The sequence below is a fragment of the Miscanthus floridulus genome, chromosome 2 (assembly GCF_019320115.1).
Source record: "Miscanthus floridulus cultivar M001 chromosome 2, ASM1932011v1, whole genome shotgun sequence".
In the NCBI taxonomy this organism is placed as follows: Eukaryota; Viridiplantae; Streptophyta; class Magnoliopsida; order Poales; family Poaceae; genus Miscanthus; species Miscanthus floridulus.
The window spans coordinates 2370459-2440020 of NC_089581.1; the positions used below are offsets into that span (position 1 = coordinate 2370459).

The following is a 69562-nucleotide window of genomic DNA, read 5'->3' on the forward strand; positions in this document are numbered from 1 at the left end:
ACACCTGGGTGTTACATCTAGCACCATAGTAAGAACTGAAATATGAAATATGGTAAAATGGTTCTGATTGCTTACCACCTGCTTAAAAGTAGTATAGGTGCTTACATAGAATGGTTAGTTAATGAATTAATGATGACTGCTAATAAAATTGAATATAATGACGCATGTTTAGTAATGTTTTTGCAGATGCAATGATCCACAAGCCAAACAAGCCTTGCATATCCTTGAAGTCTTTCATTTTTCTCCTGTCGAGTAAGTCTTGCTGAGTACAATCGAGTACTCAGGGTTTTTTTATTCCTCCTGTTGCAGGTGAGCGAGGAATGGTAGACGGATTTTATGTGTGGAAATCTCCTGGTGGGCTTAGCGATTATTTTCTTACGTTACTAACGTAGAGTTTATTCAAAATTTTCACAAAATATTTTTGCAAAGGAAAAGACTTACAATCGATTCTCATTCCATGTATATAAATGTTTCTCATGTTAGCGCTTAAACTTGTCGTTAAATACATTTCCGCTGAAAACTTTGATAACATTGTTATATTTCGCTTTTAGAATCAATTGAGGTAATATTCTGCTACTGTAATAAAGTGATGTAAGAAATGGCTTAAGAATATTGTAAGCTTTATTCTCTCATTTATGACCCTGATGAAAAAATGTGGATTTTTGAGTTTTTCCTTGGGGTGTGCTCGTCGGAACTGCGTAGTTTAGTGTCCTCTCTTGAGTATTTAGTGTCTAATAGAAGAGAAGTACTCCTGAGAGGCATTAGATTATGCGGTTCTGCCAACATGAATTTTCCCCCATTCCTGCGTTTTCCCTGTGAAAAATGAACTAAATCCTATGAAATTCCTGCGTTCCAAAAGGCTTTGTCGTTAATTAGTTACATACTCTTTGAATTACTCATTGAATGGAATTTCGCACCGAAAACTTTTCTAGGAGAAGTTTGAATCCAAAGGAGGAGTTTTCATGAAGAAGACGACTCTTTCTTTGAGATTCCGTAAGTAACCTGGTGCATGTGCCTTTGAAGAAAATGTGCTCCTAGAATATGGGGCCCTCCCTTGGACAATCTACAGCCTGTTCGTTTGCTCGTAAACGATCCTAAATTTTCAATTGGAAACAGTGTTTTTCTCTCACATCAAACCAGCCAACAGTTTACGGCCTTCCGAACAGGCTACTATTTGATTGCAGGGACATGCATCTTTGCCATAGTAGGTTGGGTTCTACAAGCTCAAGGTACTTATTGTACCTTAAGACAATTTTCCCTTTTCAAAAAAGGTCTGATGTTCGTCATGAATCATGAATTCATGATGCCAACCTGCCAAGTGGTTCTTAGAGCATCTCCAGGAGTTTTCTAAATTCCTTTTTAATCCTTGGTTTTTAACAAGATTAGAAAAAAAAACCCTATTCAACAACTCCTAATCCATCTTCCTAATCTTTTATAACTAAAAAGTCACCTTGTTCCACGTAAAGTTACGCGTTTTCGAGTCGCGCGTATCTTCTCTCTCTCGCGTGTTTGTCGGCCAATCTAAAAGTGAAAGAGCGTGAAAAGAATAAATAGTAAAAAATAGTTCCTGATATAAATGTACTAGAGAGAAAGAATATATAAAAATAATTAGGATAATTTATAAATAGTATAGGATTTCTGATATAAAATTATCTTCTATATTTTAGAAGTTGATTATTAGAAACTCTTAGAGATGACCTTCTTTATTCATTCCAATACCTTTTTAGTAGTTGTAAAACTTTATATTTTTATAAAGAAAATATGAGGTACTCTCGAAGATCTCAGGAAAATACAGGGTGTAACGAGTTTTGACAAGGGGTGATTCTCCGGAACTCCTGGCTCAGGTTTACCATCATTAGGCGAAAAATACAAGGGGTGGCATTAGTCAGTTATTAAGCTTGAAGTGGTTGAAAGGGCTAAACATGTGATGACCATGTTATTAGGAATCTGTATCTCCGAAAACACATTGCAGAGTGAAAACAAAGAACAACCGAGAATACCCGTGACGGAAAAAGATAAAATGCTCCGAGTCGGGATTCATATACAAAACAAATAGTCAGATAACAATAAAAAACAACAGGTACACCTTCATCAGTGACTGATTCAAAATTTTGTTTGTGCTGAAATACAATCGGAGGTTTCTTGATCTATAGTAGAACATCCAATGAAAAAGAAGCCATGCATATTTCTAGGTAAGCAAACAGGTGTTGTACAAGTACAACCCATGGCCTTGGGAGCATCTATTTTTAAGCCTTGCAATGTTGGTGCCATAAAAAAAAGCATTATGCCACATCAATTTAATTTAACTATCTATCAACCAGGCCACTGTGAATGTGCGAAGCTAGTTGATATTAGCTGAGTTTCATGTTCTTCAACATGCTGCTGATAAGGGGCACCTTTGATGGAGCCTGTTGTTTGTAATTCTTCAACAGAACTTCTGCAGCCAAGCTCTGCAGCTCCGATCCCTCTTCCTCCCTGTTCCTTCCTTTGGTTAACTGATTGATTGCCGAAGTACACTGGGTGTTTAAGATATGCGAGAGAATCAATAATGGATCACACAGAAAGAATCAACTAAGAGTTCAAGTTTTTCCTATACTAGTATGGCCTTACCAGACATACACCAAAGAGGGCTCTTGTATTCTTGCCTCCAGTCAACTGGATTGTTGATGCATAGTACTTCTTAGCTGTCTGAAGATTTTCCAAGCCACCCATAGTGTACAGAACCTTCACAACAAAAGTATATATATACACTCAATAATCAGTATGATAAAGTTTTTAAAAACCGGCAGAACCACATACAGGTGCAGCACAAAATCAATTATGCTTCCCATTGAACCAAGAAACGCCTATGGTTTGTTAAGAGGAATGTTGAGTGTGACTGAGTAAAGTGGGACAGTGGGATTGACTCTAAATTCCAAGTCAGAGAGACAACAAAAACAAGCTGTGAAATACAACTAAATGTGTCAAAAAATTACTAACTAAGATTAAGTGATTAACTGTATGCCTCGCAGGTAAAACATCAGCAAACAGGTAGCTGGTGGAACCAAAGTTAGTTCACTAGTTAAGAGTAATTGTATGCCTCACAGTTGTTACAAAGATGCAATGCATTGTATATATTGAAAATTACAGCCCATATCTAAAGGAAGTCGTCACTGTGAAACATAATCACATCAAACAAATAGATATATTATATCAAATCCTTCTTTTATAAAAGATCACTATTTACTAAATTATAACTCTCTTGAATAAAACAATCCTCCGTCCAGACCCGTCTGGACATCATCAATAACTTGGCATGCTTTATTAGATTTTGGATGTTTCCCATCATGTTATGATGTCAAGACCTTTGCTTGAAAGCATAATCGCGGAATCTTTTTTTTTTCATTCTTTCTTTTTGGAGAGGGGCTGCTTTGAGCCTTTGAGTAGTTCAGATCACCTCAGCATAGGCTATATGATAGAGTGGAATAGTTGGTTGGGCTAATATTAGCTCCTCATAACAAAAGGCAGCTTGCTTGTACCTGATAAGAAATGGGAACAATTTAGTATTGTGGCATCCATATCTAGCAGATTATGTAGAGTGAACTGATATCGAACACCTTACATTTGTAAGGAAACGTATGTTTCAGCAAGTTCTCTCCAGGCATCATGATCTGCCATAAATCTAATACAAGAAAAGAATTGATGTGTTATACCAAAAGGAAATTACAGATAACTACACCTTGCTCCTAAAACAAAGTGGATGCAGATACTTACAATTCCAGATACTTATTGAGATAATCAACCACTATCGACATATCACCTTGTGCTTTTGCAATAGCAATTTTCCTCTTGTGGACAATCTGTCAAACACAGAAAGCATTCACTGTAATGTTAAATGGCATCAGACAAGGTTCAAAAAACTTTGAACCTTGGAATTTGACTAGCTCAACGGGCAGAGAAGATTGGCAGATTGCACTACTACTGCAAACCAAGTCTCTAACATGAAAAACGAGAATCATCATCAAAACCACGATATGGCATACCTGGTCAAATGGATTGTTTTCCAGGATTAGCGCATAGGCTCTTTCAGCTTCACTCCATTCACATTTCGCTTCAAACAGAAGAGCTTCTAGCCGGGCTACATTTTAGGGCACGATCAATTCACCATATACAGAGAAGTGACCATCGTACCAGCATCATAGAACTCACAGATGTCAAGTCTTCCATACATAAAAATAAAAAATCAGGAATTTGAGTCTTAGATGTATACATTTATTTTTAACTTTTTTAGTATGCACTACGATTAAGAACTCAATCACTAGATCACATCACCAACAATATCGAACTATCCAATTGCTTTTTCTTACCATGTTCTTAATTAAAACATCAACACTTTGCCTTTATAATTAATATAGAATGCAAGTATAATTATTTAATACTTTAACTTCAAAAATTCACACTTCCACCTTCACTGAGTTTAGTTTAGCATATAAAGAAAGGTGAGAACTGACCAAAGTACCCAGCATGGCAGCATAACTCGGCAGATATCATGTCTTTTGAACTTGAAACGGAAAATCAGAAATTGTGCTGTTAGATGAGCCACATCACCTTCAACGTTATCCAATTGCCCTCTTTTCTACCGGAATCTTAGTTACAATTTTGTGTTGATACATTAATGTAGAATAGATGCATACTTGTTTAACTTCAAATAAACCAACATCCGGACCTATAAGGTTCATTAGATCCCCTTCAGTTGTACTTGCCAGGCTGTATTTCCGGGGATGAAACAACCATCATGATGATATGAATACAGTGCAGGTGTAAATCTAACCCAGATAGCTGTATTTTACAACTATGGTCGAGGCTAGATGATATGTTCAAAAGATTAATGTCGAATCAGCTAAATTCTTGATCAATCTATATTTATTTATACTAAAACAGTTTCGTCCTTGATCTGAAGGGTATGTTTAGGAACCATAATAGTCTCTCTAAAAGTTGAGTTCAGTAACCGCACTTACCAACCCGGGTGCTGCCAGGAAATTGCTTTGAAAGGACTCCGATACAGTCCTGCAAATCCATCAAAAGACCACTAGATTGAAGTTATGCCGCCACGCATCAGACAACAAGAACTTGAACCAGAGAGCACTGTCTGTCACACGGTTACAGAAGAAACCTCACCTTTGCCACATCGAGACGCTGGCAATCCATTGCCGCCGTGGCCACCTGCTCGTAGAGCGTCCACTCTGCACCGAAAGAAAGCAGGCACACGTTTACGACCAGGGGTCGGAAGCTGCAAAGCTCGCGGCCATATTTTCGCAATTTCGACTAGCAAAATCACAGAGGATGCGAAAGATCCAGCAGAGACATAACGCGATCTAAGCATCTATGGGGCGGAATCGAGAAGGGCTGAGCAGGGCAATCCAAATCCACCACGCGTGAGAGACGGATAGATCGTGCCGGCGGCCGGGATGCGAGACCAGGGGCGAGATCTATGCATCTACCAATCGGGACGGGGGCGGATCAGCGAGGGTCAGGGGAAGAGAAGGCAGAGCGCGTTACGTTCTGAGGCGAGGCCGGAGCGCGCGGAGGCGTTGTTGAGGAGGGCGAGGCCGACGCGGAGGACGTGGGCGGGGCGGCGGGCGCGGAGCCGGCGGGCGAGGCAGAGGTACTCCCAGGCGCCGCCGCCGCCGTGCTCCGCCTGCTCCTCCAGGCGCAGCAGACGGGCCTCGTCTTCCGCCGTCGTCGCAGCCGCGACCGCCGCGACTGCCGCCGCCATGGGGGGATCGGCTGACTCGATCGGGCTGTGTGGTGGACGTCGGGAGCGTGGAGGCGGAAGGGAGGGGCACAGCGCAGGAGCACGGGTGAAGTCGTTGTGTCGCGGCACGGCATGCTGCCAGAAGCCCAGGGCCGAGGGATCGAGGCGAAAAGCGGGCGCGGCTGCGCTGTTCGCGTGGCTGATAAGATACCATTAAAAGTAACGTTGCCTGATTTATTAACGAAAAAAATATGGTTTATAAGGCTGGGTTAAGTTAGAGGAAAAGTTGGAATCTGGGTACCGTAGCACTTTCGTTTTTATTTAGTAAATAATGTTCAATCATGAACTAATTAGGCTCAAAACGTTCGTCTCGCGATTTTCAACCAAACTGTGCAATTAGTTTTTTTTTTCGTCTACATTTCATGCTCTATGCACGTATCGTAAGATTCGATGTGACGGATAATGTAGCACTTTTTTTTAAACTATTCTTGGAACTGAACACGGGCTAAGCCTAGTGAACGGGTCGATCTTCTTGTTACTGTTAGCCATCAAACCTTCTGGTTGCTGTTAGCCATCAAAGCCCAGACCCTAAGGTACTGTTTAGTTCCACTTTATTTTGTAAAAAAATTTCAAGATTCCCCGTCACATCGAATCTGTGGACACATGCATGAAGCATTAAATATAAATAAAAAATAAAACTAATTACATAGTTTAGACAAAATTCACGAGACGAATCTTTTAAGGCTAATTAGACTATGATTGGACACTAATTGTCAAATAACAACGAAAGTGCTACAGTACCATTTCCAAAAAAAAACGCCAGCTAAACAAGCCCTAAGCCCCGCCCATAGCGTGCAGCTACGAATTATTCTCTCATCACAATCACAATCACGTCACATCACAACTAAAAAAAAACTAAAGAGTGACGTTTTGGTGCCACAATCGAACTTGGGGTCGTCGCTCTACCCGTGCGATCCGTAGCCTCTCTCGCGCGCGTGAACGCTCTGTCCGGAAAAAAAAAGGAAGTCGCATTCCCAATCAACTCCCTATGCGATGTCCTTCCGAAGTCCCACGCGCTCCCGAATGCTCTTTCCCAAATCCCACCTCCAATCACGCTCTTTCCCATCGCGCAGCCGCGCCCGCACGCCTCAACCTGCGCCCTCCCCCCTCGCGCTCACCCACGCCGCCGCCGCGCCCTCCACACATCGCGTCGCCGCCGCCGCCGCGACCGCCCCCTCATGCCTCCTCGTGCTCCTTTGCTCCTTTGCCCCCTTCTCCCTGGCCAGCAGTGGCGCGAGGAGCCCCTCCCATGAACGGCAGCGATTGGACACCTCCTTCCCGGTTGGCGACGGCGCGCTGGCCCCCCTCCGGCCACCTATTTGAGGACGGCAGCGTACTGCAGGGCAATGGCGCGGGATCCAGAGCAGTAGATGAGGAGATAGCGAGGGTCGTACCACAGTTGTTCGTCCAACTCCCCATTGCCATCACACCTATGTCGAGTTATCCGACTTCCACCTCTGATTTCACCCAACGGTGAGCTTTTTTTTTTTTTTTTTTTTTACACATTGTGATCATCAGTCATCACTATCGATTATCTGTTGTTTGTGATCACCGACAGAACTAAATTGTGGTAGCTCTAGATTGCGTGCACCGGAGAGCACAACATAAATACATAATGAAAGGATTGGTGAAGAAAGGAAGAAGTTTGGCAATCATTATTATGTTTGCAAAACGAATTATCGCCGCTATTCCTTAATTTTCAGGTTTTATGATGGCAGTTTTACAGCCCGGTGGAATCGCTGAGATCCAAGGAAGAGAAGAAGCGGAGGGAGGCCATTGTGGCATAGTTCCCTGTCCCCAGTCCTTCAGCATCTAGCCTCAGACAATGCCAGCCCCAATCCTTGTTGACAGGTAAACCCTGATCCCTGCAATGGCTGTGGGCCAGGATGCAAATAGGCAATACGGCTTCCACCATCTGTTTGGCTGGTACACCAGGAGGAAAATGGATGGCCATGGCCTTGCTGCAAAACAGGCTAATGGTCTCTCACTGGTATGCAGCACCACCTACCATGCGTACCCATTCAGTTTATTGATGTTAGATGACTAAAGCTATTCTGCAATTTTCAGCCAACAACATGGCTTCAAAGTTAAATCAAATGTAGGATCCACCATCAGAAAGTTGATGTACCGACCAACTAAACCTGTGTGTTTGTGTTTCTAGGATCAACCATCCGCAAGAATGTCCACTGGTCGAGCCTCGACACGTGTCAGCAATCATCGGAATTGAAAACAAGCATGATTGGCCAACAACGGCTTAGAGAGGTATGGCTCCTATTACTGAACCTAACCAAATGCAACTGTTAACTGAATTCCTTGTGTTTCGAAGTGTTTGATTCATGCCTCAGTTTTCACCCCATTGTCGGCCAATGAATATAGTCATGTGCAGGTATACCACCTCGGCTAAAGCCTAAAGGTATGTCATTTTGGTTGAGTTCAGTACTCCATCCGTACTAAAAAATGAAGTCGTTTTGGACAACGCTTGGGTCAAACATTAGGAATATAAATTATGAATAACTTTTAAGTTGTTGAGTTTGGAAATGTAAAAACCATATGTATAGATTTGTCTTGAAAAATACTTTCACAAAAATTTACATATATCATTTTTTGATGAATATCTTTATAAAAATAAGTAGTCAAAGTTATGCTTTGGAGACCGTATCGCTGTCCAAAACGACTTCATTTTTTAGTATGGAGGGAGTACTCAGCATGGTGAGATCCTAGACCATATTTCCACTCAATTCTCTTATGTTAGTTTTGTTCCTAAAATTACCTTGAGTAGAAGTTAAAATGAATAAATATATATAGAGCTTGACCTATGGACTGGAATATGATATACTTTACTGTAGAGGAACACAACAACCGATGGTTCTATAAGCTCCGTATTTTTTGCAATGGTGTATCTGCAATTTTAAGAAGTGTACACATCATCTCACAGCTAAAAAAGACTAAAAGAGACATTTTCTCGTGCGACAAAACATTGGGGTCGTCGTACTACCGTACGGCCTGCGATCCCGCGAGTCCGTGTGCCGGCGGGTGGGACCTCTCCACGCACGCGCAATCAACCCCAGTCACCAGCAAGCAATCACTCTCCACCGCATGCGCGCCTCTCCTTTCTCTGGGCTCGCCCTGGTGCGCGCCACTTCAGCACTCCCCGCGCTCGCCCACTTGGGTCACGGGCCGCGCGCAGGTGGCCTCGAACCTCACGCCGCTCGACCCCGCAGCCACGTTAGCCTCTGCGGCCTGCGCCCGGCCGCCTCCGCCGACGCCGGCTCACTCTGGGTCTCTTGGGTCACGGGCCACGCGCAGGTAGGCTCGAACCTCGCGCCGCTCGAACCTGCCGCCGTCCGCAGCCACGTCCGGTCGTCCGCCTCCGCGGCCTACGCCCGGCCGCCTCCGCCGAAGCCGTCTCGCTCTAGGTCTCTTGGTTCACGGGCTGCGCGCAGGTGGGCTCCAACCTCGCGCTGCTCGACCCCGCCGCCGTCCATAGCCACGTCCGCCTCCGCGGCCTGCGCCCGGCCAATCGCTACTACGCCACGTCTTTGTTGGCCATCTCATCTCCCTTCTTACTGTGTACAGATTTTTTATTTCCAATCTTAATTTCCTGGATCCATAGCACCAAGGTGAGTTTCTGTCGTTTTCCCCTCTATCCCTCAGATCTGAATAGGAAGGGTCCCTATTAGTTAGTTCCTTGAAAAGCTAAACTGACACTTTTTATTAAATTAAATAGCTAATTACGGATAGTTTTTAGAGATATGCTGTAATTTAGTACTTGAGATAACCTGTAAATTTAGAATGGCCGTGCATACTACTGGCATTTTAGACTAAGGACATTCAGTTTCAATTATTGTGCATTTGGTTTCCATTGACCATGCAGTGCACCAGCTAATAACTATACTGACTATTTTGAAGGTATTAGAAAGTGCGAAATTTGGTTAGCATGAGATGCATCTGCCATACTATACTGTAGTAAAAAAAGCTTTTGTCGTGCTTTAAATTTCAGATCATAATTCCCTCAAGTTGTGCTGAGCGCTTACCAAAAGAAAACCATCTTTTATGTGTAATTTTCAGAACTAAGTTAAACTGTACTAAAAATGTAGTACGAAGGATCTAATTTTGATTACTAAAGGAAAAGTTACATCTAGAAGCCTAGAACAAAAACAGAAAACTCTCGATAACCTCACCTCCCTAAATCATTGCCTTATTAATTGAGCTTGACCAAGACTACTTTGCTTCGATTCCCCGAAGTAGTACTTTGCAATAATCCATAAATCCATGTTCAGGGCCAATGATTTAGAAGGCATTTGAGTTTATAATTATGTAAATGCAGAGCGCAAGGAAAGAGTCAATGGTTTTGAGGAACTTTAATTTTTGGGACCGACTGTAGTTCAGTTGAAATTTTAACGAGTCAGTGATTCACAGTAAAATCTATTCCAATCACAGTACTAAAGAACTGACAGTCAGCATATATTGCAACAGCATGAAGGCCATGGCACCATTCTTATCTTTCTATTTGGTTGCTATGCTTGCTCTCCGGTAGGTAGGTGCTAGAAAGTTTACACAGTGGTAGTGCACCAGCAGATTCAGACAAACATGTATGGTCCTTGTAGGCAAACATTGTATGGTCACTCTAGATGATTAGGTCAATTTCAGTTTTAGGGTGGCCCAATTTCGTTGTGGGTTGAATGATTTCTTTCATTCTCTGAGTTCTGATTTCGTTGTCTTGTATTGAAGTGAGCAGTGGCATTCTGATTTCAATGTCTGTTCTGTGCAGGTTTTTCTCTTCTTTGTCTCATGCTGCATTTCTTGTACGGCATTGGCATTAGGTGACTAGCACTTACGGTGATTTTTGAAGCACTCAGTCTGATTCCGGTGATCAGGTGATGTCACTGTGCACTGTTTCATAGATACCCCATAGTTTTCATAAGTCTGTCTATGGTACTAGGCACATGTTTAAGGTACTGTGCATGACCTGAGTTTGTCCTCTTCAAACTAGGCTGCTGCTATTTATACCCAAAAAAAATTTCTACTAATTACTTATATGTAATTAGACTGGTCTAAAATGATAGTTTGATCGATATTCTGATTTTTTTTGTTCGTTCAACACTCCATATTTGATAGATTTGGACAAGTGTCATCCCAGATTAAGTAAAATTTCACAAGAGACTTGAACTAGGTTATTCAGGACTACATGCTTTCTTCAACGATTTACAAATTCTTCTACTGTGCTGAATGTCATGTGATGGCACAAAGAATGTTCCCTTGCATAACTGAAAAAATGAGCCGAGTTAAAACTGCATAATTCATCAATCCATATGAAAGATGAGTACATACTGCATACTTTGATAATTAGGATCAGCATGGCACACAAAGATGATTTAAGTTTGCTGAACCTTCAACAATCAGGCTTGCTTAATGGAACATCACTAATTCACAAGTGTGTATAAGAACAGATTTTACACAGAAGCACAGATCACAAGTGTGTATATATTCTCTGCTGACACTTAAGAACAGATCATTGCATCTTAATCAAAAGCTGTTGGCTTAAGTGATGTACAATTGTTTATGCATATCATTTCATCTTAATCAAAAGCTGTTAGCTTAAGTGGATAGATGAAGTGTCATGTGTGATACATTTTTTTTGTAAACAATATATTATCAAAGGAGTGTTAATACTAATTTACTGACCAAATTAGGAACTAAACTATTGAGAATACACATTTGGTGCTATGGATCTGCTCCCCGTCATCACAGTCCACTAACGTCGATCTCTAAAGTACACTGTTTGTGGTTGTAGGAATCTCTTAAGCAATAACTTAAAAAAAAATGACATGGAAAAGTAGAAAACAGTAAGGCATGGTTGTCACTTAGGATGGAAAAGAAACATAATTATGTGGTCCAGTTACTTTCTTATCTGAGACAAACCTGCAGCAACAACTAAAAAAATTTCATGAGTAAGGATAACACATACAAATTCAGCAGTGTGACATGTAGATCTTCCTGTATATGAATCACATTTGTTTTCCGTATTTGATTTGCCACTTATTGAGTAATGGATGCCTATCATTTTCATGGAACAGTCGTACTACAAAGTAACAAGAATGAGTAAGGAGATTTTCTCTCACGACACAAAATAACTCATGCTTCATGCATAGTCCTCATGCAAATTTGATGCAGCGTGTCCAACTATATTTCATGCTCATGGTTTCCCAAATGCTAGACACATATATATAAGTTACATAAGTGACAGGTAGTGTTGATGGACACGCCAAGGCCAACCGGTGATCGGGTACCTTTGGGGGACCTTACAAATACAACACATGGAGGTATATAAACTTTTACAACCTCTCTACATATTCTATATTCATATGTTTGCAACTCCTCACCAAGCTTTATTAAAGGGAATCATACCCGACCAGGGTTGGTGCCACTAGATGGAGATCCTAATGAGCAGAAGAGGCAGAGGGAGAGAGAACGGTATGCAACAATGTCTGATGAAAAGAGGAGTGAAAGAAACAAGAAACGCCGTCAAAAGGTATAAAATGAATAACCAAGAGAATGTTGATCTTGATAACAATATGGCTGCCCATTCAATAGGTATGGTGATGTTGCTAAGTATCACTTTAATTGTCATACGTGTTATAATTAATAACAATTTATACTATGTTTAAACTTGCAGATGGGAATACAACTAATGAAACAGACGAAAATAGGGACGGGCTCCATAGGCAATCAACCTACAATAATGACTTCCAACAATTATCAGGTTACTTATTCTGCTAATAAAAGCTGAAATTATCGTGGTGACATAGTTTGCTTATTGTATTGTTCAATTTTTATTATATGGTTATATTTATACACGGCCGGGTACTTTTAAGCAGCATAGGTGGCACTGGTGATGTGTATGACATTGACAGTGAGGAAGATATCAGCATTGTTCATGATGAAACGGAGACACTTTTGTATCCATTTCCTGATATTCTGGTGAATCGTGCATGTGTTTGTTTATTACAATTGTGCTTAGACACCATCCTAGCGTGCATTGATTAAGATGTCATTCCATGATATATAGGTTCTGGATATGCACCCAGTCCCATCAACCGGCTTGTCACGTGTCCAATAGAGAGCGTGATCGATCACGAAAAGCTGCAATGTCTCCTGAACAAAGGGCGCTACTGAATAAACTGAAACATCCTCAATGTAATTTAAATAGATTGTATACATTAAACTGCATGATGATGCTATTTAAATAGATTTTTTTTTGAATAATATGACCCCGCAGTTTAAGTTATTTATTCAGAAACATTACCACATGTCGTTGTCGCACTTGCCACCGAGCGTGCGGCTTAGAGACCACGAGTTAGGGCTAGGAGCATGGGGGTTGTAGGTGTTGAGCTCACCTGCAGCTGCAAGAAAAGAGGTTTGTGACATGGAGGGTGGAGAACTTTGTTTTTCCTAGAACAGTCCCTTTTGATTTTGATATGTCTCTTTTAGATATGAACTATTAGAAACAACCAATAATGTATTCGGTGTATACAATCGAAATACCTTATATTTTCAAAATTGAACATGCTCTTCTGTTGCTTACAGCCGCCATTGATTGATTTCTAATTAACAAGTGTCACAATATAAGAAAATTAATAGTTACAAAACTATATTTATGATGGATCAGTTGGAGTGTCATTTGTGGCATGGAAGTGGCACTTTGATACAAAAGTCACTTAGGTTCGTGATAAGAGTGTCGGGACTGAGAAAATCATAATCTTGGATTTGGGCCAGATCTTAACGAGGGACTATGAGGTTTAAGTGCACGATATGAATTTGTATATTTGAGTTATTTTATTGTGCGATCCGTATGTTTTTAGTAAAAAAGTTTAGTTGACCCATAGTAACGCACGGGCACAAATTTAGTATTCTAATTAATTATAGAAAAACATATATCTAAAGCTATAACAAAAACTTTATGTTAAAGCATACCATATTGTATGTTCACTATGTAGATCTACTCATATGGAGTTCAACAAAATTGAATTTTTCATTCTATGATTTTTCTGTGATTTAATATGATTTTTCAAAGATTCAACGGAAATAAATAAAAAAAGAAAAAGACAAAACACTGTTACTGTAGCAACCACCGTCCAAAACCGCTTGGGGTCATTTGACCGGTTTTGGAAAGTTCAGGGGGTAGAAAATCTGGTTTTATAGTTTGAGGTGAAGTAGTCCACCCTGAATAGTTGGGGGTTTATGTAGACTTTTTCCTAAAAAGTTTTATCTCTATTTTTTAGCACATGATTTAGCATAGTTTCAGCTCCAGACTCAAGGTTGGATACGTAGAGCCTCTCTGTGAGGAATTGGGTTTCCCAAAACGAAAGAAGCCATAAAAGTTATATTTTAGTGGCTTCGGTTTCTAGCTCCAAAATGGTTTGGGCTTCATCCTTTTTATCTTATAGTTTTGGTTTTAGAAGTTGTTTTTGTGTGTGCTTGTTTGGTAGGCTTTTAAGTCAGCGAAGAAGCCATGACAAAAGCCCTGCCAATGAGGGCAGTAGTTTATAGGTCAAGTAAAGGTGATAAAATAAATTATTCAGATGTCATGACATATCTCTGGCTCTAAATCTAGAATTTCTTGCAGGTATAAATATTAAGTTTATAAAAATATCTCTTGTGACTTTTTATGACACTCTGTTAGGCCTCTTAGAGCATCTTCCATAGTATCTAAAAAACTAAGTCCTAAAATCTTCATTGGAATATTTCTAAAAATATTAAGTACAAAGGAGTGGAATACACCCCCTCAACAATTTTTCTTTTACTCATTCGTACAAACATACTTGACGTCTCTCGTGTATACTTTACCACCGACCATGGACCACATAGCTCGTCGTCCCGGTTGTCCATTCCGACATCCTAGCTTACACCTAGAATCTTCAGTGCCTGCTCTAACTCCTAGTCTCGGATCCGAGAATAATGCCCGGAGATCCAATTCCAACGAACCTCCACGATGACGGCGATGGCCGGCCATCCCAGACAAACACAGTGTGGAAGTAGAGCCAGCCAGAAAATCGGACCCCACTACCAAAACTAGGAGCGTTCTTCAGTTGTTGCAGCGTGTAAAGCTGTTGGCATCACTGGTAGGACCCATATGGCAGAAAAAAAAAGTACACAGAACCACTAGCTAAAGCGAACTAGTACTCTGAATCGGTCAGGGAAGTACCAACAAAATCATATTCTATTGTTTTGGCACCGGCGCAAGTAGTTGCGTTGCTCCTTGTTTTTCTGGCACCGGTGTAAGTTGGAATCACTCGCTGCAGTGGGAAGGAGCGGCTCCCAAAGTTCTCTTTCCTCTACAAGCACCGCTCAAACCTTACGCTGTGGAGGGCCTAACTCACACTCATAGGCTCCAAAACAGGATATCCACTGTCTACTCTATCTCTTAGTAATCTCATTTCTAAAAACAGTGATCAGAGATCCAATTCCAACGAACCTCTAGGCAGAGGTAGACAGTCAGGAAACAAATAGTGTTTAGGAAAAAAATGGATAGGGAGTTTCAATAGCCACATATCTTTCCGTGTGAATGCCTCTGTTTTCCCATGCGCAGATAGTTTGGGAGCTAGGATAAGGAGCTATTGGAGTGGGGGTTTTCCCATCACGACAAAAAAACAAGATTGACAGTTAGGTTAAACGTGGATAAATAGATAACAGTCTCTTCACCTTATATTTTAAAGTGCTACCAATGACTCATTTGGAGTTGCTTTTTCACCCCACAAATCCTCAGCCTCTACTAGAAAGGTAAAATCTCTACTAAAACATGGAGGTGATTACATGCAACACAATGTAAACAATCAAACACAACTTTACCAAAACACGGCTTCACCATGCATGACAACCAAGCATTGGAGGATCGACTAAGTTTTATGTTGTCTTGGGCTATGTTACATAATGTCTAATATATACTAAAGCTAATGCGAGCAACCAATTACACCCAAAAGGCAAATAAGGGAGATTGTCAAATTAGGGCATCGTTGGAGCCATTGAATACGAAGAAAGTAGGGGTGGAAGGGGGGACTCTTGGCACCTCAAACAACTTATGGCATCAGCAAAGTCTCTTTTCTCTCTCTCTCTATTTCATCCCCTTATTCTTTTTATATAAGACTTCATAAATTCTTCCTTTTGTTGTCGGCCTTCGTCTTGAGCAAGATTTATCAATAATTTGTGTATAAAACCATGGAGAAACACTGTGGTCAAGGTATGGATGACACAAAAAAATATTTGTGCTTAGTGTGGATATCCAAAGAAGTTTGTAAGCGTGGAGCAGGGCTAGATGCCGATTTGTTTGATCCACATCACACATCTAAGCCTAGGCATCTGATCTGGGGCGCTAGCGTCGGATAGAGCCCGCGCAGCGAGCGAGCGCCCCAGTAGCAGGCACGTGCCGTCTCGGACGTCGCTCGCACCGTCAGACTGCCCGCGGGGCCCCCTCCCACTTTCCACGCGCATCCCATGTGCAACACCCCGATCTACATTTGAAAACATTGAGACGCAACAATTGCAACATATAAAAGAAGACAGATAAAACACTTGAACATATGCATCTGAAACACTTGCAAAACACCTAAAAACGCTTGAAAAAACTATTGCAAACCTATGCAACATTCAGATAAAACACTTGCAACATATTTGTTAAACATATGCAGCATATAGATAAACACACTTGCAACATACATCTAAAATATAGATGAAACATTAGGATCAGATGCTTGCAACATACGTGTACAACTATTGCAACATATGCAACATCGCGATCTACTTTTGCAACATCCAGATGAAACAACATAGGCCTGTAACATGTCTGAAAACATCTGAAACACTTGAAACACAGCATCGCCGGTGGCCATGGCCTACCTGGTGGGGAACTACGGTGGCGCAGGCCTCCCCTTCTTGCCGACGGTGCGAGGTGGATGGGGGCGCACACGTAGGCCTTCGATCCCCTGCCTCCCCTTCTACGACGGGCGAGGTGGATGGAGGCGCGGTGCTGGATGGTGGCGCAGTGTGGGAGCGTGGAGCAATGCACAAGAAGGGGCCGGGTGTGGCACCGCTGTGCTAGAGAAGGCCGCGGTGGCCAGCCCCTGCGATGGAGAAGGCGAGCGGCGCTATTTTTTTTTTTGAGAAGCCGTGAAGCACTGCGAGCGGAGCGAAGTGGGGTAAGCAGCGCCCGGGCGGGACACCCGCTTCTTGGCATTACCGTTTCTCTAATGATGTGTTTATGTGGTGTTGACATCAATTAACATATAATAATGTTATAGCACTTTTTTCTTAGAATTTTTTTATGTACTATCGAACAGGAACAAAGGAAAATGTTGTATTTGGGTCACGCCGTTATAACTTCACTGGCTTTACAAGGAAACAATACTTCACTTGTGAAACTACCTGTCGGGTTCATAAACCCGCCTGTGGTCCCTCATGGACCAGCTTCCCAAAGGCTCGGCCCAGTAGATAATGTTGCAAACGATGCGCAACTCCTGGGCTAGCCCAAAAACCTAAACGACAGGCCGAAAGGGTGATCCAAATCTCCAACCAGAAGGCATGGCCAAGGATTAACGACGCTCGCTTCCGACTCTAGCCCGCCTCTCCGACCGAAAGAAGAACAACTCTCACTTCCGACTCCAGCCCGCCTTCGGACGGTCTCTCCAACCGGAAGGTCTGGCCAGAACACCACTTTCAACTCCAACCTGCTTCTCCGACCGAGAATAAGTCGAACCCCTGCTTACAGCTTCTCTTCGACTGGCGCAATCAGAGCCGACTGGGACCAACAGACCGGGCACGCCCGCTCATTCAGGACTAGGAAACGGATGGAGAAAGTAAGGTAGGGTACTCAAGTCAACCGCAATACCAAGGACCGTGCCCTGTACACCTGCGCTCAGGAATAAACTTCGAGCACCTAGGCTCAGGAATAAACTGGACGTATGACATGTTGCCTGAACTAGTATAAACCCTGTGTCATTGAGTGCTAGGCCACCTCCGATCACAACGTACAACAAAACTACAAATATTTACATGTTGGTCACTTTCTGCACCGACACTACCTGTCGGGTTCATAAACCCGAGATCCCTCATTGACCGGCTTTCTAGCAAAGGCTTGACCCAGCAGACGACGTTGCGAATGACGTGCAAACTCCTGGGCCGGCCCAAATACCTAAACGACAGGCCAGAAGAGTGATCTAATCTTCGACTGGAAGGTCTCGCTAAAGGAGGAACAACGCTCGCTTTTGACTCCGGCCCGTCTCTCCGACCAGAAGGTCTGTTCAAAGAGGAACAACGCTCGCTTTCGACTCCGGCCCGCCTCTTCGACCAGAAGGCATGGCCAAACACCGCCTCCAAACTCTGACCTGCGTCTCCGATCGGGGATGCACCGAACCCTTGCTTAAAGCTCTTCTCCGACTGGTGCAGTCAGAGCCGACTAGAACCATCCGACCGGGGATGCCCACTCGGTGAGGACCAGGAAATGGACGAAGCAAGTAAGGCGACTCAAGTCAACTGTAATACCGGGGACCATACCCTGTACACCTGCATGATAGTACCATACAACCTTCTTGGCATGTCAGAACTCAAGCAGTGTTGTGGACACCGATATTTTCCCTATAGTGTTGTGGGCGTCATCAACTCTCATACCAGACAAACACAGTAAGGTTCCCCCATATATCTCTAGGCATCAACAGTGTTGTGGACGTCGGCATTTACCATACCAGACGAACATGGTAAAACCCCCTACATGCCTCTGGGCATCAACAGTATGACAGGCACCGATATCTGCCCATACCAGAAGAAGACGACGCAATCTCCTACATACATCTGACATTAACAGTGTTATGGACGCCTACAATCATCTTGTATCCGACGGCGTGGGCAACAAGACTTAGCATACGTACACTCTCTCTCTCTCACTTGTAAGGCAATCCCCTTCATCTATAAAAGGGGATACGCTCTCTCCCAAAGAGATAGATCCCCCAGTTCACTTACATCGATTCACCCTCTGTAGCTTTAGACACTCTAAAGCTACACAAAGCGCACGCTCGAACACTTAACACATAGCGGAGCTCCCGTCGCTCTCGGCCCTTCAGACCAGAGTCCGACCGTAACCCCATCTTTCTTCCTTCCGTTTGTAACCCCACAGCAAACTTCGAGCACCTGAGCTTAGGAATAAAGTTACCGACCAACTCAAACTGGACGTAGGGCACATTGGCTGAACCAGTATAAACCCTGTGTCATTAAACGCTAGGCCACATCCGATCACAACGTACGGTAAAACTACAAATATTTACGTGTTGGTCACTTTCTGCACCGACACTACCCTTTCTCTTTTTTTTCTTTATTGATGATGCTCAATGGTGAGAGCAATATGTGAGAGAACCTATTGCTCGGGATCGATCCAACTGCCGAACTGCGATACATGAGCACAAAGAACTTTGTGGAAAAAAAACGAACATGAACAGTGATTTGCGGTAAGCCAACTAAATCCGGAAAATAGAATGAAACGGGAGGCAACAACGTGAAGGTAAGGACACTCAGTTCTCGATCAGGGATTTTCCATGAAATGTCAAGCCCCTTCACTTCAGTAGAATGCTTGGAAACTTGCATGATCCATGGCCTGTGGAAAAGAAAAGAAAAACATTCAAACCACGTGAAATTTTAAAATTTTGGCTGAGACAAACAAAGAGCATTTGTATATGTATATCCCCCACTGAACGAAGACCAATGAACAATATATGGCAGAGGAAAATGGAAGTAAGTACTGACTGGGATCGACGGTGGTCTCCACGGCGAAGCCGGCGAAGTAGCATCCGCCGTAGTCCTCGCTGAACCTGTTCCAGTGCGCGCTGAACACGTAGCTGGCGTGCGCGCTCACCGTGTCCGGCAGGAAGCACGCGCCTCCCGGCCGCACGGGGTCACACAGCCCCGGCACGTCGGCGCACGCCGCCGCCACCTGCGCCCTCACCGCGGTCTCGTTCACGGGCCCCTTGTCCGTCGCCACCACGCACCACAGGGGACCTGGGTACGGCCGGTCGTTGGACGCCGGCGGCAGTGGCGGGTACGACGCCAGCGACCGGCGCCCCGTGAGGTCCACCTCGTACACCGCGCTGCCGTTGGGGTAGAACAGTCCCCAGTGCCGCTCCGTGCCGGGCCCCCACTTGTGGTCCTCGTTGAACAGCGCGAACACCATCGCCGGCGCCACGCGCGCCCGCGGCCGCCGCGGCGTGCCGGCACCGGACGCCAGGTGCCGCGCCAGGTTCCGGTTGTACGTGGCCGCGTTCCGCACGTTGGCGCCGAACTGGTCCAGGTCTCCCACCGTCGGCCACCCGGTCTCGGCCAGCGCCAGCCCGACGCCGCAGTGGCCCGCGCGGCACATGGCGGCCACCACCGCGTCGAGCATCTGGTCCAGGAGGTTGGTGTACGACAGCCCCGTCCCGGGGTCGCGGTACACGTACCCGGCAGCCGGCTCGAGCAGCGCGTACGGCAGCGGCACCACGGTGTGGTTCGCCGACCAGGTGAAGTAGGTGTACGCGTCGACGAAGAGGCGCGAGCCGGTGCGGTCCAGGAAGGCGAGCAGCGGGCGGACGACGGAGTCCGCGATGTCGGGCCTGAACGCGCCGGCGGACGGCGGGAACACGTTCTGGCCCTCCAGCTCGTGCATGCTGAACGTGGTGCTGACCTTGACGCGGCCCATGCCGTGGCGGCGGAGCGCACGGTGGACGTTGGCCATGGCCGGGACGAGACGGGCCCACCGGGACCTGGCGGTGGGGTCGGAGAGGACCTCGTTGCCGACGAACAGGTACCGCAAGCGCGGGTTGCCGCGGAACGGGAGCAGCGTGGCGGCCACCCAGGCGTCGGCGGCGCGCTGGGAGGCCGCGAGCGACGGGATGAGCTCGTTGGGGACGCTCGGCACGAACTCCAGCCCCGAGGCGGCGGCCGCGGCGAGCATGGTGGCGTTCGCGTCGTAGAAGCGGATGGCGGACGCCCCCGCCGAGCGGGCGAGCTCCAGCCCGCGCTGCGGCGGCGGGAGGTTGTCGCCCAGCGTGCCGTAGTTGACGCCCAGGATGTGCTCGGCTGTGGAAGTGGATGATGATGCTGCTACGCCCGGCGGTGGCGTCGCGGTGACGATGGCGGCGAGCACGAGGAGGTGGAGCGGCGTTGCCATGGTTGAGCTCAGGCGTAGCTGTGTAGCGCTGAGTGGAGTGACTAGCAAGCAGTACCATCAGCTGCTGGATTATACAGTACCGTAGATCTGAACAAGCATTTCACTTTCACCCATGCATTTCCCCCCCTTAAAATAATGGACCCGTGCAACATGCATTTCGAAAGGAAGAGAGTAAGAAACACTTTGGGACCTCGAATTTGATTCTGTGTTGTCCATATTCGAACTTTCAAAATGCTTATCCAGGTTTCTAAACTTACTCATCGTTTCACATGGGGTCGAAATCATCAAAATTTAAGTTAATTCGTCTGCGTGGCACAGTAATTGTGCAATGATATGGCACCAAAATGAAGCTCACATATCAATAGCGGGGAGAGAGAGATTCACATTCCTGAACCAAGTTTAAGGATCGGCTTTCCATTTTTCAAAATGAAGGCAGTAAAATACTAAGACAGATCCACCTGCTACTCTGCTAGGCCACTTGCAGATATATCTATCTATTCAGCATTGTACTTCGTTTCAAAACGGGGGCAGTAGAATACCTAGACAGATCCACCGGCTACACCACTTGCACAGATTATCTATTCAGCGTTATATTATCAGAAATGTTATATAATATATATGTGTTTTAAAAAAAACACATGGATTTTTTTCTCCCTCCCTCCATTCTGCTGACGCCGCGCAGCGCACGCACGCATCTCCGTTCTGCTACTCTGCCGCGCATGTTACTGGGTACGGTGGCGCTCCACCTGGCAACCGGCTCTGCTCGATCGGCGTGGTTTCTCACTACTGTGCTCTGCGTGCGTGGTGCAGCTCGGTCTGTCGTGTGGCCGACCGGACTGCCAACTGCGCCGCGAGCCGGAGTGGGCGGCGGCGGCGGCTCCGAGGTAGGCCTCTCCTCCTATTCCTCTGTGATATGTGATTTATCTTTTCATAAAAAAAAAATCTTATGATCGGTAGATCTATGATCTCCTGATTATCTGAAGAAAAGAAAGCTAAAGACGACTACAGGTAGAAGGAGGACGAAGGTTGTTGAATCTTAATTCTACGATGTAAAAAAAAATCATATGTTAAAACTGCATAAAACATATATGGCCGTTCGTTTAGAGAAATTTAGAGAAATTTGTGAGAGAAAAATACTGTTCCGGATGAAAAAAAAAAAACAGATCAATCTGGGTTTAAGGGCACGCGAACGGAGGCCAGACTATATTATATACTTTATGGTAGGAGCGACGAAAACGAAACGGGGAACACAAATCATGCACGTCAATGCCACGGTCCTAAACTATTCAAAATAACGCACAAAAGATCACAGCACAAAACCTGGCAACACAAAAGTTAATGTCTCTCTGATAGACTGATGCCCGACTAACGTACTACATTCACACCGATCTCATTTAGGGCCTGTTTGATTCTAGAACTGGAAATCGCGCCTGGGCCATGCAGCTCACCCAGGCTGTCGATTTCCAACTCCTAGGGCTGGATCGACATGTCTGGTCGAGCGCCCGAGGCCAGGTCGGGTTCCAAACGACCCCTATGCACATCAGTCTTTTTGACAAGAAACGGGAACTCATTACCATGAATCCATAATGAAAGAAAACAGTACTCGTGACAGCATAGAACAAGCTTCACCCACGGAGTCAAGGTCAGGAACCATGGATGGAAGTTAAATAAATATGAGCAAGGCCAAACACCCATAGCCCTCAATGCGATTAAGTGAACGATCAGCGCTAGGATGTTTTTGGAAGTTGTCACATTCAGTAGTAGTTTTACACCTTGCGCATCAGTAGAAAGAGCCTCTGATCCAGCTCAAAGCTAGCAGCAGTGGAAGGGTCACCCCTGAGCAGCATCAGGAGACCACCGAATGATGCATAAATCTCCCTGGAAGGGGGAAAAAAAGGGTACCGCATGAGAAAGACAACACCTACTTTAAAAAGAACAACTGCGTATACAAAAGAAGATTCAGTTCTACAATAATATGAAAGGTTTAAACTTTAAAGAAATCAAATGAGGCCATTTCAGGTTTAAACTTCAAACAAATCAACTGAAACCATTTTATTCCTTTCTTCTTTTTTGCGACGAAAGAATAATTATATTAGATAATAGCTGAGTATATCAACACGTTACAAGCACTCTGGATTATACAAATATCCAAAAACTGATTTTCATCTAAATTATAACCACGCTGTGAATAGCTCCAGATCTCAAAACCAAACTTGTACGATGCTTTGCAGTATGGATGACCGTATAGACAAACACTCGGCAAAAGGCCTGAGAATAGATGCCCAACGAACGACGGCCAACATTCATATAGACGGAGTTGAGAAACTTCTTCTTTCTGGTGTCTTCCTTCTTTCTACCACCGAAGAATGGGGAAGACTAATCTGAAACTTATTCTCCCTAGTCCTTTATTGTGGCTAGATATAACCACAATAAAACGGAGAAGAGACAGGAGAAAATTATTCCGTGGCAGCGACACCATCTCCGCCTTGATGTCGTCGTCCGAAAATAAAAGTCTCCATGTCGTCAAACCAATGAGGATGCTGACGTCGTAGTTATCGCCATCATCTTCAACAGAGCCGCCATGGAGAAAACGATTCCAACCTGCCCTCTCGCCGTCGCCGGAGAGGAGGAAATAAATCCCCAAAACAAAGAAACTTGGTATGGAGAAACCCTAACCCTAAAGACTCGATCTACTGGGAAACTTATTAAAACGATGGATCCCCACTCCCTCCGGCCTCCGGCGATATACCAGAGATGGGAGGGAGGGGGACCAACGGTGGTGGAGACGGGTGGCAACAGCGGCAGCGCTTGAGTCGCAATACCCTGGAAGCCTTACCAAGACACTGAAGTGACCTTGAAGGACTTTTCTATATCTATATGCAAGTAATGCTATTATCAGATGAAAATAATATGCAAATAAAATCATTATTAATGGGATATCCGAATCAAGCTCTTTTGATGTTCAAAAGTACTTTGCAGAATCAAATTCTCTCACAAGCGAGATTGTCATATGGGCTTCATCAGAATATATGGCTACAATTTCTTCAGTACCATGAATAACATTATAAGCTTTATAGTGGTTGTGTTCGCTTTGATAAGGTAAAACAATGTGGAAATCCTTCAGTCCTTAGTTCAGAAATCAATAGTGGATCCATGAGCTATCATATACTGGAAGAGCTCACCAATAGGATAAAAATATTAATACACTATACGTAGTACGTGCCTGAACCGTGACTTGGGGCTCTTGGTGGGTTTCAACTCTAGCCTACCCCAACTTGCTTGAGACTGAAAGGCTATGTTGTTGTTGTTGTTGTACACTATACGTAGTAGCATGTAACAAGTGAATCAAATACTCACATGCTAATAAAATAAATTCTAGTGCATCAAAAGGTGCAAATTGCTACATTGTTCGCTAGTTTTCAGTTTAAGGATAAGCAGAAAACCATACACTTTAGCATTTTGGCTGGAGGAGGTGTCTTCTGAGATTTTGTAAAGCTTCCCATGCATGACGTACTCATAATTGTCTGCCAGAGTTTTTCTACCAGCCTGAAAATTATATAGTTTATGTTAATTAGATCTTATCTACACACCTCAACAGCTAAAATGAAATCCTGCAACAAGGAACATTGGTGGTATCATATAGACCCAAAGCACATTGAGGATATCATATGAACCCAAGACACAGTATTAACTGGATGCTGCATTGCATCAGTCAATATCATTAAAATTCAAGTTGCATGATGCAAATTTCACAAAACGGCTAAATTAATCACCTGTGTATAGTATCCAGTATCTGGAGTGCCATCCAAATTCAGAGTAGGTGCTAAAACCATGTTAAATTTCTCACCAGCATGCATATGATAAACATCAGTAGCAACATCTAGCTGCATATACATATCTAACTGCTCACTGCGTGCTTCGACACGAGAAACTGTACACATGCAAGAGAAGAACAGAACATGAGCACAAGGTCATACTAGAACAAGGCTGGTAATTGAGCATAGTTAGTTAACTCATAATATCGACGGAAGCTATATAAAGTGAAAAAGAAGCAGTGGATAGATGAATGATACGCTATACAGTGAAATATTTCAAGATAAGAACCTTTAGAAGTTTAGATAAATTTCAACGGTTGCATGCATATTATTTCGATACAGAGTGCACCTTTAGATTTTAATAGTATGTCCTACAGGAATGTACTTCGGATAGCAGAAGAAAGAGATTTTCAGGACAAAAACAGTATGAAAGCGTTGTTTCAGTCAGGTTTACAAAAGACATTTATAATCATTATTACCCAGCAAAAAGTCATTATCATTAGAAGATTCTCAAAATATGACAGCATGGATTGCAGTGTGAATATTGGGAAGGTATTTCATGATAGTTTCAACCTCCAATTACACAACAAGCACATGGTGCAACGAAATATCAGGAAAACAGCTTACAGGTATCGGAGTAAATGATCCGCGTTCTCATTATTAATGCAATTCCATTGCCTGTTATGCTTAGACTAGAAGGGGCCAAAAGTGTGTCTGAAGCCTTTTCCCCCCTCCTCTAACAGAACCATGAGCATCCAGATGGTGAAATCTTACTAAACCATGAGCGATACTGAATTACTGATATGAGCAAGGTAAACTAAACTAAGAAATCATCAGTTGTAATTGTCATTACACTATTACCACAGCAACATACTCCATGCTATAACACAGTACACAGTACTAAAAAAAGGAGGAACCCTTGCTGCTCATTCAGAAGTTACCTTTGTTATTGGTTCAGATTTCAGAAAGAAAGAATTTACCTCTATCAAACTTTTTGCCATCAGGGTCGAGCCTAGTGACGACGAAGGTGTCCTCGAAGAGATGCTCAGACATTTCTCCTGGATAAAAAGGAGAGTGACTGCATAAACCTTCAGCTGACTTGGCAGTCACTAAACTAGTCCGTGAACCAAAATCAGGCAAATAAGACGCGAAATCAGACTATGAGCTACTAATCACGCATCAAACTTCAATCGAGACAGTGGAAGCGAGCGGTCCACGCCGACAAAAGCGGACGGCCTTGTGCCTCCTCCCAGGGGCGGATCCAGTAAAGGGACATGGGTGTACACATGTACACCCAATAATTTTTGCAAAAACTTCGAAGTTAGGAGGCTTGTCAAATAGCTAAATAGCTTTAGGTTAGGGTTTCGGTGCTCAGCTTCGCACAGCATAAGGGAAGGGAAGAGAAGGTGTGGGAGTACCTGGTGGGTGCTCGTCGCCGGCGAAGAGACCAACGAAAGCCTCAGCACCTGGCCTAGGGCGGCGGCGGCCCAACAGTCGTCTGAGAGCGAGAGGGTAACCTAGTAGCGAGAGAGAGACAGAACCGAGGAGGGAAGGAGATCTCGGAGGGAAGAGGGGATGCAGGCATGCAGCGGACGGAAGGGGGGGAATGCAGGTTATGGCTTCTTGTGGGCCGTGCGGACGGAAGGGGGGGAATGCAGGTTATGGCTTCTTGTGGGCCGTTTTTTCAGTTTCTTTGAAAAATTTCTTTTTTTTATTTTTCTTTCCCTCCCTTTTAAATTTTTATTATTGTTGATTTCATATCTATTCTCTTTATTGGACACTATACATGGCTAGTACAACATTTTTGTTTTAAATAACATAATAGAAATTTTATATCTATTCTCTTCGGTGGACACTATCACGGGCTAGTAAATATATAGTACATTGTAAATAAGTTGAAGAATTTTTTTATATATTTTATTAAGGTTGAATATTTTTCTATTGAAGCTAGAAGCCATTTTCACAAGACATATACCAATTTCACGAACCAAGAAGCCATAACAACATTTTTCTAAAATAAAAAATAATTTTCTCTACAAATAGGTGTTGGTCGGCTCTAGCTCACTCTCTTGGACATTTTGATCATTGATACATCCTTGTGAGCTGCGGGATTTCTTGTTACTCTTGGTGGTTGTTGCCACTTAGACGACACAACGGGGGACTAACTTGTTGGCAAACAAGTGAACTTTGGGATAAAAATCACAGTGATATCTTCTTTCCGTTGGTTTGCGATCTTCATAAATAAGCTTGTATGTACTTTCATATATATTGTGCTTGTATAGTTATTCTTGTAATTAGTTAGCTTATTACTTTCTTTGCTTGTGCAGCATAGAAGTAGCTCCTTTGCGTAACTAATTGGCTTGAGTAGCCTTGTTAGTTACATCGCTTAGTTTGTGTAGCTAAATAATTTGAACTCTCAAGTTTGTCTTGTGTAGCTTTGCCATTGAGCATTGCTAGTGAGCTTAGACTTTGTGCGCTTTTACATCACTAGTTGTGTAGGAGTTTTTTCGGTTGTTTGAAGTACTATTTGCATAGGTTTGTGTGACTTTGTAAGCTAAAATTGTTAGGTGAGCTCTAACTAGCTCGACACCTTTGTTGCCTAATTAGGATCTTTGTAAGATGTTTGAACTTAGATGGATTGGTGTAGTCTTGACTAAACCATTTAGTTTAAATTCCACATTTATTTCGATTAGCCATAGCGCTTAAGTTTTAAAAAGGACTACTCACCCCCTTTAGTCCGCCATCTCGATCCTACAACCATCTGCAAACACCCTCGCCAAACATGGCTTTGAAGACCGCAAAATCCACTCGTCGTTAACGACGAGATCTAGTATGCACTGAAAGAATATAAGATAGAGGAATCCTCCAAGGAACACATGCTTACAATCTTCACCATCAAAACAGAGTGTTGAAGATTCCGAGCCATACGGTAGAGCAGACCAAAAGAGGAGGCTGAGATCGCCAAATCAAAAGCCAACCAACTCATCAGCTGCCAAGATTTGAAGAAGATCAACACATCCGACACAACAAACTCTCGGTGGTCCTTTGCCGACGCCAGATCGAACGTCGTCGAGATAGAGATAGACCAGAGAGACATTATTACAAAGTACCATCGTCACCACCACCTCATCGATGACACCAAAACCAAACATTAGATCAACCAGGATCCACAGACCTAATCTAAAACTATGAAGAGAAAAGGGATCAGGTCTTTGCTCCTCTGTCCACCGGTGAGATCATCAGTTAACAGAGAGGAGGGCGACTGAGCCAATGTCCTATGGAGAGGGCAGCGGTGGCGACGGTGGATGGGAGAGGACGACGTCGACTCTGGCGTCTATCTCAGGCCTTCTGATAAGTGGAAAAATAGTAAAAATAAAAAGTCTACTTCCTTGATTGATTGTGTTCTCAGACTTTAAAACTAGGCATTGTAATTCTTGTACTCTAAAAAATAACCGTTTAAATTATCTCTCTGCAGGTTAGAGGTAGGTATCAAGACTTTTATATTATCTAGTTATAAATTTAGTAAATACCTAATAAAGTTTTTAAACTACAAAAAAAGTCTATATGCTTCTAAAATTTCCAAAGATAATTAGAGATACATTGACCAAGAAAAATAACAAAATATTTATAGTTAATTAAAATTCTATGTAATCTTTGAAAAATAGAATTAGCTATAGAAAAATATATCAAAAATGGAAATTTTGCAACCATTGTATTGACTCTAATGTTATTTTGAGAACTTGCGACAACGAGAGTATGAGATGCAACAAACATGCATTCGTAGAATACAAACAGAAAAAAATACTTGTGAGAGTTCAGGGGGCGTCTATTTCTAAGAAAAAATTAGAGCATCTCTAAGAGACTATGTATATTTTTTCTAATTTATAGAAATATAGATTTTGGTAAAAAAATGCCCTCCAACAGCCTTTTTAATCGGATATCCAAGTATAGATATCATCTATTCCGGATTTCTTACTAGTGAGAGCGAGATGACTTTCTAAACTGTGCACAAGATATAGAAAAATTGTTGGATGGTACAAAGATATAGAAAGCGATTTTTACTCAAATGACTCTCTAAATGATGATTTAGAGAATAAATTTTAGAAATGCTCTTGGAGATGCTCTTAGAAGCTTAAATACATTTTTCGTGCTTTAAATTTTCGGTCGACTTGACCTACTTTTTTAATAGAAAAGTATTTAAAACGTCTTGAGAACCACTTCTATCTGAGACAGTAATGTATTTTTTTTTTGTTGCAAAAACCCGTTAGGTATTGACCTACTTTTTAAATAGAAAAGTATTAAAAACGTCTTGAGAACCATTTCTATCCAAGACAGTAATGTATTTTTTTTGTAGCGAGACCCTAACCACTTCTATCCGAGACAATAATGTATTTTTTTGTTGTGAGACCCTACCCTTATAAGCATCTTCGAAGAAGGCGCTGTCGATGAGCACGTCACCTGTGTCAAGTCAAGGAAAATACGAGCACCCGTGTCAAGTCAAGGACTTAAACCCAGATGGACAGATTCCACCACAAGAAACCCAACCAAACGCTGAATTCATAGAGAGTAATGTAGTTTAAATGGATTCGATAGTCGATATGATAAGCTATACTATCTTAGAGCTTGAGGAGAAAATCAAACGATGACAAAACTCCGCCTATGGTGGAGCACCTTTGGTGTCATAGCATAGCAGGTTCCAAGCCTAGTAAAAGAGGAGGATTGTGTTAGGCGCGGCGAGCCAATATAAAAACTTAGCCACTTTAAAGGAGATAAAACCCAAAAGAATCCCGTTGGGGCGTAACCCTCTTAGCGACGCACCATGTCCGAACATGGGTATGGTGATAAATGAGCAAGGGTCGGGTCGTCACCCCCGTGATGCGTTGTGCCGTGATCTAGACATGGTGTTAAGTGAGCAAGGATCGGGTCGTCGTATCCTTAGTGGCGCGCTACATCGGTGTTCAGGTGTGGTGCAAAATGAGTAAGGGTCTTCACACCTACCTTGGTAGGTGCGAAGGGTAAGGAAGCTAGTCGAGCCAACTAGGATCCGTTTAGGTAGCTGCAATATAAGGTCCCTTACAGGTAGGTTAAAAGAGTTAGTGGACACAACAGTTAGGAGACGTGTAAATATCTTATGCGTCCAAGAGACTAAATGGAAGGCGTAGAAGGCGAAGGAGGTGGACAATCCTGGCTTCAAGCTCTTGTACACAGGGACAACTTCAAATAAAAATGAAGTATGAGTTTTTATTGATAAGAGCCTAAAGGATGATGTGGTGGATGTGAGAAGACAAGAGGATATGATCATCTTAGTTAAACTTGTCATTAGTGATATGGTCTTAAACGTAATTAGTACGTATGCCCCCAAGTAGGCCATGATGAGAGTGCTAAGCGGCTTTTCTGAGAAGACTTACATCGCTTGGTTAGAGCTGTCCCTAATAGCGAGAAGCTCTTTATAGGAGGTGATCTTAATGACCATGTAGGTACATCAAGTGCAGGTTTTGAGGCGGTTCATGGGGGTTTCGGATAGGGTAGTAGGAACCAGGAGGGAGAGGTAGTCTTAGACTTCATCATAGCTTTTGATCTGATGATAGCTAACACTTTCTTTCATAAGAGACAGTCCCATTTAGTGACCTTTAGTAGTGGCCAGTACTCTAGTCAAATCGACTTTGTCCTTACAAGAAGGAGGAATAAACGAACATGCGTGGACTGTAAGGTGATACATGGAGAATGTGTGGTCGCTCAACACAAGCTGGTGGTGGCTGACTTCCGCTTTCTAGTGCAAGCTCATGGGAACAAACAAGCTAGGGTTGCTAGAATGAAGTGGTGGAAATTAAAAGGGAAGGCATCAAAGGTCTTTAAGGAAAAAGTCATTGAAGAGGGCCCTTGGAATGATGAAGGCGATGTAAACAGCATGTGGAGAGAAGATAGCAACATGCATTCGAAAGGTTACTTCAGATATGCTTGGAGTGACCAAAGGGAGCGGATACCACTTGAAAGACAATTGATGGTGGAATAAAGATGTGCAAAAGGCTATTAAGGAAAAGAAGGAGTGCTATAAGCGCTTGTATCATGATAGGTGTGCAAACAACATAGAGAAGTACAAGGTGACAAAGAAGACTGCAAAATGAGCGGTGAGTGAGGCAAAGGGGTGGGCCTACGAGGACCTTTACCGACGTTTGAGTACAAAGGAAGGAGAGAAGGATATTTATAGCATGGCTAAGGCTCACGATAGGAAGACAAGGGACTTCAACCAAGTCAAGTGCATAAAGGATGAGAGGAAGCAGCTCTTAGTGATGGAGGATGAGATCAAACATAGATGGCAAGAGTATTTTGATAAATTGTTCAATGGTGAGAACGAGAACACCACCGTTCAGCTGGACAACTCGTTTGATGACACTAACAGGCGCTTTGTATGGAGGATTTAAGAATCGGATGTCAGAGAAGCCTTGAAAAGGATGAAAGGGGGCAAAGCGATGGGCCCTGATGGTATCTCAATCAATGTGTGGAGATGTCTCAGGGATATAGCTATAGTATGTCTAACCAAGATGTCCAACAATATCTTTCGATCGAACAAGATGCCCGAGGAGTGAAGAAGAAGCATATTGGTATCAATCTACAAGAACGAGGGAGATATTCAAAGTTGTACTAATTATTAGAGAATTAAGTTGATTAGCCACACTATGAAGATATGGGAGAGAGTCATCGAGCAGCGCCTATGAGGAATGATGCAGATATCAACAAACCAATTTGGTTTCATGCCCAAAAGGTCAACCACAAAAGCAATCTTCTTAATAAGACAGGTTATAGAGTGGTTGAGCGAGCAGAAGAAGGACCTCCACTTGGTTTTCATTGACTTGGAGAAGGCTTATGATAAGATACCAAGAAATGTTATGTGGTGGTCTTTGGATAAACATAAAGTCCCATCAAAATACGTGACCCTCATCAAGGACATGTACAACAATGTTGTGACTAGTGTTCAAATAAATTATGGTAACATAGATTACTTCCCGATTAAAATTGGACTTCATCAAGGGTCAGCCTTAAACCCGTATCTCTTTGCCTTGGTAATGGATGAGGTTACTAGAAACATATAAGGGGATATCCCTTGGTATATGTTGTTCGCTGATGATATAGTGTTAGTGGACGAAAGCCATGCAGGAGTAAATAGGAAACTAGAGTTATGGCGTCAGACCCTTGAGTCTAAAGGTTTTAGATTGAACAGAACTAAAACCGAATATAAGAGATGCGACTTTGACAGAGCTACACAGGAGGAGGAAAGATGTGAGTTTGGAAGGTCAAGTAGTGCCTAGGAAGGATACATTTCGGTATCTGGGATCGATGCTACAAAGGGATGGAGATATTGATATGGACGTTAGCCATAGAATCAAAGTAGGATGGATCAATGTCGATAGAATATCGTCGGCAGTCCACCGAGGGGTATCCCACAATGGTAGATTGATCGGCAGAGAAGTGTGTAATCAAGAACAAGAAGGCAACAGAGACACATGAGTTATATAGGTTTGAGCCGTCAGTATAACGTAATACCTTACTCCTGTGGTCTGTTGGTTTGTATTAGCTATCGTATGATTTTCTGTGATTTTGTAGGGGGTCCCTGCCCGCCTTATATAGTCTGGGGGCAAGGTTACAAGTCGGTTAGATCTGAGAGATAACCGGAAAATAATAACAGATTACAAGAAACATGGGATCGTACGTATCCCAACAGATCTCGTAACATCTTCAGGATATCCTCCCCGTGCCTTGCGGGAGTCACCGAGCAGAATCGTGCCCCGCAAGGCTCCTTCTCGTGGGCTGGGCCGCCCCTAGAGGCGTAGCCCATGTGGCCTGCCATGGGTATCTGGGGTCGTACCCCCCACAGCTAGTTCCCGAGCACCTTGTACCCGTTTTGCAACGCTGTTTTGAGCTTTTCCGAGCAGGTGTGAACCAAAACCGAGCTATCCAAATCATGGTCCGACCACCATAATGAATCACCGAGTAGTTGTGAGCAGCTGCCGAGCAGCGTGCAACATCACCGAGTAGTGTGTTCTGAGCACGACTTGACATAAGGGTGTAAGGAGCTCAAGTCCAAAATTGAAAATTCCTGCACGGTAAAATGAAGTGTGCCCACTTAGAGTCCAACCACGAGGGTAAAGATACCTTGTTTTAGCTTTTAGAGGCTCGGAGTCTTTTAGAAGAAACAAACACATTCACCGCAAGGTGCAGTGTGCCCACTTAGTCCCCGAGCCTAACAGTAGGTGACGTAGTCATGTGATGCCAGGCTCAAAAAATAGTGAACCAGCCGAGCATGTAGCCAGTCCCCGAGCGTAGCCTCGAGATGAAAAACAAACACATTCACCGCAAGGTGAAGTGTTCCCACTTAGTCCCCGAGCCTAATAGTAGGTGACGTAGTCACGTGGTGCCAGGCTCAGAAAAATAGTAAGCCGGTCGAGCAAGCAGCCAGTCCCCATGTTTTGGGCGAAGATATCGGATAAATCAAACCGTGGAGAAAAAATCGGAGTAATGGCTGTGCAGTATTGGTTACTGAGCCTCATTAAATTGCAGAGAAGTTGGTGAATATTTGGTGGCGATAAATGAGCGACGTGGGCTACTATTACATGATAGCCCAAGTTGCGGCCCATTAAACCATGTTGGAGGAGTCGAAATAGTGCTGATCGCGGGAACGGTTTCCCAAAAACCCTCAGATGCAAGGAAAAGGTGGGGAAAGTGCTTTATAACCGCGCCGCCACATACTTCGCCTCCTACCTCTATCAATCTACCCTGCTTCCTTCCTTTGCAATCCCTGCGCTCCACATTCCACACTAATGCGAGCACTCGCCTCCAATCTAGGACCAATCCGGAGAAAATGGCGCCGAAAAAAGGAGCCGCAAAGCCAAGGAAGGCGGCCACCGGAGCCAGCCACGATGAGGAGTGGGTGCTGTCGAAGACGGGGGTGGTGGATCTCAACAAGATGGTGGCGGTTGGTGTGCTCCCAGACCACCTCACTACCGGTTGGCGGCCGGATAGTGGTGAGCCCTTCCCAACACCTCATATTGATGAGGCTATAGTATTTGAAGATTATTTCTAGCGAGGATTAGGGTTTCCTGTCCACCCCTTTCTGAGGGATCTTATGGAGTTTTGGGCGATTAGCCTCTGTAATCTGCACCCCAACACCATACTGCACGTGTCGATCTTTATCCATTTCTGCGAGGCGTTTCTCGCTGTTCTTCCACACTTCAACCTCTTCAGGCACCTATTCTGTCTGAAGAAGAAGGGGGGCAGCGATTCCAAGGTGGTCGGTGGTGTGTACCTATAGCTCAGGGATGGGGTGGCCAGCGAATACATCAACATACCACTAAATACCTCCCTGAAAGGTTGGAATGTCAGATGGTTCTATATCAAACAATGTCACCCAATGATTCGATGCGACATCCACCACATCCCGGTTAACCATAGTAATTGGTCAGAGAGACCCAACAATGCTGACATGGAGTAGGTAATGGAACTTCTGGACTTGATTAAGGGTGTGGAGCTTAGGGGTGAACTGGTTGCAGCTAGCTTCATAGTGCGGCGCGTCCAACCCTGCAAAGAGAGGGCCCACCCGGCGTTCGACTCTAAAGGTGACAACAACGGTACCCGGGAAAACACAGATCGTCTGACGAAGAAAGAAGTAATAGACCGTGCCATGGACCTATTTACTTCCAATGTCTCATTCAGCTGACCAAAAGGAATGAAGGCTTTCAACTGCACCAATCCACCTCCTCAGGTAACCCTTTCACTTCGCATTGATCAAGCATCAATTGTCGAGCAAAGGACTGACTTACTTATGTAAAGATCCATTCGTAGGATAGGGCAATATACTTTTCAAACATGCTGAGAGTCGATTGGCTGAAAGGAGTAGACATTCGGCGGTCGCTACAGCCCGAAGAGGAGGAGCCAAGCACCTCGTCGGATAGTCCATCCCCAGTATCAGAGAAGATCCACGGGAAAAGACCGGCAGTAGATGAGCCGGTCCAAAAAAGGAGAAAAACCACAAGCTCTACTGCACACAAATCAGGCAGCATCTCGCTTGGTGAAGACCGAACCGCTCGACCACGAAGAACCGCTGTGCTAGAGTGGTCAGACGATGACGAGGACCAGTCAGCACATTCGCCGAGCACGAAGGAGGCATCGACGGATGCTGAAGCTCCTAAGCAGCAAGCAAGGAAAAGTTATGTGTGGGCAACGATGGAAGTCCCGGCGGTGCAAACGACCAAAGTCCTCGAGCAACAAGAGGAGATAACCATAGAGCAGCACACAGAGGGGGGCCCGGGGCACCAAGAAGAGTGGCAGCCCACTGCAGAGGAGCAGGAGTCCTCCCATTAGGCAGACCAAGCAGCCACGCCTGGGGGATCAGGCAGGCATCGCCGATTCAATAAATTTAATCGGAAGACCAAACCGTAAGTATATTTGCCTTGGAGTAATAATATTGTTCCTTGTTTTCTCTTGGTTACTGACAAGCCCTTATTACGCAGGGCAACATCGAGGCCCGTAACCTCAATAGAAAAAATGCCAACTGCTCCCGTCCGGGAGTCCCCGAGTGCTCAACGAACAGAGGATGGGCTAGCCGTCGCTGCCAGCGGTCCTGGCGACGGTGAATCGTTGGCGCACACGATAGGCGCATCGGCAACCGCGATCGAGGCTATGACAAAAAAAGTTGATACTTTGGAAGCGGAACTGCAGCTGTTGTTGATGCACCGGAGGCTAAGGATGCAACTCCGTCAACGGCCGAGGAGCAAACTTCACCACCCGCAGCAATGCTAGGAGTGGTCAGAGCAGCTGTCCAACCACAGAGTCCCCTAGTGGTGCCTCAAGTGACGGCGGAGGAGGACGAGGTTGTGGAGATCGAGCGTGCCACACCTAAACCCTAGTCTGTCCGAATTCTCCGAAAACACGGGGAAGAGGTAGTAGTTGTCGAGGAAGAAAACACCACCAGGGAAATAAAGAGGTTGAAATCCGCCGTTGCTGGAGTTATGACTCAAATCGAGGTGAGTACCGCACCTGAAACACTGATATATGTCGTTGGAGACCAAGGTTTATCTCTAGCATTGTTCATCTACAGGGGATAGCTCGAATAGTCGAGCAATGGCACCAATTGATGAAGAGGATGGAGCCCCTCGTCAAGGAAAACAAGAAACTCCAAGAGGCGTTAAATCTTTCGGAAAAGAGTATTAAGAGGGCCCAGCGTGAGCGGGACCTTGTGGAGTCTAACTCACGGGACCTTGAACATCAGAAGAGGGTTTTGTCCAAGCAACTAACGGCTACATCCGAGCAGCTGAAGAAGAAATCCGAGCAACTGGCGATTGTATCTGAGGAGCTAAAAAATATGTCCGAGCAATTGGGCAAGAAAAATGGAGAACTCAAAAGTAAATCCGAGCAGCTCGATCGGAAGTGCCAGCAGTTCGAGGATGTATCCAAGCTGAAATCCGATATGCTTTATCACATAATGTACTTTGCAATAGTTGGCCATCCGTTTTTTCGATAACTGTTGTGCTTGCAGAGCAAGATGCAGAACTCAGCTAGCTTCACCAGACCGTCGAGCAAATCTGCCAAGAGAAAGTGAAAGAGTCAGAGCGAGCAGATAAACTGACCGAAGAACTGAAAGGTAGATACCCCCTGATCGGAAGTAATGTTGTAATACTTTTCTGGCATGACGAACCATTGTAATTCTTGTAGATTATCGCCATAAAACCAAGGCATAGTTCGATGTGCTGGTGCAGGAAGCCAAAGTCTAGAAAGATAACTTCAACACTATAACCACCGCAATAAAACCAGTACTTGACTGTGTCGACATTGAACCGGCACCCCGTCCTGACAGCAGGCAGCAAGGGCCAGACACCATCATTCAGAGATGCCGGGTAGCATGGGAGAATTTCAAAAACTTCAACAGCGACGCCGTTTTGACCGCCGCTACTCATGCCCTTGTAGTGGTTTGGTCCCACTATCCGTCTGTCGACGTCGAGTCGATAGGTGGTGGGTTCACCGATGGGCTGAGCGACGCACAAACCTAGCAGCTGGAGGATGATGTTGAAGATGCAGCAAAAATACTTGTCGGTGATATAGACCTGTTTGGCGAAACAGAAGCTGTTGGCGGAGCTTAACAAACTGCCTGGATATTATCGCCTGTACCACTTACTTTATTGGATGAAGAATCGTTGTATTAACAACCCGATGTAGTTATGCATAATATAAGCAGTGTTCGATCAGTTAGTTTGCACTAAACTTGATGCCTTAGCTAGCCCATAATCCGTAACGCAGAACGCGGAGCCGATGCGTATGTTGGAAAAACAAGCATTATCATAGGACCGTAGCCTACCGCCCAACACGCAGAGCACGGAGCCCATAGCATGTTTGGTGGGATATTAGAGCCTTGGTGTCCTCCATAGTTATCAAGGCAAAAAACATGCTGCCCAGCGGCCAATTTGAGTAAATTGGCGAGAAAAATAGTTAAAGTGGCGTCCGAGCAGTTAGTTCATGCCTGAAATCTAGGCCTCGACTAGCCCATAGTCCATAACGTCGAGCGCAAAGACCCTGACACGTGTAGGATGAACAGGCATGACCAAGGAACTGTAGCCGACCAACCGTAACACAGAGCGTGGAGCCCCTAAGCACGTGTAGGGAGTAATCAGAGACTGGGTCTTCTCCATAGAAAACCGAAAAGAAAAACGTGTGCTGCTCGACGATCGGCGAGCTATGTTACAAAATTTGGAGCGCAAAATCGTCATCGTTTTTAGGAGGAAAACCTATGTGATCCGGAGAAAACATAGTAGGCGATTTTTGGAGAAATCGTGTTCGGTGATTTTTGGAGTAATCGTGTTCGGCGATTTTTGGAGGTAACGTGTTCGGTGATTTTTGGAGAAATCATGTTCGATGATTTGGAGAAATCGTGTTCGGCGATTTTTTGGAATAATCGTGTTCGGCGATTTTTGGAGTTAACGTGTTCGGCGATTTTTGGAGAAATCGTGTTCGGCGATTTTTGGAGTTAACGTGTTCGGCGATTTTTGGAGAAATCATGTTCGGCGATTTTTGGAGTTAACGTGTTCGGCGATTTTTGGAGAAATCGTGTTCGGCGATTTTTTAAGAAATCGTGTTCGGTGATTTTTGGAGTTAGCGTGTTCGGCGATTTTGGCATGCTTGGCGAGCGTATTAGAGATCGTCATGGAGTGGCATATAGCCCGATAACGGTAAGTGAAACTTATAATGGAGAAAAATTATGGAGACCATAACTTTATTAATATGAAAGTAAAGAATACATATCTGTGTTGTTTCAGGGGTAGAAACGTATAAGGTGCTCTATGTGCCAGGAGTTAGGAACATCGAGTCCATCTAAGTCACATAAGCGATAAGACCCTGGTCGAGTAACACCTTTGACGACGTAAGGGCCCTCCCAGGGGGAAGACAGCTTGTGAAGCCCTTCGGTTGTTTGTTTCTGACGTAAGACGAGGTCGCCGATCGTGAACGAGCGACCTTTGACATTGCGGTTGTAATACCTTCGTAGACCTTCGAGGTACTTGGCTGTGCGAACGCAAGTAATCAGACGTTCTTCCTCAGCCCAATCAATGTCTTCTGTCCGAACAGCTGAGGCTTGCTCTTCATCATAATTTTCTACTCTAGGTGCTCGAAAAGCAATATCCGCTGGGAGTATGGCCTCTGAGCCATAGACCATAAAATATGGAGATACACCGGTACTGTGACTAGCTTGAGTGCGTAGTCCCCAGACCACAGCTGGTAGTTCTTTAAGCTATCTGCCTGGATGCTTTTCTTCTTTCTGATAGAGCCTTTTTTTGAGGGCGTCGAGGATCATACCATTAGCCCGCTCGACCTGGCCATTAGCTCTAGGATGAGCAACGGAAAAGTATTTAACAGAGATGCACCGGTCTTCGCAGAAGTCCCAAAAATGATGGCCGGTAAAAGTCGTCCCGAGGTCGGTGATGATGCTGTTCGGGAGACCGAATCTGTGTATGATGTCTTCAAAGAGCTCGACTGCTTTCTTTGTAGTAGCTGAGATGAGTGGTTTGTACTCAATCCACTTGGAGAACTTATCAATGGCGACGTACACATACTGGAAACCTCCTGGCGCTGGTTTAAAAGGCCTAATCATATCCAGTCCCCAGCATGCGAATGGCCAGGAAGCTAGAATGGTATGCAGTTCTTGTGCCGGTACATGTATTTGCTTTGCAAAAACTGACAACCCTCACATCGTCGAATGAGATCTTCTGCATCGGAGATGGCCGTGGGCCAGTAAAAATTTGCCCGGAAAGCTTTGCCGACCAGTGTTCTCGAAGTCGCATGATTGCCACAGGAACCAGAGTGAATTTTGGAAAGTAGCTTCACACCATCGTCTTGGACGATGCACTTCTGCAGTATCCCTTCCTTGGCACTTTTCCTCATCAGGCTACCGTCTACCAGCACGTAATGCTTACTTTAGCGAATTAGTCATTCGGATTCGATTTTGTCGGCGGGTACTTCGTCGCTGGAGAGGTATTTGATGAACTATTCCCTCTAATCGGCGATCGGCGAAGGTACCGCGAGTACTAACTGCTCGGCAGGGGGTACTTCTACAATTTCCTTATCTTCTTTAATAGATGGTGCCAGGAGGTCTTGAACGAAAACCCTCGGTGGAACCACGGTGCGAGAAGATCCTATCTTTGATAGCTGGTCGGCTGGTTGGTTTTGATCCCATACTACGTGGTGGTACTCGATACCGTAGAATTTCCCTTCAAGCTTCCTGATTTCGGCGCAGTATGCATCCATTTTTTCACTGGAATAGGACCAATCCTTATTGTGCTGGTCGATAACCAGCGCGGAATCCCCATATATCATGAGGCGTTTGACGTCGAGCTCGATGGCTACACGGAGACCATGGAGACATGCTTCGTATTCCGTGGCATTGTTGGAGGCCAGAAAATGTATGCGAAGAACATATCGGAGTTTATCCTTTGTCGGCGTGATGAACAGAATGCCCGCACCAGCACCATTGATGTTAAGGGCACCGTCGAAGTACATCACCTAGTGCTCGGGGTAAGTGGCAGCAATGGGTTCTTGGATCTCGGTCCACTCAGCGATGAAATCAGCAAGCACCTGTGACTTAACGGTCGGTCTACTTCTGAAGTCAATGGAGTAAGTGCCAAGCTCAACAACTCACTTGATGATATGACCATTGGCCTCTTTATTGCGGAGAATATCTCCCAGAGGGAACTCTGTGACCACGATGATCTTGTAGTATTCGAAGTAATGTCGGAGCTTACGTGAGGTAATCAAAATTGCATATAACGGCTTTTGCACCTGAGAATAACGTGTTTTGGGCTCATTAAGTACCTCGCTGATGAAATAGACCGGACGTTGCACCTTGTAGGTGTGTCCAGTTTCCTCACGTTCGACGACGATAGCCGTATTGACAATGCGAGAAGTGGCGGCGATGTAAACCAGCAGAGTTTCATCTAGTCATGGCGCTGTCATGATTGGAGGTTTTATTAAAAACAACTTGAGCTGCTCGAAAGCTGTGTCTGCCTCCTCTGACCAAGAAAAAAGCTCGGAGGCCTTGAGGAGCTTGAAGAAAGGTAGCCCTTTTTCATCGAGACGCGAGATAAAATGGCTTAACGCAGCCATGCAGCCTGTAAGCTTCTGAATATACTTGACGCATGTCGGCCATTTCATGTTGGTGATGGCAGAGACCTTGTTAGGGTTTGGTTCGATGCCCCGAGCACTAATGATGTAGCCCAGCAGGATACCGGATGGAACTACAAAGATGTACTTTGAAGGGTTTAGCTTCCATCAGTATTTGCTCAGGTTGGAGAAAGTTTCTTCAAGGTCGGTGATAAGATTGTCGGCGGTTTTAGTCTTAACGACCACATCGTCGATGTAGGCTTCGACGTTGTGGCCGATCTATTGGTCAAGGCATGTCTGGATAGCCCTTTGGTAGGTCACTCCAGCGTTCTTTAGTCCGAAGGACATAGTGGTGTAGTAGTATGCACCGAAAGGCGTGATGAATGACGTCTTGACCTGGTCTTCTTTCTTGAGGGAGATCTGATGGTAGCCGAAGTAACAGTCAAGAAAGGAGAGCAACTCGTAGCCAGCGGTGGAGTCTACAACCTCGTCTATCCAAGGCAGGCCGAAGGGGTCTTTAGGGCAGTATTTGTTAAGATCAGTATAATCAACACACATTCTCCATTCTTTATTCTTTTTCTTAACAAGAATAGGATTAGCTAACCAATCTGGATGATACACTTCTTTTATAAATCCAGCAGCTAAGAGCCGTTTTATTTCTACCCTAATGGCCTCCTTTTTGTTCGGCGCGAATCGACGAAGTTTTTGCTTGATCGGTTTAGCAGTCCGCGAGACATTTAAGGAGTGATCGATCTTCTCCCGCGGTACCCCCGGCATGTCTGTAGGTTTCCAAGCAAACACATCGGCGTTGGCACGTAGGAAGGAGACGAGCGCGCTTTCCTATTTGGGGTCAAGGTGAGCTCCAATTTTCACCATCTTGGAAGGGTCGACAAGGCTGAGGCCGATCTCCTTGACTTCCTTGGACTTGGCGGAGGCACGAGGAGGCTCTGGGATCTCCATGTCATCAGCAGATGCCATCTTGGCTTCAGCAACCACGCTAGCCATCTGGATAGAGAGGTCGGTGGCTTCGACGAGGGCGAGACTTTCTGTCTCACAGGCATAGGCGACGGAGAGGTTGGCCCGCAGAGACAGGACTCCTACGGGCGAAGGCATCTTTAGCACTAAATACACGTAGTGCGGAACGGCCATGAACTTGGCTAGAGCCAGACGCCCCAGTATGGCATGGTAGGTGGTGTCGAAGTCGGCGACATAGAAGTTGATATGCTCCACTCAGTAGTTGGTTGCCGTGCCGAACTATACTGGTAGGGTAATTTCCCCAAACGGTCTGGATGCCCTGCCAGGTACCACACCCCAGAAGGAGGAGTCTAAGGGCGTGAGATCTGTTGTCTCAAGGCCGAGCTCCCTTAGGGCCCCGGCGAAGAGTAGATTCAAAGCGCTCCCACCGTCGACAAGGACTTTTCTAAAGAGCACCTTCTGGACAGTCATGTTAAGGACAAGGGGAAAATGCCCTGTGTAGGGTATGTCTGTCCACTGGTCGGCCCTACTGAAGGTGATGGGGACTTCGAACCATGGGCGATAGCTAGGGTTGGCGGTACTTTCCTCTGAAGCGATGATGACCACTCATCGGGCGATGAGCTTCTGTTCCCTTCTGCTCTCGTTGGAGGCGAAACCCCCGAAGATGGTGGCAACCACCTTGTCATGGTCCTAGAAGGCATTATTATTATCCCCAGGTGGTCGGCGTCCTCCGTTCCCACCATTGTCGTCATTGTACTTTTTCTCCTGGAACTCCTTAGCCAAACCAAGGCAGTCTTTCATCTTGTGTTTGACGTTCTTGTGCAGGGGGCACGGTCTGTCGATGATCTTCTTGTACTGCTCATCGTAGTTATGCTTTGCGCACGGCTCATTGACGTTGGTAACAAAGTGATCTGGTCGGCGGCGGCGATTCTAACCAGGTTTGAATCTGTCTGGTCGATCTCGTCCGCTGTCGCGATGGAAACTATGGTCGTCGTAGCGGTGATCGTTGTGCTGTCGGTCATCGTTGCGGTCATCGTGGCGGCAAGGCAGGCGATTAGTGCCCGTATCTTCATTAAAATGCACCTATGCTTCCTCGGTGTCGGCGTACTGGTTGGCGGTTGTGATCATCTCACCAATGCCGGTAGGTGGCTTTCTGTTGAACTTAGAACGGAGTTCACGGTGATGAAGTACTTGGACGAAGGCGGTGATGACTTCGGCTTTCGTGATGTTGGGAATAGAATTCCTCATCGGAGAAGCGTCTGATGTAGCTGCGGAGTAGTTTGGATGGCTTTTGGGTGATGCGGTTGAGATCGTGCTTGGTGCTCGGCCGCCTGCATGTGACCATGTAGTTGTCGGTGAAGACTTTCTTCAGATCTTCCCAAGATCCGATGGAGTCTAGGGCAAGGCTTGTGAACCAGCTCATGGCGGTTGGTGTGAGCATGACGGGGAGATAATTCGCATGACGTTGGTGTCTCCTCCGGCGGCGCGGACGGCGGTGGCGTAAGCCTGCAGCCACTGAGTTAGGTTCATCCTTCCTTCATAGGGCTCGACTCCGGTGATTTTGAAACCACGGGGCCACTGGAGCATTCGAAGCGCCCTGGTGAACGCTGGGGGCCCTTTTGGGTTGTCGGGGCTGATATCAGCAGTATTGCCGGCGACGATCGGCTCCAGAGTTGAGTCCGGATTACCGTACTCTTGCTCGTACTCTTGGCGGCGTCGTACTTCATCTTCATGGCGCCCGAAGCGACATTGATCGATACGCCGTCATGCACCCCGAAGGTTACTGAGGTGCACTCGGGCGTCCTATTCGACCTCTTGGTCGTGCTGGCGATGATGCTCGGCGTGGTGGCCTCCAACTCCCCCCTGGGGAGGTAGTGACTGGTCAGTGAAACGACTTTGACTAGGGCGGTGATTAGATCTAGGATCAGCTAATCGGCGAATCGCGCTTGTGGAGCATGAAGGTCTCTGAACCTCTCGGATCTCATTAACTTGACAGTGTGCCGCTTTAAGCATGGCGGCGACCTTGGTGAGCTCGGGCGTCTGTGAGAGGTGTGCAAGTTCGTTGGCGGCCATCGCCAGCTTGGCGCTCGTAGTTTTGAAGACGTCGTGGCCGTCAACGCGAAGGAATTCTTCGTTGAGGTTGCGATGGAGGGGCCTTCCTTGCGAGTCGAACTGGTTATCTCGAGCGACCATGGCCATCGCAATGGTGCGTTCATTATCACGGCGTTATGCACGGTTGACGTTCCTATTTTCACGGGCGGCACGTTCCTCATCTGTTTCGTCGTTCCGAGGGGGCTATCGATGCTGACGTTGAAGATTGCGCCACCCCGGAAAGGCAGGAGAGGGGGTTGCTCGGTGAAGGTCTTGGTGAGGGGTTTCGTGGAGCCTTGAGACTCGGAGTCTGGATTTTCCTCTAGGATAGTTTGGAGGGATGTTTCGGGACCCCGGCTGGCGTGCAACATGTTGAAGGTTGGTGGGAGCTGGTCGATGACTTGGTCGGTGAATTTGCCCCTCAGGGCGTCCTGATATGTAGCGGCGGCGTTGGTAAGCCCAAAGGGTAGGGCGGCGAGCCCCGAGGTTTGCCGAGCACTGAACACCGACAGATCGGGATCGGAAGGTGGTCGGTGCTGAACAAGGGTGTCCAGAGCCGACTCAGCAATGGAGAGGCAATCAGTGAGTTTCAGGCCGACCCAATCGATAGACTCGATCAGATCATCATTGTTGACATGCCTCCTCTGGTAGCGAGAAAGCGAGCGGCGAGTAGCTGATGAAGTCGACCCCGGAAGTGGTTCCGAGATTGGATCTGCAGTCGTAGGTGCGAGGGTGGTCGGCGTAGAACAGATCTGCACTGGCTCAAGAAGCTCTCCAACTCCGTCGGCGTTGATGACCCACGTGATGGATCCAACCGTGAAGATCTGGCCGGGCTGCGGGAGGGACGAAGAGCCTGCGAAAAAATGCATCTTGTTCGATAAGGAAACAACACGCGCACCCCTACCTGGCGCGCCAACTGTCGATAGAATATCGTCGGCAGTTCACCGAGGGGTATCCCACGATGGTAGATTGATCGGTAGAGGAGCGTGTAATCAAGAACAAGAAGGCAACAGAGACACACGAGTTATACAGGTTCAGGCCGTCAGTATGACGTAATATCTTACTCCTGTGGTCTGTTGGTTTGTATTAGCTATCGTATGATTTTCCATGATTTTGTAGGGGGTCCCTGCCCGCCTTATATAGTCCAGGGGGCAAGATTACAAGTCGGTTAGATCTAAGAGATAACCGAAAAGTAATAACAGATTACAAGAAACATGAGATCGTACGTATCCCAACAGATCTCGTAACATCTTCAGGATATCCTCCCCATGCCTTGCGGGAGTCGCCGAGCAGAATCGTGCCCCGCAAGGCTCCTTCTCATGGGCTGGGCCGCCCTTGGAGGCATAGCCCATGTGGCCTGTCGTGGATATCCGGGGTCGTACCCCCCACAATCAAGTGGCGCTAAGCTTCTAGCATTCTCTATGACAAGAGGGTAGCACAAAAAGTAAAAGCCAAGTTTTATAGAACGGCGATTAGACTAGCTATGTTGTATGGAGCAGAATATTGGCCTTCAAAGATTCGACATGTTCAACAACTGAGTGTTGCAGAAATACGTATGTTGCGATGGATTTGTCATCACACAAGAATGGACCGAGTTCAGAACGATGATACGTGATCGCCTAGGGGTAGCACTAATTGAAGAAAAGCTTATCCAACATTGGTTGAGGTGGTTTGACCATGTCCAAAGAAGACCTCCAAAGGCACCACTATATTATGGAGTCCTAAGCCAAGCTAATAATATTAGGAGAGATAGAGGAAGACCGAAATTGATATGGGGGAGGCAATAAAAAGAGATTTAAAAGCTTGGGATATATCTAGATATCTATGTTTGAATATGAGTACTTGGAAAGTAGCTATTGAAGTGCCTGAACCGTGACTTAGGGCTCTTGGAGGGTTTTAACTCTAGCCTACCCTAATTTGCTTGGACTGAAAGACTATGTTGTTGTTGTTGTGACAATGATTCGAGGAGGTAAACCAGACTTTTCTAGTGAAAAGTGATGAAAGAAAAAATTTGAGGGAGCATGAGAAAAAGGATAAAAACGAACAAGGTAAAAAATCATCATCATGTCTTAACCCATCAAAGAACTGGAGACCTTAGTTTGTAACACGACGTGATTATGAACTACACCACCCAAATAATTTTGAATGAATTTGCTCTTGTCTAATTCAATCGATGCTATGATTATTCAAAAAAAATCTTTCGATGTTATGTGCAACACTCCCGTAGTAGTAGTAACTAGTTTATCACGCGCGCCCTCGCGTGCGCCGGCAAATCACCTAGTTAAAGTCGTCTCATTCATCAAATTCAAATGAATGAAATAAGATAACGCACCTTGCTTGAAAACCAATACTCTACATCATACTGCAACACATGCTTCAGCTTTTGTTTATGTTGTGCTTCTCTCGATCCGTCCTGAAAATAATACAATACAATTCTGAAAGCTAAATCATCTTGAGTTTGACTATTGTTTTAATAAAATATTAATACTTATGATACCAAAGATGTATCATTGAATTTATGGTGAGATATATTTTCATGCTATACCTATTCTATGTTACAAAGTTTAACTAGCGATGAAGCTAGAATTACATCCTTTTATGGACCAAGGTGGTAGTATCTGATAGAGCATCTCCAAGAAATTAGCCAAAAAGAGACTCTACCGCTTGCAGCAGGCCCGCACCAGACAAAGTAAAACTAAGCCGATAATAAAACATAATATTGATGTATGGAACAAATTTGGTTCACAGAACATTCCTACTCAATCTCTTGTTGTAGGCAAAAAGGATCATCAGCATAAAATAACTGCATATATAAATTATAGATGGTATATGGGAAGCTAAAGCGAAATCACCGAAATAATGTATTAATTTGTGTTTGGCTATTTTCAGATTAAAATGATTGCGGGTTCATAGCAAACAATTCAATTTGTGTTTTGCTATGAACCCGCGATCATTTTGATTTAAAAATAGCCAAATACAAATTAATACATTAAGATTTTTAAGACATCATTATAGGAACTTCATCGAGTAATTTATGGCTACAAAAATTCTATAAGCAATTTCCGGACTACATCTTACATGTCCTCTAGATGGAGGGGCACAAATTTGCAAACCATTGCAAATTCAAAAATTCAGTGACTATCTAGAGCTGTGAGGCAACACAAACCTATGACAACCGATAAGAAGTGGTATGCAACCTTTGAACAAGCAGAATAGCATGGCATCCACGTTACTGGCATTCCTGCACAATAGGAATCCATGTACCGCTAAACGAAGCTAAGAAAGAAAGCAAACTAAACACTTGGTTGTAATCCCTCATCCACCTCTGGTAACAAATCCGAATGAAATCAATCTTTAAATCTAGGAAAACAAACACCGTAGATGAAGCACAAATAGAGTAGGGGAAGTGCCCATAGCCATCCATACCTGGTGGCTGGGCTTCTGTGGAGCAGGAGAGAGGCGAGGATGGGGTGACCAGCCGCCACCGCGAAACCCCAGGTGGAGGGGTGAGGCACCGCTAGATCTGCTGCCGAGCTGAGCCATCGGTGCCACCACCGGAGAGGAAGACGCGATGTGTAGCCGGGGTCGTCGAGCACAGGCACCTAGGGTCTCATGGAGTAGAGGAGCAGACGCAGAGCGGTGGGAGGAGGCCGCGTCGTGGGGCACCCGGGCCGGCGGCCAACGGCGGGGCACGCACGCGCCGCGCCGTGGTTGGGGACGACCACTGCCGGGGCCGACCCGGGGGCGGAGTGGCGCCGCCCGCGCCTCACGCGATGAAGTGACGGCACTGGGCCCTAGCCGCACGATGCCACATCGGGAGAGAGAGGGGGAGAGGGAGAGAGGAAGGAAGAGAAGCCGAGGGCGGAGGCAGTAGAGGTGGCGTTCCGCGACCGGGAGGAGAGGCATCGAGCTCGAAAGAGGAAGAGGAGGCGAGATATTTTCGGAAAAATCCAGAAGGAGAAGTAGAAGCTGTTGTTTATATTTGGTCGACCGGATTCGGACCATACGTAGCAACGGCCGGCAAAATCAACGCAAAGCGACGGGATCTGCAAGAAGTTGATTCAAACGAAAGCTGCTACAAGTAATCTGGGCCACACGATGGAGGATTGGACTGCTGGAAATAATTCGGGTGATGTGGATGGCCTGAGCGTCAGTTAAACTAACCTGCTTTGATATATATAGAGATTTCGAAGGCCTTTCTTCTAGAAGAATATAGAATAGAATACGCGGCAGCATATTACTTCATCGCGGCGTTTATTTATATTTATTTCTTGATCCTGACTTGCACGGAATCGCCACGCCTTTTCTCTCCGTGTCTTGCTGAAGAAGGAAGAGTGAGAGAAAGGGTTCAATTTCATAGATTTTCGATTTGTCACATTTGGAAATGTGAAAATCGTGTAACTGAAATAAAGTTATCCATGTGTCGATCTCAATAGCCACTAGACGTGTCTTTCCTATAAAGGGATGCTATATATGATATATAGGAGCCCTAAAAGCTCGAGGGAAAGATCAAAGCAATGACTTACCTGAATCCTAAAGTGAATACAAAGGCCATGTTCGTTTGTCTCATGAGCCGTACTATTTCAGCGAACGAATCGTATTTTTCTTTCACAATAAATTAACAAATAGTACTTTTAGTCATGATTTTTCAACCAAATGAACATGGCCAAAGTTTCTTCCTTCCCATAAGACAATTTTGGGCCTCCTCGATAGTTGATTCCCTTTCTCTGTTAAAAAACATATAATAAAGAAACCAATTTCAGGTACTAAATAATTTCTTGTATAGTAGACAATTTTCCACAAAGGCTCCGTTCGGCTTGCTGAATCTTGACTGAAATTAACTGAAAACACTGTTCTAGCTGAAATGTTGTGAGAGAAAAACACTGTTTCGACTGAAAAAAGAAGCCGAACAAGCCGGATATGGGATAAGCCGAACGGGACCAAAGAATCACTTTCATGTAGAACTCAGAGTGTTTGGTATACCTTGGGATTTCCATGTAAGTGTTTTTTCGCCCTGTTCTACAACACTACTTTAGCAGCAGTATTTTTCAGCGAATAAATAATGTTTTTCTCTCATAACAAATCAGCATAAGTCAAATTTCAACTAATCGAACATATGTGTGATGTTTGAAAAAAATAAAATTGCCAGAGAGTTTGTACCACCCAAACGTTTCGTCCCTGACTACTTGATCACAAGTAGAACTCTAAATACCTTGGGATTTCTCTATGATTTTTTTTTAAATCAGAGTATAATATAAATATACAAATACATAATAAAATTGCTACGGAGTTTCTACCACCCAAACGTGTCCCTGCTCCCTGACTACCTGATCCTTTCTCCAAACATTTCATTCGACTTTCAAACAACCCAACTTTGATTTGTGTAGCAAAACGGGAAGGGATTTGGATATATCCTAGTTACCTTGTATATGCTATTTAAAAAGCGCAGTTTATAAATAATCTAAATAAAAGATTATTACATGCCATAACGGGTAGAAATTTGCTTCTCGAATCTTGACCATGTGTAACGCCTCATTTGGATACTCTGGATTTTGAGAATCCTTATAGAAAAAATCGCACAATTCTAGATTTCCATCCAAACCGCTAGATTTTATAGAAATTTTAACTCATAGATTTTTAGAACCTCGGAATCCTCTATCTATGCAGTAATGCAGTCATGCAGAGGATGTGCCTGGTTTATGCGTTCTTGCCAGACTACCAGGTCGCCAAACAAACACGCCCGGACGCTCACGCAAACCAGCAGCGGTGGTGTGGTGTGAAGGCGAAGAATCCAGCGGGAGGCGTACCGGGTCAGGTTTTCAAACCTGCTACTGTTTCCCCTCAGCAGCAACCAGCAAGCCCACGCGTACCACGGTGGTTGTACCTAGCGGCAGCAGCGCGGGAGCCCGACGCCGTTACGCCCCCTGCCCCGCGCTCGCAGCCCCGGCCGAAATGACGAGACTGCCCTCCCCGCGCTTATCCACACGCGCCCTCGCCAGCCACAACCCTCCCGGCCCCCGGGGGCAGCGCGGTAATCTCGGCCCGCGCCCGTCCCCACCTGCGCCTCGCCGCCCGTATCTTCTCGTCTCGTCTCGTCTCCCTCCTTTTGCCCTCCCCCAATTTCTCGCGGCGTCGCCCCGTCCAAAATATCGCCCTGCGATCCCCTACCTCGCCGACTGGCTCCCCCCTCCACCTCGCCGCCGGGCAGCGGAGACCCCTCCGCGACGGGATCGGGTTCCTCCTTCCCTGGTAAGGATACCCTGCCCTGCCTCCCTCGGTTCGTGTCGTTGGATTGCTCCTAGTCCTGCAATCCTGGCAATTTCGTTGTGAATTTGCTCTGCTCGGTGCAAGTCGGAGTGCCAATTGCGGGTTCGATTGCCCTCCCTTTTTCTTTCCTCGGGGGTTCAATCGCCCCGCCATTCCCCGTTAGGTAGCCCCTGTCTCAAGCAATCGATTCAGGACCCGCATTCCCCACGACGATTTCCCCCCACGTGCTCTCTAGACATTTTATCATCTCAACCAATTTTTTTTCGATCAATTATCTCAACCAATTACGTCGTGCGACGGACGGGTGTGGTGTTCTTATCTGTTCGCGAATCGCGGCGTCGGTTCGTCGCGGATTCGAATTCGAATCTTCTAGAGGGGAAGAAGAAGATCTCCGCGCCGTGTAGCCGCACTACCGGCCGGTCTGTGAGGGCGTTAGGTTCGTTTGTACTCTTGTACGCATGAGTCACCACTTTTTTTCTTTACTTTGTTTGATAGCTGTTACTGTTCGATCACCTTTTGCATTGTTCACGTGCTTGGTACCTTGCCGCATGTAGACACGGAGACGATGCATATCGGGTAAATTGCACGTGCTTCTATCCTTTCTCCCCCTCTTGATCGATTTGGATCTTAACCGGACCTGTTTAAATGTTGTTTTACCATGCAATTGAACTCACTCAGGGTATACGGTTAATAAGGCCAAAATATACCAAGTTGATTGCCGTTTCTGTCGAGTATACTTGCAACTGAATCGAATGTGGAAAGTGACCTGTTTCCATAGGTCCTTTATAGGCTGTTAGGCTTTGTTTTGCACGGTACAACTACTTTCCAGTGCACGAAATGAGAAACCGATGCATATCTTCCTTATGGTTTGTTTGCTTAGTTTTTGTGTCCCCATGGTTTGTTTACTTGGTTCCTTTGTGGAGGGTAATATTATGTTCAAGTACCAAGTATTGAATCAAAGAATTCCTTTACTCTTCCATTGCAGATTTTTCCATGCACGTTAGGATAAAAATGCTTTGGTCTGAAACCTATCTGCTCTTTTTTCTGGCCAATGATGGTGTCAGCCAACATGTATCAGCGATGACGATCTGCCGCTGAAGCTTGCTCAAGCTGCAATAAAGCATGACGGTTGTGCACATAATGATGCTTAATCATTCATGCTGCTATACCCTCGAGTGGAACTTCCTTCTTCTGATGCAACCGTATATAGGTGGACCTAGTTTTGAGGTGGCTGTGATGAGTTTTGAAGGCGGCGAGGGATCTTTGCTGCGGAGTTCTATTTGTTCTCAGTGATTCTTGGCAAACACTCTTTGGTTACGTTAATAATCATGGAAAGGTAAGTACTAAATTCTCTTTTCACATTTTACTTTAGATGGTCTGGAAGGTTAATTTGAACTTGCCTTCCTATTTCTTGCAGGTACAAATTGTTACGGGAGATAGGTGATGGAACCTGTGGGAATGTTTTTATGGCTTATAATGTAGAAACTAATAAAATTGTAAGTGCAATGGCTCACCTATTGAAACATTTTGCTGTCATATTCAAAGTATCAAATCGAAATCTTCTAGCATTGTTCTTCCAAGAATTTATGTACCCGATTTGTGTACGCACGATTTTACCGGTTCAATTTCAGCAACAGCATATTATACCCTTTTGTCTATTTCACTGAAAGAGCTGTTATTATGAACGTTAGCTGGCACCTGCAGTATTTACACCAACTAACTTGTTCTCTTTGCTCCATCCAGGTTGCCGTTAAAAAAATGAAGAGAAAGTTTTTCCAATGGGAAGAATGCGTTAGTCTTCGAGAAGTGAAGGTACATTCCGTTTTGTCAAACTGGATGAATCACATACGTATTCAGAAGATACTGTCTTGCAACTTTGTTTTCTTAAAAAAGAACTATCCTTCTGCAGGCTCTTCAGAAACTAATTCACCCTAACATTGTGAAGCTGAAGGAGGTGACGATGGAAAATCATGAGCTGTTCTTCATCTTTGAACACATGGTTTGTTGCTATTTCTGGCATGTTTTTTTACCATATTTTTGTTATAAATAAAAGGAAGAGAAAAAAAAAACTAATTTACCATGCTATTCCCTCAAAGGCACACATTACTGAGATGTCATTTTTTTTTATTGTTAACATGAGAACGACACTAACACTAAACGTACTAAATTGTCATTGTATTTTGGGGTTGTATTAGCCACAAAATCGGTTCACCTATGTTTCTTCATTAAATGAGTGAACCACTACTATTTCCTTATATTTGTGATGTATTATGCTCACTTAGTAAGAGGTGTATACTTCTTTCAGGTGAAGCATTGGGTTTTCCTAAGCTGCTTTCTTACTTGCACCTAAATGTTCTTTATGTAGTTTGTCTCTTGCTGAAATGTCAGCTGATTTTTCTTTTCAGGAGTGTAATTTATATGATGTCATGAGGGAAAGGCAAGTTCCTTTCCCTGAAGGGGATATACGGAACTTTATGGTCCAAATACTGCAAGGTCTTGCATATATGCATAATAATGGGTATTTCCACCGTGATTTGAAACCTGGTAATGTGGCTTCTTGATATTACATTGGAATTATCTTGTCTTTGTTCCTGTTAAAATAATTAGTTTTGCCCCATCTATTTGCTTAGAGAATTTGTTGGTGACAAATGGTATTGTTAAAATTGCTGACTTTGGGTTGGCTAGAGAAGTATCTTCCAATCCTCCTTACACTGATTATGTTTCCACCAGATGGTGAGTTCGTGTATGAAATTTGAAATTTGTTTATATATATAACAATATACTATGCAACTAAAGCCTCAAGATCATCTATATTCTTTAGGTATCGGGCTCCAGAGGTTCTACTGCAATCTTCAGCTTATACACCTGCTATTGGTAATCCTGGTGCCCTTGTCCTGCCTTTTGGTGTGCTATTAACCTTTTACTTTCTTGTTATGTATAGCCTACTCTATTTCCAATACCACTACACATAATGCATGGAAATGATTCTTCTTATGCTGCAAAAGGTCGCTAGAAAAAGATTTGCTGTACTCTGCAAGCCATTAGTTTGTCATGCTTTATAGTTTCTCATACTACGATTATATCCAAACATTAGTACACCACATAGTTCCATCTCAACAACGAGCAAACAATATCATGTTCTTCTTTTCTTGAAATGCATAACTTCTCTTTGTGGCTTTTAGCTTGTGATATCACCATTAATAGCTGTGCGCTTTTGCAGACATGTGGGCGGTTGGTGCTATTTTGGCTGAGCTTTTTACACTGTCCCCTCTTTTTCCTGGTGAAAGGTAATATTGCAATGATGAATTTTGTGGACGATCACTATATTGCTTCAGCAGTTACCATGTATTAATTCTAACAGGGCCTTAGCGCATGTATGATACCTGTTTAGCACATGTATGCTACCTGTTTTGTTATGCTGATGTGAACTTTAGTTTTTGCACTATAGGTGATAGGTGATAATGTTTTATTTTCAGTAATCAACTTTTGGTCTGCTGAACTAAAACTTCTAAGGCACAAGTATATTTGCGTGTTGTCTTAATGGGTATATATAGCTCACCACTAGCCTGGAACCTCACTCTACACTGTCTGCTATGCTATGCCTACTATTTTAAACTTTAATATAAAGGCCTCACATCTGCAACTGTGTTTGGCTGATGCCTTACTTCATACATGTATACAAGCAACCTTATATGATTGATGCCGTTGAAGTATTAGAGCTTATAAGTTAGTAAAGCGTGCACTGAAACATTTAAACAACATTTGCAATATTTTTACCATTGATATTGTGTGATTTTACATTGCTTCTTTTGTTTTTTAACAGTGAGACAGATCAGCTTTACAAAATATGCACTGTGCTTGGGACCCCAGATTGCACTATCTGGCCAGAGGGAATGAGCCTGCCTCGTTCATGTAGCTTTAAGTTTTTTCAGGTGAAATTGAGTTCCATCTGGAGTCATTGGATTAAATGTTTCCAGTCCCTTGGCTTGATTGTTTTTCCTTTCTGGCAGATTCCTCCAAGAATCTTATGGGAGCTCATTCCTAATGCTTCTTTGGAAGCAATTGACTTGATCCAGGTACATCTATAGACTGCTATGCTGTTTGGAAATGAAACAAAGTTCTGGGTTTATCCAAGTACTAATTCCACACCTTTTATGCTGCATCTATGTTTTATTGCTTTACTTTATTTGTCCATTGGCAATTCTCAATATTAACATGGGTACCATTTTGCTTCGTTTTGAAAGCAACTTTGTTCCTGGGATCCACGAAGGAGGCCAACTGCTGAGCAAGCATTACAACATCCCTTCTTTAATGTACTGATTTACTCGTTGAGTTGTAATTTGGGGTACCTTTTTGTTCCATGAGTGTGCCTGACTCTAGTGAGTTTTCTAGGTGTGCAACTGGGTACCAAGACCTGTCCATGATGCTTCCCATGCAAAAACAGAAGAACCTAGTGAGTCTTTTATGTAAACTATGTTCATGACATATCTTTAACTTTTTGTACATATTTGGACTGAGGTCTTTCTACAACTTTAACAGAAGCGCATCCAAGATTGGAACTGAACCTGTGGGATTTCAGCACTGAACCTGATGAATGTTTCCTTGATTTAACTCTCAGTCTAAAGCCAAGCTTTCCTGGAACAGGTGCATGAATGTTTTAACCCTGTAAACTTCATCCATGGTTTTAATCCATTGTTTGATATTGGTCAGAGTAGCCTTGTGAGGTTCAAGAAATAGTCATAGTTGATCTTGTCATCTTGCCACCTGTTGCGTGCTGTTTTACATTGCTACTACTCTTTTGTTTTGCAGACCTTGCTAACCATGTTCCGCGACGTACAGAAGAGGTGAGATGTTATTAGTGTTTGTGTAAATGGTTACATTTTATAATGCAATGGGTGTCATTTTGATATTTGCTACTTTGACGTGCAGGAACTTCTACTCTTCTCAGGATTTGAGAATACCCCTGTGAAGTCCGGTATGTTCCCTGTGCTAATTTGTTGTTTCTTTTTGGAATTGTTTTTGCTCTTCCTTGCCACAGCAAAATTTCAAGCATGGTATCACGTTTGCTGACCCTGAAAGGGGCTAACAAATGCGGTAACTAGTATTATTGACATAATATTTGCCGTGTGTTGGACTGAGCGAGCTTAAGCACTAGTATTTAGATGCCATTTTTGGTTAAGTTGACAAGTGTTGCTTCTCTGTAACTGTAAGCAGGTTTTTGGCCTCTGGTGCCATCTGATCGTCCCGTTGGTGATGTTCCGGTCATACCATCCTGGCAGCAGGCGTATATGGTTGACAGGTGAGCATGGGCGCATCTAGCACTCGCCCTTTGCAACACTTTGAAAGTATTATGTACGAGGATTATCCAATAACAAGCACTGTGTCGTGTGTGTGCAGCCAAGCCGCATTTCCAGGATTTTCTGGCTCTCCGTTCAGCCTGTCGTTGCAGCCGAACCTGTTGGAGAACCATTCGCTAGCACCAATCCGGCAGGTGAATTTCTTCTGACGGAGACAGGATTAACAGATTGTGCATTCATACGATTCTTGCGTTCTTGATACGTCCAGCTTCTCGCTGTATACACACTAGCTTGACTCGAATAAGTGGCGGCAGGCAGTAGAGGGAATGTATATACAGTTCGTAGCTCTTGATCTCCTCTCTTTTTTTTCCTCCACCTTTTTTTTTCGTCTGGTCGTATTCCACATCACCCCAATGTAAATATCGGCATGGACATCTCTCTCCCAAAAGAAACAATTTTGTATGAGCGATGTTGCAGTGATGTGGATGAGCACCGAGTTGCTGAGCATGGTATGTGTATCAGTGTATGCATGTAGTAGGATGTAGGAATGTACTCCTAGGATGGAGTACTACGCCGGCTGCTGTGGTGCTTGCTGTTACAGTGATCACGAGATATTTGGCCGGGGCCGGGAGAATGTCATGTGCGGACTCTAGAGTCTGGATAGAGTTTAATAATGTGGGATATGACCTGACAGTTTTTGATATAGCCCTCGTTTAGTTCAGCGCGGAATCGGCGCCGTCGGAGTTACTGTAGCCACAGTGGCTACTGTAGCATTTCGTTTGTATTTGGTAATAATTGTCCTAACGTTGACTAATTAGACTCAAAACGTTCGTCTCGTAAAGTACAACAAAACTGTGTAATTAGTTTTTGATTTCATCAACATTTAGTACTCCATGCATGTACCGCAAGTTTGATGTGACGGGGAATCTTCTTTTTACATAGTGTCAAATTCTGGAAATTGGGGGAACTAAACACCCCCATAGTTTTTGATATTGTTGTCACGGCGTGGCCAGAGACACATGCGGTCTGAGCAAAAGGACGGTGTGGTGGCGGTGGCGGAGGGGCTGCAACTTACGCTTGCAAAGTTGCAAGCGCCTGACGGGGGTGACTAGCCGTCGCCGGAAACCTTTGGCCGGCTGGCCTGGCCCTGGAGCTGTCAGCCGTCGGCCGAAAGCCTGTAAACCCATTGGAGTAAAAACGGGCGCGTGCCATACCGCTTGGTTGCGTAGTGCGAGCTCAGCTCACTGCCGCTCAGGCGCTGACTGCCAAAGTAAGGTGGAAGGTTTCCCAGCACCCCCACGCTGGGCTCAAACAGTGTGTTCGTGCGCGCGCGCTGTTCCTGTATGGCACGGCGCGGCAGCGGGGGCAAGAGCAACGGCCCTCGTTGGTGTCGTGTGGTCTGGTCTGTCTCCGTTGCACTGTTGAGCGGCCGGGGCGGAGGCTGCCAGAGCGAGGCTGTGTTTAGTTAAAAAAAAATTCTTAAAAATGCTACAGTAGCTATTACATCGAATCTTACGATACGTGCATAGAGCATTAAATGTAGACAAAAAAAAATTAATTGCACAGTTTGGTTGAAAATCGCGAGACGAACGTTTTGAGCCTAATTAATCTATAATTAAACACTAATTGCCAAATAAAAACGAAAATACTACAGTAGCCATATTCTCAAATTTCGCGAAAGTCCAAAGAAAGCCCCGAGCAGTGGGCATCACATGGCCGAGCGACGCGCTGGCTGGCACTGGTGGGGTGGCAGTGTGGCACACCAGACCGAAGATGCTACTGTACGAGTACGACGCTCAGCAGCTCTCGCGGCCTCAAGGCTATAGGATGGATTGGAATTGAAATTGGATCCACGAGGTGAGGTGAGCTGGCACGAGAATACGCTCACATAGTCGCACACACACGCACGCACGGACGCGGAGGCTGGAGGGGCAAAGCCAGTGCCTTGCCCTTGCCCCCGACTTGTGTCTGTGTTTCCGAGCTGGCATTGCCAGGCCATATTTAGATTGCAAAAAAATTACAACCTGATGAATAGTAGCGCTTTCGTCTTATTTGGTAAATATTGTCCAATCGTGGACTAACTAAGCTCAAAAAATTCATCTCGTGATTTCCAACTAAACTATGCAATTAGTTATTTTTTTTACCTACATTTAATGCTTCATGCAAGTGACTAAAAATTGATATGATGGAAAAAAAATAAAAAAACTTGGAATTTGGAGGTGATCTAAACAAGGCCCCAGTCTGCCCTGCCGTGCGCCGTGCGCCGTGCCGTGCAAAGGCCTGAACCTGCGTGTCGGGCCAGGGGGCACCCACCGGTAAAGCCGACTCGTTGTCTACTGCAACAAGCAGCAGTCGCGCTAGCACCTGCAGCGAGAGTGATGAGTGAAGAACGGGCTCGAGTGAATGCGTACCATCTCTCAAAGTATTAATGAGCCTATTTCATGAGGGCATAGGATATAGGCCCTGTTCGCTTTCTTTTCGTCCTGTCTTTTTAGTTGGCACAGTATTTTCTACTCAGGGTAAATCAGTTAAAATAGTATTTTAATTTATTTTTTCAACAAATCAAACATAATAATGTTATAAGATTGCCTGATACAGTCCTGGTAGCAGTAACCACTGTACCGGGCTATCAACTACTGTCGTCCACTGTTCCAATTCTGGGTAGGCCTCAGTCCTCCACTTTTTTTTAAACTAGTACTAGTACTGGTACCTTTTTCTCTTTCTAACCACCACCTTTTACGAGTGTAACATAGTAAAATCTCCTGGGGGCCAGAGTGAAAAAAACACAATGATTTGTTATCCCGTTCTCGTGGTGATTTTTTTATTTTTAATACTTTTTAAATTAATTTTAATTCTAACACTGTTTTTTTTTCTCAAAACTAACATTTTTTGCCACGCCTATTGCCATGGCGCGGCGAAATGCCTATGCCGCGCCATGCCTGGTGGCGCGGCGACAGGACGACGTGGCGATGACGGGAGCTGCTGACTGGTGACGTGGCAGGGCCCGCCCGCGGCACTGTCACGCCATCCCTCACGGCGCGTCAGTCCCGGTATATATATCGCCCGCGAGCCGCCCTCCCTCTGTCTGCTTGGCCGCACGCGCCTACCGTCGCTCGTCCATGCCCGCCCGCCTGGCCACCTGCCGCACGCACGCACGCGCCCGCTCGTCTGCCTGCGCCCGCCCGCCTGCCCGCACTCGGCCGCCGCGCTCGCCCACCCTCCTTCGCTCCTGCCCGCCCGCCTTAACTAATTTAGTTAGAAGTATATTTATCATGTATATTTTTGTTGCTATAAGTGTTTGTTATATTATTTGAGTTGCAATGCAAATGATTATATTTTTCATTAATTTACGTTGTTTCGATTGATGTTTAATTTAAACCGTTTTATTAGATGGAAGACATGCTTCGGGAGCAGTTGTGGCAAAAATGGGACCGTCATAGAGAATTGTATCCCGACGAGTCTAACAAAGATGCCCCCGTCTCTCCTGACCTCCCTGTCTCTAACTGTGACTGTGGTCGTCCGGCCGACGTGTTTTAATCGAGACATCCGGACACAGTGGTTCGTTGCTTCTACACATGCAGTCGTTTTAATATAAGTAATTGTTTTCGTATGTTTTTTTCTTCATTTGTATTACTAGGCTATTAATATTTTGTTGGAATTTTATTGTGTAGGCCCATGAGAGGTGCCTTTTCTTTCAGTGGATCGAAGGTACAAACAAGTTTAACCCTAGGTACCTCCTTTTCAACGATTGGTGGAGAGGACGACATCCACGAGAGCACTTCGAGCGGTGGGTTCCACCTCCCCCTAACCCCCCTCCAATGACAGCTAAGGAGAAGCACTTAGCCGCAGTTAAACGACTCAATGAACCTCCTCTGTGTCATTACAGAGATTGAGCTATGATAAACCCTAAAAATACGTTGAAGTTTGTGTGTCCAAACAAGCATGAAGTAAGTGTAAAGTGTATGTGTTGAAATATTGAGCTATATGTGTTCATATACTAATGTCACCTTATTTAGGTGTTTTCAATGGCAAAGTGTCATTTCAAGGAGTGGTTATATGGTCCTAAGAACCAATGGCCAAAAGAACCATCAAAGGCAAGCAAAAGAAGAAAGAAATGTTAATTTACAAAGCACCTCCAGTCAAGTGCGAATGTGGTGTTAAATCCAACTATGGTCTAGTCCCTTTGGAGCTTGAAATAGGCCATTATTACGGCCATATGGTTGACTATGATGATGTTGGTTATTTTTTGGTAAAATGAAATCGTATTTTGTTTCTTTTGCTAAGACATATATGATTTTTTTTCAACAGGGCACTAGAAAATGTAGGTAGGAATGTTATGATGGTCAAGTTAAGTTCTTAGATGAACTGAAGAGGAAGCAAGTAATTACACGAAAGAGGGGATATGGACCTAACCACGTCAACCTATTCGTTAAACATTACAAAGACAAGATGCGTGAGTTTGCTAGACAGCGTGGTATTTTGTAACCCGATCGATGTTGGGCTTGACAAATGGAGATTGGAGAGACGAATGACGTTAGAGGAGGAGAGGGCAAGGAAGAAGGCAAGAGAGGAGACAAGAGTACAGATGCAGGTCTTGAACGAGCATGTTGTTGCATTATGTGCTAGTGAGTGCTTGAAAGCCTTTTTTTGTTGCCTAATTTTAAATGTAATATAATCACGTTGCTAACTGATTACATTTTATACATGAATGAATTGGATGCAGCGAGGAACATACTGCAGAGGTGGCTCATGTAAGGTATGAGGAAAAAAAGTTAGATGAGCACAGAACGTGAGCTGGTCGCACCGTTGAATCACCGATTGTGTTGTCTGATGAGGAGGACGAGGTTGAGGACGACACAGGCAGACTGAGTGAGCTCATCGCTCTAGCAAAGGCAGGCTTGTAGGCTGAGGACGACACTAGCAGACTAAGTGAGCTCATCGCTCTAGCAGAGGCATGCTTATAGGTGGAGGATGACGATGCCTTCTTCACTCAGGCCACAGAGGCAGCAGATGAAGCAAAGGTCGCTTACTATAGGCGAAAGCCAGATCAGGGCAATGCACATGACCCTAGCCATAGCAACAATGTTGTGGTTGAGGATTGGTACTCAGACGACGAGTTGCTTACTCGATATGTTTCTGACTAAGGGTTTTTGAATTGACAGTCTATTAGTTCCATTTTTTATTAATGATCACTGTAGCTATGTACTAAAACTTTCATTGTATTGTCTTGTTTTCCATTTGAACTATTGATGTATTGTACACATGTATCATGTACTCGGATTACCCATGGTCGATCTTAAGTGATCCCATCCATTTGTCACCCTTCGACATATCCGTTTGTTGCTCTCTAAGTTTTTTTAATAATAGCGAATGCGTTGAGAATTTCTAAAACAAACAAAATCGACGAGCCAACCAGCCTTAGTTGCCCCATGGCGTGGCAGGATCTGGACACAGACAGAAGCCGACCAGCCTTAGTTGCAACTGAATGGGAGCTGATGTCGGTGCTGTAAATATCAACAAGTGCTGTCGCGACCTGCGCAAGTTGAAACGAATATGAAGCAAATAAATAGAGTCCGTGCGCAAGTTGACAAGTTGCCACATAATATTTTCATTGGTTCATGAGTCTGCAAGTTTCGGACGATAATATTTGTCGAGTATCGTAGAACTAGGTACCCCGAGCAAATATCAAAGGGGTCACTTAAATCCCATCAAAAAGCAAAGCTAGAAGCTAAGCCGTAGGCCCCTCACCGGCCACGTCCGAGCCTACCAGGCTCTCCGCCCTACCTCGAGCCTCACACAGGAGGTCTCGGCGTCCTAACGCAATCTCCGCCTCGCACGAGGCCTCTCGCGAAAGGCCTCGGCAGGGAGTGCAATCTCTGTCTCGCGTGAGGCCTCTCGCGGAAGGTCTCGGCAAGGAGTCTGATCTCCGTCTCGCATGAGGCCTCATTCTCTGTATCGCTCAAGGTCGGTTCGTCCATAGCCCGTCGCCCCCCGCCTCGACCGACCCTCCTGACGGCACGTCACGTCCCATTAATACGCCAACCACTCCCGCAATCTCAGCCGGACGATGGCTCGACACCGCTGAATGGCCGACGGGACCTGAGGTCGCATCAGCGCCATATCAGCTGGGACAGGGCACGACGGGGATTACCGGCCACTGTGTTCTGACGCTGTGCCCATGATCAGCGCCCACACTACACTATGCTCCACGATCCCCACCTTGAAAACAACATTGCATGGACAACTTGGCCTGGGTCATCATCGCCTCCAAGCCAGCGCACCAGATCAGCCGCCCTCTTGGGGCCTTGGCACTGTGCACCAAGGTCTCGGCTATCTCGGGGTTCGTGTCCGCCAAGACCCCCCACTACGGTGCAGCCTCGGCACCGACCGAGCCTTGGTCTCACGCATAGTCAGTCCACAGCGGCTTGCACGTTCACCGCCGCACCCACTCCGAGGTAGTCCCGGGGCTCCCACGACGCATAGGATCGGATGGGACCAGCACGCCGCCCCAGTGCTCCAAGGACGAACCACTCCGATGACCACGCTGCCACAGGAACAGGCCACGGGGCTCGGATATGTCGCCCCTATTGGCACGACGCCATGTAGTTAGCACATGTACTGTCCTTATCCTCCCTTCAACTATAAAAGGAGGGGACTTGGGCCATTTTAGGGGGAGGAGAACTCACAGAGAAGAACACTAGGTAACACACACACTCCCCAGTTGCCTGAGAGCAATGTCTCAAGCAGCCCACACGACACCTCGCCGAGACCTGGGACTAGCTCCCTCTCTCACCTAGCTTGTAACCCTCTACTACGAGCACTTTGGTGCAAGGAATACAAGATCGATCTCTCAGACTAGATGTAGGGCATCGATTGCCTAAACCAGTATAAACCTTGTGTCTCTTTGCATCACCATCCGAGATTAGGGGCACGTAGTTCACATTTACTGGTTGGTTGAGGACCCCCGGTCCGAAACACTGATAGTTGGTGCGCCAGGTAGGGGAGCTCTGTGTGTCAGTTTCGTCATCCTAGCAAGTTCCGGATGGCAGACCCCGTACGGCCATTGCGTCTCGGCACGGTGATTTGGTTTGGGAGCCTAGAGTTCATATCTCTAGGGCATGAGTACGACATGGTACTCCTCACTCCTCGAGCCCCACCGACCGACGATGAAGTCACACACCGATAGCCCAGGCGCAGGCAGTGCCCGGGCGGCCGCTCTCGCCACGCTCGCCAGGCACGACGCGAGCAAGATCACCCCGACGCTATGTGAATCCAGGGTGACACGCAGCTCCCCGCCGATATCCTATGACCAGCTATTGGTGCAAGGTCCCTGGTCGGGGACCTGTCTAGCCTATGCTTGGACAAGGGAAAAACACTAGTGGAATGCGGCAACGCCCAGACATTAAGCTCCACTCCACCACCCCCTAAGAACCCAACTCCGGCAGAGCAGAGCCTAGCGGTGGCACCATCCCCATGCCCCTTTGGGTTGAGAAATGCCGCCGCCTCTTATGCTTATGCTTACACTACCGCTCATGAGGATGCCTTGGGATGCCGCTAGCGCTTCGCTCTCGACCTGGACGCCCACGCTGACTCCTCGGAGGAGGACGAGGCATGGCCCGGAATGGATTTCTCTGGACTCCATGACCCTGGAGCAATGTGCCATTTCCTGGCTGCAAGCGACTACTGCTTTGGCTACTCCGACTTTGACGACGAGGGCACCTACGACCCCACTCACGAGTGTTTTCACGTTGGGCTTGGGATGCCGAGGGCGGGCGAAGAGGATGAGGGGGCAGGTAGCCGTTCCTCGCTTCACCCAGGTACAGGCGCCGCCACACCTCCGCGCATTGTCCTACCGGCCGCACGAAACGAGAACCCTGCTCTTGCGCGACCTCAACGCCTAGACCTAGAACAACTCCGTGAGCTCCAGGCTAAGGTCGAACAAGACCAACTTCTTCTACAGTAGCTTCGAGACTCTCTCGAACAGGAGCAGCGAGGTCGCGGCGAAGGTGGAGGAGCCCGATGGAGGGCCTGCGATGTGCATCACCGCATCCATGACGACAAAGGGAGTGAGCAACCCCTAGTCTTCAATTGCGCTAACCAGAACGTCGCGGCTGCGGCAATGCTGGTTCATGCAATGCCCGAGCCTTCTACCATGGAGGGGCGGTGGGTCCACCGCGAGCTCCAAGATCTCCTAGAGACCGCCGCGGTACAACAGGCCGAAAGTTCCACCTCCCGACGGCACGGGGGCGCCTCGAACTTGCCCGCAGCACCGCCTCGGCAGGATAGGGAAGCCTCGGTTCATCCCGAGCCGGCCCGAGCACCGATAGCCCACAGGGTCCTCGTGCTTCTTAACCGCCTCAGCAATTGACGCGAGGTGCAGGGAGACCATGAGGTGGTCAGCAGGCGATGATGCCACGACAACGAGGGGCTCGCTCGGGGTTACCACCCACACCGAGGTAGCCGCTATGACAGCGAGGAGGACCGTAGTCCTTCTCCTGAACCGCCAGGCCCTCGGGTCTTCAGTAGGGCCATCCACGCTGCCCTTTTCCCGGTCCAGTTTCGACAACCAGCTAATCTCGCAAAATATAGTGGCGAGACCAACCCCGAACTCTGGCTTGCCGATTACCGCCTAGCCTACCAGCTAGGTGGCATGGACAATGACCTGCTCATCATCCGCAACCTCCCCTTGCTCTTGTCAGACTCGGCGCGAGCCTGGCTCGAGCACCTTCCTCCCTCATAAATCCACGACTAGCACGACTTGGTTAGGATCTTCGTCGGGAACTTCCAAGGCATATACGTGCGCCCTAGGAACTCTTGGGATCTTAAAAGCTGTCGCTAGAAACCGGACGAGTCTTTCCAAGACTTCATCTGGTGCTTCTCTAAACAGTGCACCAAGTTGCCCAACGTCGGCGACTCGGAGATCGTCCAGGCTTTCCTCTCCGGCACCACCTGCCGAGACTTGGTTCGAGAGTTAGGTTAGAATGTGCCACGCTCAGCTGCCGCGCTCCTTGACATCACCACCAACTTCGCCTCGGGTGAGGAGGCTGTTGGAGCCATCTTCCCCGATAGCGACACCAAGGGTAAGCAGAGGGACAAGGCCCCTGAGGCCTCGGCCTCCTGCCTCTCCAAGAGAAAGAAGAAGGGGCACCTGGGGAAGCAGGAGGTCCTGGGGGCCGATCTGGTCGTGGCCACAGAACGCAAGAATCCCTAAGGCCCTAGGGGTCCCAGACCTTTTGATGACATGCTTAAGAAACCCTACCCTTACCACTAAGGCCCGGTCAAGCACGCCCTCAAGGATTGCTCCATGCTGCGGCATTACTACGCTAGGCTCGGGCCCCTCGATGATGACGCCAAGCAGAAGGGCGACCAGGACGATGATAAGGACGATGGGTTCCCCGAGGTACGCAACGCCTTTATGATCTTTGGTGGACCCTCAGCGTGCCTTACGGCACGACAGCAAAAGAGGGAACGTCGAGAGGTCTTCTCGGTCAAGGTGGCCACTCCCCGGTACCTCGACTGGTCTCGAGAGGCGATCACCTTTGATCGAGATGACCACCCTGACCATGTTTCGAATCCCGGGTGGTACCCACTTGTTGTTGACCCCATCGTCGGCAATACCCGACTCTCCAAGGTGTTGATGGACGGAAGCAGCGGCCTCAATATCCTATACGCCAACACCCTGGAGCTCTTGGAGATCGACCAATCGATGCTCCAAGACGACGTCGCACCCTTCTATGGCATCGTGCTAGGGAAACGCACGTGACCCCTTGGACGCATCGACCTTCCCGTCTGCTTTGGCACCCCCTCCAACTACCGCAAGGAAGTCCTTACCTTCGAGGTGGTCGGATTCAGAGGAGCCTACCACGCCATCTTAGGGTGGCCATGTTACGCCAAGTTCATGGTAGTTCCCAATTACATCTACCTCAAGCTCAAGATGCCAGGCCCCAGTGGCATCATCATGATTGAGTCCACATACGAACACGCATACGACTGTGACGTCGAGTGCATTGAGTACGCCGAGGCCCTCGCCGAAGCCGAGACCCTCATCGCTAACCTTGACCAATTCAGTGGCAAGGCGCCTGACTCCAAACATCGCATAGGGACGTTCGAGCCCGCGGAGGCCATCAAGCTCGTCTCGGTCAACCCCGCCTGCCCCGACGACCGGGCGCTAAGGATCAGCACCACCCTAAATATCAAATAGGAAGTCGTGCTCGTCGACTTCCTCCATGCAAATGCCGACATATTCGCATGGAGTCCCTCGGACATGCCAGGCATATCGAGGGAGGTCACCGAGCACACCTTGGACATCCGGGCCAGCTCTAAACCGGCGAGGCAACGCCTACACCGCTTTGACAAGGAAAAGCGTAGGGCCATCGGTGAGGAGGTGCAGAAACTCTTGGCAGCCGGGTTCATCAAGGAAGTGTCCCACCCAGAGTGGTTGGCTAACCCCATGTTAGTCAAGAAGAAAAATGGCAGATGGAGGATGTGTGTAGACTATGCCGGCTTGAACAAAGCCTGTCCAAAAGTCCCCTTCCCATTACCCCGAATCGGTCAAATCGTTGATTCCACTATAGGGTGCGAGACCCTGTCTTTCCTTGATGCGTATTCTGGTTACCATCAAATCAAGATGAAAGAGTCCGACCAGCTTGCGACTTCTTTCATCACACCATTCGGCATGTACTGCTACGTGACTATGCCTTTCGGCCTCAGAAACGCAGGAGCCACGTACCAGCGGTGCATGACCCAGGTCTTTGGCGACCACATTGGGCAGACCGTCGAGGCCTATGTGGATGACATCGTGGTCAAGACTAGAAAGGCCAAGGATCTCATCGACAACTTGAGGATAACCTTCAAATGCCTTAGAGAGAAGGGCATCAAGCTCAATCCCGAGAAATGTGTATTCGGGGTCCCCTGAGGCATGCTCTTGGGATTCATAGTCTCGTAACGCGGCATCAAAGCCAACCTAGAGAAGGTATTGGCCATAACCAGCATGGGACCGATCAGAGACCTCAAGGGAGTACAGAGGTTCATGGGATGCCTTGCGGCCCTAAGCCGCTTTATCTTGCGCCTCGGCGAAAAAGGTCTACCTCTATACCGACTCTTGAGAAAATCCAAGCGTTTTTCTTGGACCCCCGAGGCCAAAGAAGCCCTCGACAGACTCAAAGCGCTGCTCGCGAATCCTCCTGTCCTAGTACCCCCAACCAGGGATGAGGTCCTATTACTCTACGTTGCCACAATGACCCAAGTGGTCAGCGCTGCCATAGTAGTAGAGAGGCAGGAAGAGGGGCATGCTCTGCCCACCCAATGACCCATTTATTTCATCAGCGAGGTGCTCTTCGAGACCAAAGCACGCTACCCCCACATCTAGAAGCTGGTCTACACCGTAGTCCTAGTCCGGCGCAAGCTGCGTCACTACTTCGAGTCTCACCCAGTGACTGTGGTGTCATCTTTCCCCCTGGGTGAGATAGTTCATAACCGGGAGGCCTCAGGCAGGATAGCCAAGTGGGCCGTCGAGCTTATGGGGGAAACCTTGACTTTTGCGCCTCGAAAAGCGATCAAGTCTCAGGTCTTGGCTGATTTCATGGCAGAGTGGACAGACACCCAGCTACCACCTGCTCAAATTCAGACGGAGTGCTAGACCATGTACTTCGATAGATCCCTGATGAAGACCGGGGTAGACGCGGGTCTGCTCTTCATCTTGCCCCTCGAAGTACACTTGCGCTACATGGTGCGGCTCCACTTTGCCGCCTCCAACAATGTGGCCGAGTATGAGGCCCTCATCAATGGCTTACAAGTTGCCATTGAACTTGGTGCATGGCGTCTCAATGTCCGAGGTGACTCGCAGCTCATCATAGATCAAGTGATGAAGGAGTCAAATTGCCTCGACCCCAAAATGGAGGCTTACTGCAAGTTGGTACGTCGCCTAGAAGACAAGTTCGACAGTCTCAAACTAAACCATGTCGCGCAGAAGTACAACGAGGCCGCTGACGAGCTAGCAAAAATGGCCTCGGCATGGGCTCCGGTCCCCCTGAACGTCTTTGCCAGAGACCTCCACAAACCTTCCATTAACTACACCTTGGTAACAGAGGAGGGCCCACCTATGGAAACCGTGGCAAAACTCAACGCCCCCTCCACTGCCGAGACCCCTTCGACCGAGCCTGAGGTCATGGAAGTCAACACCGAGCCTCCGCAGGCTGATCAAGACGCGGATTGGCGAATCTCGTTCCTTGATTGGCTTCGTCGGGGGGAGCTTCCTGGCGACAGGGCCGAAGCACGATGGCTTACGCACTGAGCCAAGACATACGTCCTCTACAATGACGAATTGTACAGGCAAAGTCCCTCCAGTGTCCTCCAACGATGTGTCACTGCCGAGGCAGGCCGAGCCCTACTCTGGGACTTGCACGTAGGTGCCTGCGAGCACCATGCGGCGCCTTGGACGCTCGTAGGAAACGCTTTTCGCCAAGGGTTTTACTGGCCAATGGCGGTCGCCGACGCCACCAAGCTAGTACGCTCCTACGAAGGATGTCAGTACTATGCTCGACAAACACATCTCCCAGCCCTGGCCCTCCAAACCATTCCTATCACATGGCCGTTTGCCGTATGGGGGCTCGACATGGTCGGGCCTCTACAAAAGGCCCCCGGGGGCTACACCCATCTACTAGTATCAATCGACAAGTTCTCCAAGTGGATCGAGGCTTGTCCGATCAATCGAATCAAATCTGAGCAGGCAGTGCTATTCTTCACTGACATTATCCACAGGTTTGGGGTTCCCAACACCATCATCACCGACAACGGGACACAGTTCACCGACAAAAAGTTCCTGATGTTTTGCGACGACCACCACATCTGTGTGGCCTAGTTGGCCGTAGGACACCCAAGGACCAATGGCCAAGTAGAACATGCCAACGGCATGATCCTACAAGGCCTCAAGCCAAGAATTTACAATCGGTTGAAAAAGTTTGGCAAGAAATGGCTCGCCAAACTCCCATCGATCATCTGGAGCCTGAGGAACACCCCAAGCTGAGCCATGGGGTTCACGCCTTTCTTCCTGGTCTATGGGGCCGAGGCCATCCTCCCCACCGATTTGGAATATGGTTCCCCAAGGCTACAAGCCTATAACGAACAAAGCAACCGCACCACCCGAGAGGATGCCCTCGATCAACTAGAGGAAGCCCGAGATGTCACGCTACTACACTCAGCTAAATACCAGCAGACGCTATGGCGCTATCAGGCCCGGCGCATCTGAGGTCGAGACTTGAAGGTAGGCGACCTAGTGTTGAGGCTAGCATAGAGCAACAAGGGCCACCACAAGCTGACCCTGCCATGGGAAGGACCGTACATCATCGCCCAAGTAATGAAGCCTAGGACCTACAAGCTGGCCAACGAGAAGGGCGAAGTCTTCACCAACGCTTAGAACATAGAACAGCTACGTCGCTTTTATCCCTAAATTTCCAAGCATTGTATATGTTGTTTCTCAGAATACAATTAAAAAGCGTTCTTTAGTTGGTCTAGTTTTTCGAGAAACCCCCTGAGCCCATCGTAGGTCTCGACAATACAATAACATGGCAATGGAGACTCGGCTCTGCCTCGGTAGAACCAAGCCTCCCTTGGGGGCTAGATGGGGGACTCCTCCTAAGTCCCACGCACCATTCTTCAGTCGTTTTTCAAAAAAATTCCTACGCCAAGTCTCTAACATGCTCTGACGAATCGGTTGTAAAAACCCCTCGGACCGAAGTCTGTTTCCTAAGCAAGAGGTCGGTAGAGTCACGAGACGGCCTACGCCTCTGGGCTATGGCACTCCCTCACTACCTCTCACCCATGGGACGGCTTAGGCCCCAAGGCGGTGTTTTGCAAACAAAATTTGATCAGGAGCAACAGAGGGCAGAGGCTCGGAAACACGAGAAAAACAACCAAGAAACACAAATACTTCAAAAAGAAAGGCCTCAATGGCCACAAGCGTTGCGATACAAAGATAATTCCAACTCTACTCTATTTTTACATAGCCCCTTGGGCCTAGGTCAAGCCTCAGGGCCTCCAGCGTCGATAGGCGGTAGGGGAGGGACCACCTCCTCTTCGAAAAGCGTTGCCAGCGCTGTGTCGGGGCCTTCCGCCGCCTCCATCAGCTTCATGACCACCGCGTCGGCCTCCTCGTCATCATCAGGCAAGACATAGCCATCACTGATGGCTAGGAGGTCAACGCCAACATAGTGAGAGGAGATGACGGCCAACGCCTGCTTGACACCCATGTGTAGCGCTCCTCGGAGCCGCTCGTGCATCTGGCTGCTCAGCGCAACCAAATGGCTCCCAAGGGAGCTGCCTGATTGAACCCCTTCAACCTCCAAGGCCTCGCAGGTGGAAAGGGTGGCATGCTTCAGCGCCTTGTGCTCCCTGATCTCAGTCTCGAGCACCGTCTGCACCGCGCTGGAAGCCTCGGCCGCCCGAATAACCTCCGCCTCTGACTCTGCACCACGGAAAATGAAATAAGGTTAAGCGAGAGAAAAAA

General features: G+C 46.2%; 5 protein-coding genes across 17 annotated transcripts; 2 read left to right on the forward strand and 3 right to left on the reverse strand.

Annotated features, from left to right (window-relative positions):
- Positions 1 to 2042: 2042 nt before the first annotated feature.
- Positions 2043 to 5885, reverse strand: LOC136537621 (uncharacterized). The gene is made up of 9 exons (XM_066529568.1): positions 5539 to 5885; positions 5158 to 5222; positions 4998 to 5046; positions 4023 to 4117; positions 3754 to 3839; positions 3602 to 3661; positions 3437 to 3518; positions 2611 to 2724; positions 2043 to 2516 (listed from the first exon to the last, which is right to left on the reverse strand). The coding sequence occupies exons 1-9, from the start codon at positions 5753 to 5755 to the stop codon at positions 2352 to 2354; spliced, it is 933 nt and encodes a 310-aa protein (XP_066385665.1). The 5' UTR covers positions 5756 to 5885; the 3' UTR covers positions 2043 to 2351.
- Positions 5886 to 6825: 940 nt separating this feature from the next.
- LOC136514923 (uncharacterized) lies at positions 6826 to 13214 on the forward strand. 10 transcript variants are annotated; one of them, XR_010773900.1, is made up of 6 exons: positions 6826 to 7267; positions 7498 to 7784; positions 7956 to 8056; positions 10566 to 12117; positions 12193 to 12388; positions 12471 to 13214. XR_010773900.1 is itself a non-coding variant. In XM_066508632.1 (5 exons), the coding sequence occupies exons 2-5, from the start codon at positions 12226 to 12228 to the stop codon at positions 12912 to 12914; spliced, it is 399 nt and encodes a 132-aa protein (XP_066364729.1). In that variant the 5' UTR covers positions 8352 to 12117; positions 12193 to 12225; the 3' UTR covers positions 12915 to 13214. The 10 variants fall into 10 exon arrangements, 1 of the variants encoding a protein (XP_066364729.1); XR_010773899.1 differs by having other exon boundaries at positions 7513 to 7784; XM_066508632.1 differs by lacking the exons at positions 6826 to 7267; positions 7498 to 7784; positions 7956 to 8056 and having other exon boundaries at positions 8352 to 12117; positions 12471 to 12557; positions 12678 to 12775; positions 12864 to 13214.
- Positions 13215 to 19261: 6047 nt separating this feature from the next.
- LOC136537622 (probable glucan endo-1,3-beta-glucosidase A6) lies at positions 19262 to 20978 on the reverse strand. Its single transcript, XM_066529569.1, has 2 exons — positions 19580 to 20978; positions 19262 to 19430 (listed from the first exon to the last, which is right to left on the reverse strand). Exons 1-2 carry the CDS (start codon positions 20976 to 20978, stop codon positions 19390 to 19392), a joined length of 1440 nt encoding a protein of 479 aa, XP_066385666.1. The 3' UTR covers positions 19262 to 19389.
- A 1546-nt stretch (positions 20979 to 22524) lies between these two features.
- LOC136537624 (DNA-directed RNA polymerases II, IV and V subunit 8B-like) lies at positions 22525 to 26382 on the reverse strand. Its single transcript, XM_066529570.1, has 5 exons — positions 26212 to 26382; positions 25774 to 25851; positions 24752 to 24909; positions 24427 to 24524; positions 22525 to 22856 (listed from the first exon to the last, which is right to left on the reverse strand). Exons 2-5 carry the CDS (start codon positions 25844 to 25846, stop codon positions 22745 to 22747), a joined length of 441 nt encoding a protein of 146 aa, XP_066385667.1. The 5' UTR covers positions 25847 to 25851; positions 26212 to 26382; the 3' UTR covers positions 22525 to 22744.
- Positions 26383 to 49591: 23209 nt separating this feature from the next.
- Positions 49592 to 55524, forward strand: LOC136537625 (cyclin-dependent kinase F-3-like). 4 transcript variants are annotated; one of them, XM_066529573.1, is made up of 19 exons: positions 49592 to 49744; positions 50748 to 50890; positions 50973 to 51098; positions 51180 to 51258; positions 51506 to 51574; positions 51672 to 51761; positions 52168 to 52306; positions 52393 to 52495; positions 52584 to 52636; positions 52983 to 53049; positions 53586 to 53694; positions 53773 to 53838; positions 54007 to 54075; positions 54155 to 54215; positions 54302 to 54406; positions 54572 to 54606; positions 54692 to 54737; positions 54977 to 55061; positions 55160 to 55524. In XM_066529573.1, exons 3-19 carry the CDS (start codon positions 51091 to 51093, stop codon positions 55266 to 55268), a joined length of 1293 nt encoding a protein of 430 aa, XP_066385670.1. In that variant the 5' UTR covers positions 49592 to 49744; positions 50748 to 50890; positions 50973 to 51090; the 3' UTR covers positions 55269 to 55524. The 4 variants fall into 4 exon arrangements, with proteins under 4 accessions (XP_066385670.1, XP_066385668.1, XP_066385672.1 ...); XM_066529575.1 differs by having other exon boundaries at positions 49597 to 49744; positions 50827 to 50890; XM_066529571.1 differs by having other exon boundaries at positions 50748 to 51098.
- Positions 55525 to 69562: the final 14038 nt, after the last annotated feature.

What these genes read in the sequence shown, in the direction of transcription:
- LOC136514923 (XM_066508632.1), top strand. Translation starts at nt 12,226, where the DNA reads ATGGAGATCCTAATGAGCAGAAGAGGCAGAGGGAGAGAGAACGGTATG. An exon ending in TATGGCTGCCCATTCAATAG is followed by an intron (nt 12,389 to 12,470) that starts GTATGGTGATGT and finishes TTAAACTTGCAG; the next exon opens with ATGGGAATACAACTAATGAA. An exon ending in ATCCATTTCCTGATATTCTG is followed by an intron (nt 12,776 to 12,863) that starts GTGAATCGTGCA and finishes CATGATATATAG; the next exon opens with GTTCTGGATATGCACCCAGT.
- LOC136537624 (XM_066529570.1), bottom strand. Translation starts at nt 25,846, where the DNA reads ATGTCTGAGCATCTCTTCGAGGACACCTTCGTCGTCACTAGGCTCGAC. An exon ending in TGGCAAAAAGTTTGATAGAG is followed by an intron (nt 24,910 to 25,773) that starts GTAAATTCTTTC and finishes GCATGTGTACAG; the next exon opens with TTTCTCGTGTCGAAGCACGC. An exon ending in ATACTGGATACTATACACAG is followed by an intron (nt 24,525 to 24,751) that starts GTGATTAATTTA and finishes TATAATTTTCAG; the next exon opens with GCTGGTAGAAAAACTCTGGC.
- LOC136537621 (XM_066529568.1), bottom strand. Translation starts at nt 5,755, where the DNA reads ATGGCGGCGGCAGTCGCGGCGGTCGCGGCTGCGACGACGGCGGAAGAC. An exon ending in CTCAATAAGTATCTGGAATT is followed by an intron (nt 3,662 to 3,753) that starts GTAAGTATCTGC and finishes TTCTTGTATTAG; the next exon opens with ATTTATGGCAGATCATGATG. An exon ending in ATCATATAGCCTATGCTGAG is followed by an intron (nt 2,725 to 3,436) that starts GTGATCTGAACT and finishes TTTGTTGTGAAG; the next exon opens with GTTCTGTACACTATGGGTGG.
- LOC136537625 (XM_066529571.1), top strand. An exon ending in AGCTTATACACCTGCTATTG is followed by an intron (nt 52,637 to 52,982) that starts GTAATCCTGGTG and finishes GCGCTTTTGCAG; the next exon opens with ACATGTGGGCGGTTGGTGCT. An exon ending in GAATACCCCTGTGAAGTCCG is followed by an intron (nt 54,738 to 54,976) that starts GTATGTTCCCTG and finishes AACTGTAAGCAG; the next exon opens with GTTTTTGGCCTCTGGTGCCA.
- LOC136537622 (XM_066529569.1), bottom strand. Translation starts at nt 20,978, where the DNA reads ATGGCAACGCCGCTCCACCTCCTCGTGCTCGCCGCCATCGTCACCGCG. An exon ending in GGAGACCACCGTCGATCCCA is followed by an intron (nt 19,431 to 19,579) that starts GTCAGTACTTAC and finishes TCTTTTCCACAG; the next exon opens with GCCATGGATCATGCAAGTTT.